This window comes from Pteronotus mesoamericanus, unplaced genomic scaffold (genome assembly GCF_021234165.1).
Source record: "Pteronotus mesoamericanus isolate MK-2021 breed Mesoamerican mustached bat unplaced genomic scaffold, CSHL_Meso_final scaffold_476, whole genome shotgun sequence".
Taxonomy (NCBI): Eukaryota; Metazoa; Chordata; class Mammalia; order Chiroptera; family Mormoopidae; genus Pteronotus; species Pteronotus mesoamericanus.
The window spans coordinates 1666341-1736821 of NW_026555318.1; the positions used below are offsets into that span (position 1 = coordinate 1666341).

At 40.7% G+C, this 70481-nt stretch overlaps 6 protein-coding genes across 6 annotated transcripts in view; all 6 read left to right on the top strand.

The window, feature by feature from the left end:
• Positions 1 to 2481: 2481 nt before the first annotated feature.
• On the top strand, positions 2482 to 6814 carry KRT10 (keratin 10). The gene is made up of 8 exons (XM_054593766.1): positions 2482 to 3117; positions 3952 to 4034; positions 4399 to 4555; positions 4650 to 4811; positions 4900 to 5025; positions 5310 to 5527; positions 5855 to 6159; positions 6453 to 6814. The coding sequence occupies exons 1-8, from the start codon at positions 2497 to 2499 to the stop codon at positions 6557 to 6559; spliced, it is 1779 nt and encodes a 592-aa protein (XP_054449741.1). The 5' UTR covers positions 2482 to 2496; the 3' UTR covers positions 6560 to 6814.
• Positions 6815 to 14999: 8185 nt separating this feature from the next.
• Positions 15000 to 23404, top strand: KRT28 (keratin 28). Its single transcript, XM_054593779.1, has 8 exons — positions 15000 to 15464; positions 16037 to 16119; positions 16881 to 17037; positions 18931 to 19092; positions 19173 to 19298; positions 22042 to 22259; positions 22938 to 22993; positions 23262 to 23404. Exons 1-8 carry the CDS (start codon positions 15015 to 15017, stop codon positions 23402 to 23404), a joined length of 1395 nt encoding a protein of 464 aa, XP_054449754.1. The 5' UTR covers positions 15000 to 15014.
• Positions 23405 to 28904: 5500 nt separating this feature from the next.
• On the top strand, positions 28905 to 33423 carry LOC129087013 (keratin, type I cytoskeletal 27). The gene is made up of 8 exons (XM_054593785.1): positions 28905 to 29348; positions 29849 to 29931; positions 30513 to 30669; positions 30935 to 31096; positions 31174 to 31299; positions 32683 to 32900; positions 33117 to 33166; positions 33281 to 33423. Exons 1-8 carry the CDS (start codon positions 28905 to 28907, stop codon positions 33421 to 33423), a joined length of 1383 nt encoding a protein of 460 aa, XP_054449760.1.
• A 3840-nt stretch (positions 33424 to 37263) lies between these two features.
• Positions 37264 to 42267, top strand: LOC129087065 (keratin, type I cytoskeletal 26-like). Its single transcript, XM_054593872.1, has 8 exons — positions 37264 to 37711; positions 38155 to 38237; positions 38628 to 38784; positions 38910 to 39071; positions 39165 to 39290; positions 39654 to 39871; positions 41138 to 41205; positions 42116 to 42267. The coding sequence occupies exons 1-8, from the start codon at positions 37271 to 37273 to the stop codon at positions 42265 to 42267; spliced, it is 1407 nt and encodes a 468-aa protein (XP_054449847.1). The 5' UTR covers positions 37264 to 37270.
• A 2529-nt stretch (positions 42268 to 44796) lies between these two features.
• KRT25 (keratin 25) lies at positions 44797 to 50580 on the top strand. The gene is made up of 8 exons (XM_054593787.1): positions 44797 to 45225; positions 45525 to 45607; positions 46010 to 46166; positions 48319 to 48480; positions 48565 to 48690; positions 49049 to 49266; positions 49620 to 49687; positions 50471 to 50580. Exons 1-8 carry the CDS (start codon positions 44797 to 44799, stop codon positions 50578 to 50580), a joined length of 1353 nt encoding a protein of 450 aa, XP_054449762.1.
• Positions 50581 to 68870: 18290 nt separating this feature from the next.
• The window catches only part of KRT24 (keratin 24), a 3847-nt gene continuing 2236 nt past the window's right edge, over positions 68871 to 70481 (top strand). The window contains exons 1-2 of the mRNA XM_054593780.1: positions 68871 to 69485; positions 70277 to 70359. Coding sequence (XP_054449755.1) covers positions 68871 to 69485; positions 70277 to 70359 — 698 coding nt within the window. The remainder of the gene's footprint in view (positions 69486 to 70276; positions 70360 to 70481) is intronic.

Here is a 70481-nt window from a genome sequence, read left to right on the forward strand (position 1 = left end):
AGCTGAATCTCATTCATCTTTCTATCTGCCAAGCACCTATCAACGCGTCTTACATAAAGGCACAGTAAAATTGAGAACAAAAACTACAGCTATGATGGATTATGGCATTCAAGTGTAAATTGTGCCAAGATTAGAGCAGACAATCATAAATACTCATCCAATCTAGCGGAATTACTACATGGTACCTCTAATTTCACTCATGCCAAAGGCTGATTTCAACAAGGAACAGTACAAATAGAGACAAATTAATTTGTAGAGCGTACAAATTAATAAGTAATCTTTGATAATAACATTAAAGATGGCTTAAATTAAATGTTACAGTTGGTTATTAGAAAAATTTATGCATGTTTTTGTTCCCATGCACTTTTATGCAATGGCTTCCTTTCACATAGTCTTTGATTTAATATAATTGTAACAGATCCCTGCATATTACCTGTTAACTGAAATTAGATTGAGATTTTTATATTCTCCCACCAGGGGAAAAAATTAAAGGCTAATACTAAAGAAAAAATGGCAAGTTGAAGGTTCAAAACTTGTGCTAATTACAGGTAAAATCTTTCAAAAACTAATTAAAATGTTTTCTTTCGAAATTGTTTTCATTAATACCAAGCCTTGGACACCCTCTCTGAACTTACTGGAATATTCCTTTTCTCCATCCTGATTTACGGCGGCTTTCCTTTAAGACGTATTATCTTCATCAAGGATCAATTCCCATGGCTGGGTTTCGTTTTTCAACTACTGCCCCACTTGCATGTGCTAACAGGTTGGAGGAGCTGCAATCTGTTGGGCAGTAACCTCCGCTCTAACAATCAGCCCTTCACTGCACTGCCAATCACATTCCCTTTCCCTGCAGAAACTGCTTCTGTAGTTTTCATACACCGGAATGCACAAGTATAAATTTAATTTGAAAAAGCAATTTGGAATAGGAGCTTCCGTGCCAAATACCATCCTTTCAAGATGTTCACGCCTCCAAGCTCGTTTTGTTTTGTTTTGCTTTCCCATGTGGAGAAGTTTATAGCAAGAAATAGAGGCATGCAGTTCTATCAGACCAATCCACTAGAGCACAGAATACACACACACTCTCTCTCTCTCTCTCTCTCTCTCTCTCTCTCTCTCTGCCCCCCCACCACCCCTGCCTCCAGGATAATAGGAAAGAGCCAAAAGACAGGCATCAGAAGACCAACTTTGTAATCTCAGTTCAACCACCTATTATATATCTGTAGGCAAAGCCACAACCTCTCTCAACTTCATCTTCCCCTTCTATGAACTAGAGATAATAACCATTATCCCTATCTCAGCAGCTTATTTCAGAGATTGTAAAAACACAGCATCACAAATAGCACTGCATAGTTGTAAAATGTGTGTGAATGAATATATACACATAGCCATGTCACTAAGGATAAATATAAAATAATGTTATAGCATTTATTAAAGCTCCACTTAAATACTTCACTAGACAAATTGTTATACCAAATTCTAGATGCAATATACCAATAGAAATTTTTTTGAGAAAGAGAATCTAGCTTGGAAACATACGTTCACCATCTAGTTCATAATTTTTGGAGCAAGTATCATTCTCTAATCTAGATTAATGTTCTTGCAAGCAAATTTTTATTCACAATCATAGCATATCTAAATTTTCCCTTTCAATCACTCAAACTTAGTGTAAAAAAGTACTGGAGGATAGTTCTTCATATCTTGTGCTAAGAATGTCTACATTATGATCTTAAAAGTCAAAGAAAGGATAATTTAACAACTTTAGTTTATTAATGTTAAAAAGAGCAACACCATTAAATTAGAAGATTCCTAGGTCATTACTTCCAATTTCCTAGGTAAAAACATCAATATCCTTTCATTCTCCAAATAAAAGATTCGCTACATAAACACACATACATTTCCTAAACTGTGCTTTTGGTTTTAACTTTTTATATATGGCAACTTTTAAACACTAATTAAATTGTTTAGTATATGTGTTTTATTTTCTTTTTAGTTGCTTACAGTTTTCTATGAGCTCTTAAATTATAGCAGGATTCTGGCAGGCTTTACATTATTTGTTGTTCCAATTAATTAAAACTGTTTAAAACATGGATTTTAAAAATCTTATGTTACCATATGTTTGCAGCTAAAATTCTTTTTCCAAACTTTGCAAACATTCTGTGCAACCTAAATTAGTGCTGAGATCAACCTGGATTTTAACAGTTGCTCAATGTTCTTCAAAAGGTAAAAAGCATATGTTTATCTGAACTACACCCATTTTAAATTTCAACACAGCACACCTCTCGTGTGTTCTCAAGACAAATTTTAAACCATACATATTGGGATTGGTTATTACTGAAGGTAATTTATGCAATCAGGAGCCAAAGATGCTAAATTGGCAAAAAGAAAACTATGCAAGTAAGCAAACTCTACCACATGTGGGACACACCTTCTCAGTATATAAAGGCTTGTCACTGTCCTTGGTAGCAGCAGGCACTCCCTGGGCTGAACAGCATCACCATGTCTGTTCGCTACAGCTCAAGCAAACAATACTCTTCCTCTCGCAGTGGAGGAGGAGGAGGAGGGGGAGGTGGAGGAGGATCCATCAAAACGAGCAGCAGAAGCTCCCATGGTGGAGGATACAGCTCAGGGGGGGGTTTCAGTGGTGGCTCTTTTAGCCGCGGGAGCTCTGGTGGAGGCTTTGCGTGTTCATCCGGTGGCTATGGAGGAGGACTAGGAGGTGGTTTTGGTGGAGGTAGTTTTGGTGGAGGCAGTTTTGGTGGAGGCTATGGAAGCAGCAGCTTTGGTGGGGGCTACGGAGGAGGTGGTTTTGGAGGGGGCGGCTTTGGAGGTGGGGGCTTTGGAGGTGGGGGCTTCGGTGGAGGCAGCTTTGGAGGAGGCCTTGGTGGTGGAGGATTTGGAGGAGATGGTGGCCTTCTCTCTGGAAACGAAAAAGTAACCATGCAAAATCTAAATGACCGCCTGGCTTCCTACTTGGACAAAGTCCGGGCTCTTGAAGAATCAAACTATGAGCTAGAAGGCAAAATCAAGGACTGGTATGAAAAGAATGGCAACTCGAGCCAGAAACAGCCTCGCAACTACGACAAATACTACCAAACCATTGACGATCTTAAAAACCAGGTAAGGGGCATTTTAAAATCCAACTAACTTAAAGCCTATTTTTCAAGCATGTAATTCAGATAGATCAATTTTAAATTAACCATGATGTAGCTGTTCACTATGTCTGCTTGTTTTACTTTCTTTATTCCAAAAACAATCCAGTCTCATCAAAGGTAAATATTCGCGAGGGCATGGTCATTTCAATCTTCATCTTCCGTGGGTGTTGTGTGTCTTATAGGATGATGGATTACTGAAAGTTTTTTTGTTTTTAATTAGTGTCTAAGGAGTCCATAGTTATAATATACTAGATCATCTACAAATATAAAATCTGAACGAATTGTTAAATGACTCAGGACAAAATATTATTCAGATTGATAACAAAAAAAGTACTCATTACCACCAATACAAGAAACATTAACTCTCCAGTAGGGAGATGAGATATTGCTTGCCTCTAGGGATTTGTGAATTGTACCTACTGTGTACCAGCTTGGAGTGTATTCGTTTAGAATATGTATTTATAACAAATTAAACCAAATAAAGGATGAGTCAGTCAAAACTCGGCTGACCTATGTGGAAATCACACAGTAACAAGAGCGGGGCATGCATGCAGGAACACAGCTATGTAATTCCAGTTAGTTTTTGGAAACAAGTGACATAGAAAAAGAAGAGTATAGACCCTTCAAGAGAACAAATGACCCAATTTTAGTGGAAGGGTAAGCCTGCACTAATATAAATCTTTCATATTTAAAATAAAAAATTTCCCCCAAATTGTGTAAGAGAACATTAAAAAATGCAGTTCATCTATGCCGGTACAAAAGACGTCCTTGTATCTGATTTCTTCACCTCTTCCTGCAGATCCTCAGTCTGACAACTGACAACGCCAATGTCCTGCTTCAGATCGACAATGCCAGGCTGGCAGCTGATGACTTCAGACTGAAGTGAGCTAAGTGGATGGGTACCCTACTGTCACAACAAACACATGAGTTGTTTTTAACAATGACTTCGGATCTCCACAATAGCAGTTACAGTTTCCTGAATTCATTTAAACAGCATTGTAGCTGTCAGAAAAATTTTCCGTTTCCGTATTACCTTTTTGGGCAATATTAAAAGAAGAAAATGCATTTTAAAGTAACTGCTAAGCTTCGTTGCATTAAACCACTAATATCCCTTTGTGAATTACTATATGATAAATGTTGCCATGATATGAAGTCCACTTCTACTTGCTTTTTAAATAGTCTATGCCCTTATGTGGTGCACCTCCCTTACATGTTACAGGCAGTAACTGTACCGTGCTTGTTTCAGGTATGAGAATGAGGTGGCCCTGCGTCAGAGCGTAGATGCCGACATCAACGGCCTGCGCAGGGTGCTGGACGAGCTGACGCTGACCAAGGCCGACCTGGAGATGCAGATCGAGAGCCTGACTGAAGAACTGGCCTACCTGAAGAAGAACCATGATGAGGTGATGCAAAAAGTTAACACAGTCTTTCCCCAGCCAAAAGATTGCTCATTTTGGTCATAGAGAAGTCATTAATTTTTTTCTGCTCTTCAAACAGGAAATGAAAGACCTTCAAAACGTGTCCACTGGTGATGTGAATGTGGAAATGAATGCTGCCCCAGGTGTTGATCTGACACAACTTCTGAATAACATGAGAAACCAGTATGAAGAACTTGCTGAACAAAACCGTAAAGACGCTGAAGCCTGGTACAATGAAAAGGTAATCCACTTTCCTTCATGGCGAAGCCAACGAAGGTATAGTGATCATTTCAGATTTTTCTCATCTTTCCCTTTTCCTTATACTCTAGAGCAAGGAACTGAATATAGAAATCGATAATAACATTGAACAAATATCCAGCCAGAAAAATGAGATTACTGAACTGAGACGCACCGTTCAAGGTCTGGAGATCGAACTACAGTCCCAACTAGCCCTGGTATGTGAATCACTCTCACACCAAGTTTCACGCTCAGTAAGAATATGCAACAGCAGAAAACCTAGAGTAGAAATGAACATTGGAGCTCTTTGTTCGTGGGAGAAAAGCACTACTGGCATTGATCGGAAAGTGCTGAAATGGAAGTGTGTCATTCAATGTAAAACACAAATTCTATTCATTTTCTTTATGGTTCTATATGCTGTCTTAAATTGTTAAATAAGATTCGCTTTACTCAGTTGAACTAGGGGCTCGTTTCGCCACAACTTCTTCTCTCCTCTTTTCAGAAACAATCCCTGGAAGCCTCCTTGGCAGAAACAGAAGGTCGCTACTGCATGCAGCTCTCCCAGATTCAAGGCCAGATCTCCTCTCTGGAGGAACAGCTGCAACAGATTCGAGCCGAAACCGAGTGCCAGAATGCAGAGTACCAGCAGCTCCTGGACATTAAGATTCGACTGGAGAATGAAATTCAAACCTATCGCAGCCTGCTAGAAGGAGAGGGAGGGTAAATTACGCAATTTTATGCTAATTACTTTTATTCACTATTCCAAATCGCAAGGCTCTCCCAAAACCCATAGAAGTGCCAGAGACTGGGAGAAATGGGAGCGACGGGAGGAGGCCGAGTACAGAAAAAGGCGGACGTGGCTCACGAAACCGGTCGTTATGGTGGTGTGCACATAAAATTGTTTGGAAAGAATATGTTTTAAAATACATACTTGGCAGGGGGGCGGTTTCCCAGCAAAACGTTTTATTTTCTAAAGAAACAGGGGGGAGCGACCCGCTGCCTCCCCGTGCTGTACAGGTAACTGAACGTGACGTTTACTCCCTGTAGCTCCGGCGGCGGCGGCGGCGGCGGCTCTTACCGCGGCGGCGGCGGCGGGCGCGGCGGCGGCGGCGGCGGTTCCGGCGGCGGCTACGGCGGCGGTTCCGGCGGCGGCTACGGCGGTGGCGGTTCCGGCGGCGGCTACGGCGGCGGCGGTTCCGGCGGTGGCAGTTCCGGCGGCGGTGGCAGCTACGGTGGCAGTTCCGGCGGCGGCGGCGGCGGCTACGGCGGCGGCAGCTCTGGCGGAGGCCAAAAGTCTTCCGGGTCCGCCGGCGAGTCAACTAAGGGACCAAGGTCAGCAGAAACTACCTGGGGTAATTAGAATTAGTTTTAACTTTCTAAAGAATTAAAATGTCAGGGTTCCCACGGGCATTTTTTTTTTTTTTAAAGTTATACTCGACACCAGTGGTGAAGGGGAAATGGCATGGTCTAAAATGCTGTATCTTAAACATTGCTGGGACTTTTTTTTTAAGCAACTTTAAAAAGTTAAAAATTTCTTTTTAAATTTAGTGTATTTTTCTTTTAGAAATTTTGCTTGTTCATTAGTGGGGATCCCCATAAATTGCTGAGTCTAAAGTCTTTTTTTTATTCCACGATTCCTATGCAGATACTAATAAAACCAGAGTGATCAAGACAATTATTGAAGAAGTGGCACCTGATGGTAGAGTCCTTTCGTCTATGGTTGAATCAGAAACCAAGAAACACTACTATTAAGCCACATCAAGAGGAAGGTGTCTCCCTTCACGCAGGCCATTTTGTACAGATGCACGAAAAACAAAATCTGCAAGAAAGCACTTCAATCTTAATGGTCTATGGAAATAGGTTCCCTCTTTGAAAATAAGGTGTCTAAAAGGTGTTTTGTGGTTTCTGTATTTCTTCTTTTTCACTTTACCAGAAAGTGTTCTTTAATGGGAAAAAAAAAATTTCTATTCTCATTTACTAATGAATTCAATAAACTTTCTTACTGATGCAAACTATCTTTTTGGTCAGAATTGTCTTTATTTAAATTAGATATTTTTAACCTTAAACATTAATAAACTGTAGCATTTGAAGATTGATTTATAAGAAATTCTGAAGAGAGAATTATTGTCATTGTGATCTCTCTGAGTAAATTTTTTAATCTCGTGGGTATGTTGGACCAATATCAGTAATCTCACAGAGTAAAAAGACCATGAGTTGCCAATCTTATTCTTTCTTAAAGATGCACAATATGTAGAAAGGTCTGTCTTCAAATTATTTCAAGCTTGGAAATTTTGAACTGTCTCAGCTAAGACCCCAAAAATAAAGTTAATTGGAAATTTCGCATTTTCTGATTACTTCTCACATTTACCTGCCCATATTTTTTTCCCATTACTATATTCTGCCCAATTGCTATACAGCTTAAGAGAGATTTTCCAATGTTTTCTAGCACAATGAAGTCATGTTAAACAAAATCATGTGTCTATCAGATGAACAGGAGAAGCACTGTCAAGCCATGATGACATCAATTTGACCAAAGGGACACCTCTAGGTTTTAGCTTCTGCCGACCATGCCCAGTGCTCAGTACCAAAAACCTGGTACTTGTAGGTTCAACCCTATCACCACGTCCTTCAGCCAGTAAGAACCCAAATGTTATTACTTCATCTTCTGCTAGTATATGGGGTAGGTAAGGGCTGGAGTTATCCTTGCACCTAAGACTACCTTATGTTCCCTGATGTGCCCCGTGTCTACCAAGCAGCATTCCTCAAGATCCTTCCTGATAATGAGCTCCGGTCTTCCAAGGACCTGAACCCTGGTCCCTAAGCCGTTTGCTTAGGACTCCTGGTAGGTAAACCCTCCTCTCTGTACCCCAGATTGATGGCTGAAGCCCTGTTTCAATGTGAATAACTTTCCCTATAGTCAAGTTTCCATGACCTGCCTGGCACCAAATACTATCATAGTTCAGAGATTCTCCACCTCGTTCAGATGTCCTACCATATACATACCAGCCACTTTGGGGGAGGGAGGGTGAGTCTTCTAAGGTTCACTATTTAAGTCTCAACGTGCCACAGTGTAAAGCCCTGAAACATATTGCTGAGCTTTGAACACCTGTGTATATGCTGGCTGCTGTTCAAAAACATTGTCTTTTAAAATATTTATTATCTAACAGAATTACCCAAGTCCCTGAGACCATTCACCTTATTCTGAAGGAGTAAGTATTAGGTAGCTTTGTCTCTTCTTCTACCCATTCATAAACCAGAATCTCAGCTGGTCAGAGTTCTTTATCTGATTGGCTGGTGAGCCAAACCTTCAATCCTGGAAGGTCTGAATCATGGTGGTCCTGTTGTCTGACCTTTTCAACGTTCCAATATCTCTTTAAACAATTATATTAAGTTCTCTCTAATAAAGAACTACTTTCTTGATGGATGTTAACTTATTGTGGTAATTGTATTGCAATATATGTATGTCACCTATGCTGTACACTTTAAATTTACATAGAGCTGTATGTCGATTACATCAATAAAACTGATAAAAACTACTTCTTAAAACTATTTTTTTTTTTAAACTGGACTCTGAAACTACCATTTAATAAAGACAGTCTAAACAAACAATTTGATTTCACAAGAACATTGGTATAGTAAAAAAATATTGTTAACTTTACAGGTCACTATTTCTATTACATAAATTTATCACACAGTTATTAATCAAAAAAATCCTGTAGCCCTGGCTGGTGTGGCTCCATGGATCGAGTGCTGGCCTGCAAACTGAAAGGTCGCTGGTTCAGTTTCCAGTCAGGGCACATGCCTGGGTTGCAGGCTGGGTCCACAGTTGGGTCGTGCGAGAGGGAACTGAGCGATGTATCTCTCACACATCCATGTTCCTCTCCCTGTCTTTCTCTCTTCCTCCCCCTCTTTCTAAAAACAAACAAAATCTTTTTTAAAAAATCCTGTACATACCCTTACAGATTATAAACTTGTTATAGAGTCCTGCTATTTAAGCAGGACAGCATCCAATGGGAGTAGCAGAGCCTATTTTTGGCACTCACGTGGAATCCTACTAAACAGCAAAAGCTTGTTTCTCCAAAGATTTTGCCTGATGCTGTTAATAGGTCTTAAAGCTTTGCCCCCTGACTTGGATATTCATGATCACTTGATATTTTGGGCGTGGAAAAGGAGCTTTGTCATAATTGGCTTAATAGGAGAAATAGCTTACGTGAGTTTAACTAAATAAGGTCCATCCAGTATTTACCATCTCAATTGCAACTTGAGAGTGAGAATTAAAGAAAGAGCTCATCTTGTGATTATAAGCATGCATTTTGACGTCATGATTCCTAGACTTCATATTGCGGCACTGGCATTTACAAATTATAGAACTTTTAGACAAGTTACTTAAACTCTTTTGAGTCTCACTTTTCTATACAAGAGGGATAATAACTACCTCAAATGAGATTATTGTGGAGCTAAAATGAGTTAATACCTATGAAGTCCTTAGAAAAATCCCCACCATCAAGTAGGTACTGAAGAAATAGTGTTATGTTCATCTTCAAAGAAATGTGCTTATTGGTGGAATAACCTAGTTTTCCCAAAGACGAACATGAGCACCACAATGTGTTGTTTGAGTAGGTGATCATTAATGTGGTCTGCGAACCAGACCAGAGAACCAGGTCATGTTGCTCTCCTAGGACTGCAAAATTAAATTCCAGAGAGTAAGAAAAATGACAAGGGCGTGTCACAAAGGATTATGACTAATCTAGTCCTGTGACCTTGAGGGCCAATAATAGAGAGCAAGAGATCTGTGAAAATAAGTGAGAAGGACCAGACGATTGCCCCAACGTTTTGGGATAATTGGCCACCCCTAAAATCCAGCACCTGTAGCCAACCTGATCATGGCGCGACCTACCTAAGCTGTGTCACTTTGTGAGAAAGAGAAACGAGTTACCCCAAAAGAAAGAAATTCGGTCTCAAAAACTGGTAAAAGATTATTTCTTTTTTATTGTTTTTATTGAATTTATTGAGGTGATATTGATCAATAAAATTATATAGGTTTCAGGTATACAATTCTACAACTCATCATCTCTATATTGAATTGGGTGTTTACACCCCAAGTCAAGCCTCCTTCCATCACCGTTCGTGCCCCCACCCCACCCTGTTACCCTGGTCTACCTCCCTCCACCCGCCGTCTTCCCTCTGGCAATCACCTCACTGCGATCCAGGAGTCTTTCTTTTATTCCTTTGCTGAATCCCCTCACCCTTCTCACCCAATCCCTGACCCCCGCCCCTCCGACGACTGTCACTGTCTTCTCTGGGATTTTTTTTTTTAAGATAGATTTATTTATTTATTTTTAGAGAAGGGAAGGGAGAGAGAAAAAGAGAGAAACATCAATTTGCAGTTGCAACTCACGTGCCCCCTACTGGGGACCTGGCCTGCAACCCAGGCATGTGCCCTTCACTGGGAACCAAACTGGTGACTCTGGTTCGCAGGCTGGTGCGAATCCACTGAGCCACACCAGCCAGGGCTGTTCTCTGGGATTTTTACTTTTTTTTTAAGGATACCCTTTGAACCAGACGGTTCCACTGAAAACCATGTCAAAGGAGGAAGAACTCCAAGTTGTCACATTGATCCTCAGTGTCTCTAGATAAAAACACAGCACCATCACATCTCAATACTAAGAGATCTTTCCAGCCTCATACCAGTAAGAAAAGGAAGGAATTATTGTTAATTGGTATAAATATTGAATGTGACCTCAGGGGAGGAAGGATTTGGGGAGTGCTCTGAAAACAGCTTTGTCCTTCAGACTTTTAGCAAGGGAAAAAAGCACATACTTAAGCTTTTAATTAACTTTTCCTATTCCAAGTAAGTTACACCAGGAGAAATGCCCGAAAGGCATGGGTTCCATGGCTAGCTGAACTAGGCCCAAGATAATGACCCCTTTGGAAGAAGAACTCTCATTAAAAATTCTGATCTATAGAACCTCTGTAAGGTTTTGTCAAGTGAGAAATTTGAAGAGGGGACTAGAAAACAAAATGGCACTAAAAGGCATCCCCATAGCTTGAATGAAAGTTGTAAAAATAAAAGCCAGTAGGGGATGGCCAATATGCCCCATGTAAAGATGCTCCACATCACTAATTGTTAAGGAAATGAAAGTTAAAACTACAGTGAGATACCACCTCACACCCATTAGTATAACTACTATCAAAAAATAGGAAATAGCAGGTGTTGGCAAGGATGTGGAGAAATTAGAGCTCTTGTGCCCTGTTGGTGGGGATATGAAATGGTGCAACTGCTATAGAAAACAGTATGAGGTTTCCTCAAAAATATTAAAAATAGAAGTACCATATGAGTCAACAATAGCACTTCTGGGTCCAAGAGAATTTGCAATCGGGGCCATGTTTGCAGCCACATTATTCACAAAAAGAGCTTTGGAAGCAACTATTTTATTCCCTGCTACTAGTACAGTGCCTGGTACATAGTAGGTGCTCATTAAAGTTTCCTTTATATTGTTATGAGTTTTATTTTTAAAAAACAAGTTTTTATGAGAAACCTAAGTTTCCTCATTTTAAATCAGAGAAAAGAAACCTCTCTTCCAAATTCCCAGATTCATTTTAAGGTTCAAATAAGATAATACATAAGAAATCACTTAGGGCGCTGTAAAGCACCATATAAACGTAAGGAAGTTTTGTCTTTTACTCGTTGTGCTCTGGCACTTTGAAAAGATCAATACTGAGGTTACTTCTTGACCAAGGATTTAATAATTCCAGTTCCAGCCAAAGCGTGGGTTCAGAACCTAAACCACATCCATTTGAGAGTGAGCACTGCCCCCTGGTGGAAATAGAAGGGCAGGGGCAAGTGTAGTCAATGCGGCGTTGCCGGCTGTGATGCCGACTCCCTGAGGAGAAAGAAACCACTTACCTAAACTTAGGCTTCTTTCCTTTTTTTGTCACAAATGTTCTTTTGGAAATATTTTCTTCACATGTGCAGGGTGTAGACACATTACACCCATAACGTGTCTAATTATTATTTACAGTTAATAATCAAGCACTGAAGGGATTTCTAATTTCTTTGATAATATTCCAATTCTTTAATACTTTGATTCAATAATTCACTAACAATTAAAAGAACGATTTTACAATTTGTGTATCATGTTAATACTATTGATGACAACATATAAAGTAGGTATTTGTGTTGGCATGGCTCATTCAGAGTATATCTAAGATACGCCCCATGGTGCCAGAATCTCAAGGCCATTTTGAACATCATCCCAAGTCTTCACCTGGCATGTGCCTGGTGACTCTGAGCAACTTGTTTAATGTTTCTAGTCTCGGTTGCCTCACCTACCAAATAAAGGGGTGAAATTAGGCAATATCTAAGGCTCTTTGCAGCAAAGAAAGATCTTACAACTTTGCCCAGAGAAGCGGCATTCAAAGGCGATGCTGATGCTTGTGACAATCGCCACCTGACCAGGCTTCAGACTGCTTGTGCCAGCACAGTTCCAGGACTCTCAAACTGTTCTGGTGACAAAAACAACTTTATGCCCTGGCTTGTGTGGCTCAGTGGAATGAGTGCCGGCCTGCAAGCCAAAGTGTTGCCTGTTCTATTCCCAGTCAGGGCACATGCCTGGGTTTTGACCAGGTCCCCAGTAGGGGGCGCACAAGAGGCAATCACACATTGATGTTTCCTTCTCTTTCTCCCTCCCTCCCCCTCTCTAAAAAATAAATACATAAAAATCTAAATAAATAAGTAAGATATATAGTTTTTAAAAAACAACTTTATACCTGACTTCACCGCGGAACCTGAAACCAGTCAAGTCCGACTAAGTCCCTCCTACCCCTTCACCTGCTTCCTACCCCCTCCTACCCCCACCTCTGTTCAAGAGATTTCCCAGGGTACTTCCTTCTCACCTCACTTTCTCAGCTTGACCTTCTCAGACCCCACTAGAAGTACACACCCAGTTTGTAACACAGTAGCAAAGGTAATAGCAATGTCTGCCCTTCATCAACAGTTTTTCATTTGCTTGTGATCTCGTTTAGTGCCTCAGCAAACTTATCTGATGGAGACTTTTTTTATCCATATTTTCACCACTATCTGAACCCTTTCTGCAAGCATCTCTGGGTTCAATGTAGAAGATATTTTTTAATATCATTAACTAGTTAATGTACTTTTCTCCTGAACTGACCTAGCAACTTTTCTACGGGAAACAACATTCATCCCCTACCTCCAGTCTCGTCTTTCTCCCCACCCCTTTATCTCCTCCTGCATCCTTTCCCTCTCCTGCCTCCTCTCCCTTAGCTTTCTTCGTCCTTTATTGGCCCCTCCTCCATCTCCCCTGACCCCCTCCCCTGCCCCTCATCTCGACTCCCACTCCACATCTACAGACCTAATATATGGCCTTGGAGGCAGAATCCGTGCTGTCTAGATCCCCAGTGCTACATCCAGCTTTATGTCATTTAACTCCTAAGCTACACTTCTCCTTTTGAGGGCCATGCCCTTCATTGCCCCTCACCACACCCTCTCATTATCCAAGAATATCCACTTATCTCCCACTTCCTGCCATCCTTTAACACCCATAATCTAACAGTTCCTAACCGCCTACTCCAATGACTTCAGGTCAGTCCATGTCTGGCCTCTTATTCCAGTGACTGTTGGATCCAGTCCCCAAGGCCATTGACTGAACTTTGTCAAGATTTGGAGTTGTACCTACTTTAAAACTCTAAACTTGCTTCCATTGTCCAACTTTAACCCATCTTCCTTCACCCGCACCAATCTCCTGCTAACACTCTGCTTGCTCCATCACCACATAAAGATGCCCCATGACTCAGACATGTCTTCTTCCTTGGTGTATCTGTCCCTCTGGTCTGGCTCCCTTCTTTGTATAAGACCATATAGCTCATCACTTCAACCATTTTCTCAAGGACACCAGAAACTTCTTTGGTACTTCTCTCTTCTTCTGAACGTGCCTTCAAACCCTAAAACACACATCAGCCTGATCATCATCTTCTCTATTCCTTCTTAATGTCATTACAGATGAAAGCTGGGCCCTCAATTATCCCTGTTGATCGCTTCACTCATTGCTAGTCAGGTATTTGTTTTCAGTTCCATATACTTACTCTAAACATTCACAATCCTAATTAGTCATCTTCATCCCAGACATTCCACCAACCTCTCAAACTCAGCTGGTCAAAAACTAAACTCTGTATCCTCCTCCTCCTCCTCTATTCCTTAGCTCAGTTAGTATTTGGGATCCCAGCATCTGAAGTCAGTTACCTATGAGTCATCCCCAACTCTTCCTTATTCTCCATATTCAAGTAATTACCATATCCTCCCAACTTCATCTTCTTTCCATATCATTGCCTTTACCTTTCCCAGTTGGACCATTGTTTTAATATTGTAATTGACCTCTTTTTCTATTTCAACCTCATATGTTGTCCTCTTAGGATTCACTCAAACCCTTTAGACTAGCACATAAGGCTAAACATGATCCAGCCCTTGTCTGGTACTAACCATACATTCCTCAAAAATTGTAACCATATCTTTTTCATCTCTGTACTTATTTAACATCATGTCTTTATTTTTGCATTTAGCATTGAATACCATAGTGCCTATACATGTTGAATAAAAGAATCAGTCAATATTTACATTATTGTTCAAGGTAATTAATAGATGTTATAATCCTGGTAAGACCAAAGAGGTTACAGGATCATATTTTTTAAATAACATTTTTTTGCTCTAATGGGATAAAATATGTGTTTCTGTTATTAATGGTTCTTTATATACCTTTCTAGTAATTAAGACTCCGTAGCTGATAGTACCTATTACAGTCTTACTTAACTTTGGAAACTTTATAATATCCTGAGACAGATAATGATGGGATAGTCCTAGGGTCAAGATGAAAGTAAAGGATTACTCACTCAAAATTAGAAGTTAAAATTAAAGTAATGAACTTAATATAGAATAAACCCTATTATATGTAAGATAACAAATACCCCAAAGCAATAGACAGGGAGGTTAGACATTAATTTTTTTAAATCGTCCAATTACACACAATTTCATGCTAATCTGAATGATGCCATTTTTCTCTTGGCATGCATAACTCAAATAGAAACATCCCAATCACTGTGTATAAAAGCCCAAAGAAACCATCAGTGTACAATATTCTGTTCTCCTTTGAAGCTGCAGCTGTCCACAGACGAGGTGAACATTTCTCATACTACCATGTCTCTCCGATTCTCTAGTGGGTCCAGGCTGATTTGCTTGCGGTCTGGAAGCGGATCTGTCAGACCATCCAGTGGAGGTGCAGGCTTTGCAGGCAGCAGTGTCTGTGGCAGCTCTGTCGTTGGAGGTGGATTTTCCTGTGCCTTGGGAGGGGGCTTGGCCAGTGTTCCTGGTGGAAACCATGCTGGTGGTGCCTTTGGAAATGCCTCCTGTGCTGGCTTTGCTGGAAGTGAAGGGGGACTCCTCTCTGGGAATGAGAAGGTGACCATGCAGAATCTTAATGACCGCTTGGCATCCTACCTGGAGAATGTGCGAGCTCTGGAGGAGGCCAATGCTGAGCTAGAGAGAAAAATCAAGGGCTGGTATGAAAAATATGGTCCTGGATCTTGCCGTGGACTTGATCATGACTATAGCAGATATCACCTAACAATCGAAGATCTTAAGAATCAGGTGAGAAACCACAAATGTGGAACTATTCAAAGTATTTAAAACTAAGATTTACCTCAAAAAAGACATAGAAGTACAAGAAATGTTTCATAACTGCTATGTGTAATTCTTATTGCATTCATTTATTATTTATGTTGCTAATAATTCTTCCTGTTAGTCAAAAATAGGCACTTTGATTTATGTATTTCAGTGCAGCAAAATGTCAATAACTCCATTATTGTTTATTTTGAAGTATATTCATTGCCTGGGTTTTATGTTCTAAACTATTATGTTCTAAAGTTATATGAGTCTATGAGAAAAAAATAAACAATACCTGTAACTTTTTTTGATGGCTGGCCTTTTTTTTATTATATAATCTGTATTATATTTTTTCCACTACCGGTTAGTCCCCTTATCCCTCCCTCCCTCCCCCATACCTGTAATTTTTTTAAGTAAATTTTAAACATATTGGTTGTTACTTATGAAAGTAACAGGTTTTTATGCAAAAGCTTAATTGTGTAACATTTCTTATCTCCTAAAACAATAAATGATAAAAACTACTTATTTGTCATTTTCTTCCATTTGTTTTCTTCTAGATTATCTCTTCCACGGCTGCTAATGCTAATGTCATTCTGCAGATCGATAATGCCAGACTGGCTGCTGATGATTTCCGGCTAAAGTAAGTGACAGAAAATAATCACAGTCTAGAAAAAATTCCCCGTCTATTTATTTTGTTAAATAAAAATTTCGATTTGTACAGCCTGAGAGATTAGTCCTGGCCAGGTATCTCAGTTGTTTAGAGCACCTTCCCAATACACTGCGGCTGCAGGGTTGAGCCTCAGTCAGGGCACATACAAGAGTCAAAGAATCAACCGATGAATGGACAAATAAATGGGACAACAAATTTCCCTCTCTCTCTCTCTCCCCCTGCCCTCGCTTCTCTTTCTAAATATCAATAAATTTCAAAAAAATAAAGTACAACCTAAGAGATTAAAGGAAATGATGCATGTTATAAAACTATAATATGACACGAAGCTTGTTATAATATTTCAATCAGCTATACTCATAATTTGTACATATTTATTACATTGTTGGGACAAAAATATCATTGCATTTCTATGCCTGTCTACAACAGTGCCAAGAACAGATACGTTTATAAACATGCGTTGACTAAGTAAAAATATTAACTAAGATGAAATGCTCAAATGGCATGTTTTATTTCATGGGGATATGCAATTGGAATTTGTGTGATTAAATATCTGCAGATTATCCTTCACAGAATTGGGTGAGAGGAGTGGAAAATGGCTTTCTCTGTATACTTTTACAATATCTAGAGTCTTAATTCAATTTCTAACTTTCGATTAAAAACAATTGAGGTTTTATTGCCCTATCTCTTGAGGCAGCCTCACTTGTGCTGATGTTTGCTTAATGCCTCTCAAGGTATGAAAATGAGCTCGCCCTCCACCAAAACGCAGAGGCCGACATCAATGGGCTGAGGCGAGTTCTGGATGAACTGACGCTCTGCAGGACTGACCAGGAGCTGCAGTACGAATCCCTGAGTGAAGAGATGACGTATCTCAAGAAGAACCATGAAGAGGTAGGAGAAGCTTGGCTTCTAGTCACATTACAATCCTATACATTTTAAATACTTGGGGGGGGGGGGCGGCAATTAAGTTAAACTAGTAATTCATGCTGATTAGAATAAGTCAAACAGTGCCAAGAGAATTTCATTTCTCCCACTCTGCCTTCCTAATTTCATTCCCCAAGGTAATAAATGTTAATAATTTGATCTCTCAACATTTTCTCTCCTTAATGAACCTGAGTTTAGTTTGTTATTGAACCTATGCAATAAGAGCTCCATTATTTGACATATAACACCAGGCAACTTCAAAACCACCCCCCCCCCGCAAAAATTATTATCCCAAAAGTAATTACAAAAGTCTCCAAATCCATAGATGAGAAATTTTCAGAAAATAACCTATGACAGGACGTGGCCCATCGTTGGTTAGAAACGGCTAAAACATCAACTCTATTTGCCTCACAGAAGAAGGTTATGGGAGGGGGGAAAGGAGCATAAATTCAAAAGGGAAATTTCCAATAAAAGAGAAACAGGAAGAGCAGAGCATGTCCCAGAGCTGGGAAGCGGAAGAGGCAGGCCATCGCAACATCAGCTGGAGAGTGACAAACAAACGCGTGCACTGAGAGAGTGAGAACAGGGGCAGAAAGGGCAACCACAGCAGCCCAGCCAGTTGCGGGTCGGGATCAAACCAGGACTCATTGTCCCCCTTAAAGACAAACACACCGAAAGGAGGGACCTCTGAATGCACTGAGGGTGGAAACAAAGAGCCGTTCATATCTCAACATCCCACGAGCATGTCACATTTACCACACTCACCAGTGACCAGTGTCCCTAAGAATACTTCAAGCAATTCAACTTTCAAAACTTTGACAGCAATAAAAATTTTTCTTCACATGAATCTTACACAAAATTCCCAAATTATGAAGAGATAACTGAAAGTTATCAGTGCTCTCCTTGGGCAAAGTAAATCTTTTGTTCCTGTTGGACACCGGAAAGCCACCAGTCTAAGGTCATAAAAAGATGGTTTAAGAAAACAGAGATGGCAAACTGCCAACGGCGATTACTAATGAAAAAGGTCAGCTACCTAAAGAACTAAGTTCAGGTCATTAATAGGCTGACTTGTCCACAAATCTATTCTTTGACAGGTCAGACTATTTAATGAATCAAACCAGGACATATCCTAGCACAGAGAAGCCACAGAGTGTAGTTACTAAGAGCAGACACTCTGGAGCCAGGGCATAGACCGTGTTCAGACCCCGGTGTGTTCAAATCCCAGCCCTTTCGAGTACCAAGAATTTTGGGTGATTACTTTATATGCCTGTGCCTCAGTTTCCTAATCTGTCAAATAAGTCTAATAATAGCACCTACCACATAAAGAGGTTGAAATATTGGAAAGGGCTAAGGCATGCAAACTGCTTAAAACAGTACCTGGCATTCACAAGCACTAATAAATGATAGCTCCTGATTCTCATATGAGAGTTCCACGAGGACAGGGATTTTTTTGTTTTTTCAGTTTTTTCCCACTGCTTTATTCACATCCATGAAAAAACAAAAACAAAAACAAAAACAAAAAAACCCTGACATTTAGTCAATAGTTATGTGCTTAATAACTCCTCTGGTCTTTGTGTCCCCTTCTCCTTTAAAAGAATAAAACACTTCTCTGGAGATGCTGACTTTTTATTGTGGTGCTGGTTGGGATTGTTTAAATTAACAGATTATGAACTCAGTGGATGATTGGCATGACCATGGATCGAGTAAGTCCATTTTAAAGATCTCATGCCTTTAGTTATACGCTGGTATTGAAACCACAACCTTTGAGACACAAAGCAACGCGTCGGGAAACCGTTCTCAAACCGCGGGCTGCAGGCGGCCGTGAACGGCCCCTAAAGCCAGGCTCGCCTTTCCCTGCAGGAGATGAAGGCCCTGCAGTGCGCCGCGGGCGGCAACGTCAACGTGGAGATGAACGCGGCGCCCGGGGTGGACCTCACGGTGCTGCTGAACAACATGCGGGCTGAGTACGAAGCCCTGGCCGAGCAGAACCGCCGGGACGCGGAGGCCTGGTACAACGAGAAGGTGAGGGGCCCCCAACCCGCCCCGCGCACACCGCCCGGAGGGCGCAGGCTCGCTTAACCCCTTTGCGCCCGACCTCGCAGAGCGCTACGCTGCAGCAGCAGATCTCCGACGACGCGGGCGCTGCCACCTCGGCCAGGACGGAGCTGACCGAGATGAAACGCAGTCTGCAGACGGTGGAGATAGAGCTGCAGTCCCTCCTGGCAATGGTAGGTGGTGACAGCGCAAGTGAGCCTAGATTTCGTGATTCGAACAAGTCTCACTGAAACCCTTCCGTTTTCCCTGTTAAGGCTTTACCTACAAATATGTCACAGAAGGAGCAGGAAAGACCCTGAGACACTCAGAGACACAGGCAGCTTTCTTCCAGCCTATGGTCACTGAGGGTTTCTTCCCTGGAGGGTGCTCAGTGCCATTTTTACGAAAGAGTCCCTGCCTCGGGCAGCTCCTCTCAGCCGTGGGCAGCCAGCAGTGGGCTATTCGGCTCCACCTGGGAGCTGCACGGCCGGCTTCCACCAGGCCAGCGGCAGGGCCGGGCTGGCCTCATCAGCCGCTCCTCGTATTGAGGAAAGCCTCTTAAAAGCCACATTGCGTTTTCCAACAGGCAGGGGAAAGAGGGTACCTCTCTGGTTCGGCATGACTACTGTTAGCCTTTGCACCACCGTAGGATCCAGGACAGGAGTCCCTGTCCCGCACACCCCACAGAGCCGGCCAATGACTTCAGAGGTTACCCCGCAGACAACCCAGCACTGAACCAGCCTCCTTTCTGGAGCGTCAGCTGGCAGCACCCAAAAGCCTTGATTCTGAGAATTGTGACACGCATGGGGCCCAGGTTTCTCTGGCACCATCAGAGGCTGTAACGCAAAGAAAGAGCCACTATGATACGCATGAGTGCAGTAAGCCAAGAAAGAAAGAGGACTCAAAACAATGAGATTATTTTGATTTAGCCACCCTGAAAAGGGGCAGTGCTTATAGCATTTAGATTGGAGACTTATTTTACCACTGAATAACCACCCCCGCACCCCCCGCAAATAGCATGCCCCGCTTTTCACCCTCGTCACCGCCGATGGCTGGTACCCGAGACCCTCCCAGCCACTTTGAGCTCCTGAAGCGCTCCTCCCCCCCCCACCCATCCCTCCTTTCCTGCAGCTGGAGCCCTGAGGGCCCCTTCCTGCTGCTGTGCCCTGGGTATGAATCCCCCCGCCTCTCGTTTTGGAGCTATGTTTAAGAAAATAAATTTCTAAGTTCCCAGGTCAGAATTTAAGCATTTTCACATAGAAACAATGATGTTAGAAAGTAGTCAGAGTCTCCGCAGCCAGGACAGTCCTGCAGTTTGGGCTCATGAGAGAATCCGGAATAAAACACCTTTTTTTTTTTAACATACAACATAAATGAATTCTAGAATAATGGTGACATGGAACCTAACTTCCATACCTGAGATTCTTTTGTCATAGATGAACTCTAAGCAGGATCTCCTGTCGTTCTGCACACAAATCATGTGTAAGTTGAGAGTCTTCTAAATGGATAAAGGCTTCATGTGCTCTCTGTAGTATACCGACTTCCAAGTTCACCCTGTCCTCCTTCCTCATCTACGCGCCAACCTTTACAGCAGAAGGCTGTGGGATAGAGATGCTGTCCTCTCTTATTTAAGAGAGTATTAACATCCTCAGAAAGGAATTCCATATGCGGACAGCACCAAGGAAATTAAAGTTTTGAACATCCGAGCACACACCACACTGACACCTTGCCACTGCTCACCTCGCCCCCCCACCCCCATTACCATCCGGGGCACCGTCCACATCTTCGCCCCTGGAGAGCCCAGTACCACCCACCTCATGCACCCATCAGCCTGTTAGACCCAATGTCTGGCAGTCATGACAAACACTTCATAACTCCCTCGGTACAGTCCTAGGACGAAGTCAGTAGAGAATATATTTAGCTATACACACAAAAAGTATTTAAACTAGTACAATGCTGTAACTGCAGTAAAAAGGAGAAATAAATGTATTTTAAAATAAAATGCATTTAATATGTAAATGCTTGGGCCCCACTACCCTAGAATATGTAATGAAAGAAACAGAGGCTCAGACATTCCTTTGATAAATAATTTTTATTTTAAACAGTCATAAATTCCTCCGTACAAGATGAAAAGGGAAATAAAAGTGTGGAATAGGGGGTGGACACTTGGATAATAACTAATATCAGAAGAAATAATAAGCATCCAGATGTATTTATATATGATAAGGGAAAGAGGAAAATTACTTTAATTGAAGTAGGGATCACGTGACAAGGCAAATTACAGACTGTGGAAGTAAAAACAAGGAGGTATAATATTCACAAGAGTGGTGTTGAAATAACGACCTGCACTGTGTTATTAAATATACCTCTTGTCTTGAAATCCCTCCCCTGTAAAGGCATTTATCTCAGTCTCAGAGTAAGAAAAGGCCTTTGATTGACCATAGAAAAATCAAGGACTGACTAGAAAAAGAAACACGATACAGAGGCCTTGGAAGAGTGGTGAGTAGATCTCGGAGGACAGTAGCAGAATAAGATTGAAAAACAACAGGCAACCCAAAAATAAATATGTAATTTCAAAATGTAAGATTTCCAATATTGATTCCTTATTGCACTACCCCAAAAAGTGTTCTAACATACAGGTTGGTCGTAATAGGAAATATTCCCTAAATATCGTGAGTGTTCATTGAAACAGTCAAAAGTCTTAGGGCAAAAAAGGTCATTTATCTCATGCCAGGTCATCGAGCTGCCTGCCTCTCCTCTACCTCCAGTAAACACCAATCACTTCCCCTTCCTCTCCACCTCCCATTTTATTGTGACGAGCCCCACAAGTTTCCAAAACTCACTTAAGAAGCAGTACTGCTTTTTGCTGGGAAACACTGATCTGCATAGGCTTCAGAGTGGCTTCAATCCCTGCTCTGACATCTTTCACGTCCTCAGAAACACTCCCTGGAGTGCTCGTTGTCGGAGACGGAAGGCAACTACTGTGCGCAGCTGGCCCAGAACCAGGCTCAGATCGGGGCCCTGGAGGAGCAGCTGCACCAGGTCAGAACCGAGACCGAGGGCCAGAAGCTGGAGTACGAGCAGCTCCTGGACATCAAGGTCCACCTGGAGAAGGAAATCGAGACCTACTGCCGCCTGCTAGAGGGAGATGGAAAGTAAGTAACACCGTTTGAAAATCCCACCTTATCTTATCAGAAACCACAGGCACACATTGTCCGCCACCTTCCAAGCCTGCAGGCCTTTACTTCTTTATTCCCACAGCAGAAAAGCATGTTCCTCTCTTGCCTCTGCAGCCATCTCTTCCCTACTTTGTACACCACAGGCTCTTCCTCATCGGCCTTCAAAGACCCCAGTTGCCCCTGGAGATGCCCCTGTTTATCATCCATGTTAATCACTGTGTGTTTCCAGATTCTACCAACCTCCCTCCAGGTTTTATCCATCTTTCAGTTGATTCCTATTAGCACTGCTGCCCTGAAATAAATGTTCTCCGCACAAACTCCCAGGAGATAGACAGATAGATAGACACATACATACATACATACATACATATATACATACATACATACATACATATGAGATACAGATCCACTTTGTTTTAAATTCTTGAGTTTAAAAAATCAAATGGAAACAAGGTATATCCTCTCTTTAGAATAACATTTAATTACTTCCAGCTCCTGCCTCCCCCCGTCAAAAAATTCTGTTTTCCTTTATAAAAAACTAGCATCTGTTTTTGGCATACAGAGTTCACTTGAGTTCATGTTCACCTGTCAATTCAATTGCTCAGATGATAAGCAAAAATATTATTAAAAATAAACGGTTTGTTTGTTTTATAGCTCCTGCTCCAAATCAAAAGGCTTTGGATCAGGAAGCTCAGGGAGTTCATCTAAAGGTAATAAAGTCTAGTTCTATTTTTATTGCAGCAAATGGCAGTCATACACTATGGCAACAGGCTATATTTAAACAACTTTAACTAAAGTGCTTAGCTTCAAACATAAAATATTATTTTGAATGCTTAAGATTGTCCCAAACTATTACTATAAATCTGTACTCACTCCCTCTCCAAAAATATACATAATATAGTATATTGCAACCAGAAACTGAATTGTTATGTAATCTTTTAGGTTGAATATGTGTATTCACTTATGTCCTATTTCTAGATTTATCCAAAACTACACTGGTAAAGACGGTGGTTGAAGAGATAGATCAACGTGGTAAAGTCCTTTCATCAAGGATTCAATCCATTGAAGAAAAGACATCTAAAATGATCAATGGCAAGACAGAACAAAGGTTTTCTTTCTAGCTGTCATTTTTGAGAAACAAATAATTTGAAGAAGGACCCTGCACAACTGCATTATTCTAAATATCAAGGAGATAATAAAAATATTTTCTACTCTTAAAGATAAGTTCCTTAGCAAAAAAGAGCAAACACAAACCTATTTTCTTGTTACCTTTTACAGGAAGAAGTGTGTTTTTTTTCATATAAATAAAAACGTTGGTGTACACTTATTTCCATTCATCCATGACTAATAAATAATTGTGATATTTTATCTATTATTCACAGGGATTTATGGAATATATCTTAATTTTGAATGATAGTCAGTGTCACATGACATTTAAATATTAAACATTCAGTAGACATTTTGCTCAGGCAAATCTGGAAAATTTCAGAAATTCTCCTGTGCTTGTAAAGCCTACCTCTAGATGGCGCATTTCTGGTATATTTTTACCAATGATCCTATCTCAAACACTTCTGGAAATTATTTACTGCCCAGGATACAACTGCCACTGTAATCAGGATTAGCTCTGGAAAGATCCACAGCAATGAGCCTCATGTTAATGAATTTTTTTCTAGAGCAAATATTGGCATACCATTTTGTTGTTGTTGTTTGTCAAGGCCCGGATAGTAAATATTTCAAGCTATGGAGGCCATAAGGTCTCTATTGCAGCCACTCAACCATTATAGCAGAAAGCAGCCATGGACCATAGATAAACAAGTGAGCATGCCTGGGTTCCAATAAAACTTTATTTATGGACACAAATTTGAATTGAAAGGAATTTTGACATATTATAAAATATTTTTTTTTATTTTTTTCAACCACTTGAAAACATAAAACCATCTAGCTTATGGGTTGTACAAAAACAGATGGCAAACCAGACTCAACCCACCAACACCTGTTCTAGAACTTAAAATCTCATGACGTTGATGAACATTATGGTTATTGTGTCTTTCTGTTTCAGGATCAAAATATATGGTAGGGATATTCAACAAATATGAAATTCCCTAACTAAAAGGAGAGCAGCTCTTCTTAATTCTCTAATACATGGCCTGGATCTAAAGAGAAGGTCCAGTGAGGGCAGGAATTCTACCCAAAAACCCAACAGTCACATGGGAGTTCAAAGAAGTGGCAACAGATGGGATACTTACAAAATCTTGAGCCAAAAGTCATTAAATGAAGCAACTACTAGAGATTATGGGGAAATAACTTCCCAAATGTACAACACACAAAGCCAGCTACATAATTTGCAGGGCTTAATGCAAAAATGAAAATGTGGAGTCTCTTGCTCAAAAGTCAAGAAAAATGTCCATTAAAGGCACTTAAATATAGTTTTTTTTTTTTCCTTCTGCAGCCATACTCTTAACTTGTCATGGTTTCTTTGGGGTAGGGGAGTTGCCATTTAGTGTCATTCTAAATAAGTAAAAATTAAAGTTATTGACATACTTTTAACCTGATTCATTTTTATATTGTGCAGTGCCAGTTTTAAATCCAAAGATAAGACCATTACATTTCTATACGGAAATTACACTATTCATAATCCGTGGCTCGTACACACATATGTATTTTGTTCTTACCAAAACAGTGGGAACATTGCACCAAACTTTTTTATCTCACTTCCTTATATGCTCACATTCTACCAATACTCTCTACCACTGGCGTACTAATGAGTATGAAAAGAAATGAAATGGAACTGTGGATCGCCTTATCTTCCTATATAGTTATTTTCAGAAGTTATCGGCAAATACAGAAATGTACCACAAGTAAATATACAATAGGGTTTCTTGGTCATTCATGCTTCTTAGAACACCACTGCCTTCTTTCTACATTCGCACCAAGTTTCACTTGAATGGAAAGCCTGGCCACTTGGGAGCCCATTTCTTGGATTCTAAGCCTTCTCTTTTCTTGTTCTTTTTTCCCTCTAGTGCTTTCCTGTCAAAGGGTGCAAGGGAGGTAAATTTTTTGAGAGCTTTCTTGTCTGAAGATATTTTTATTTTACCCTCACCCATGATGAATTGTCAAAGTAGAGAATTTTAGGTTGGACCGTATTTTCAGTGAGAATTTTGAAGGCGTTCTTCATGGGAATCACGGCTTCCAGAGCTGTTGAAAAGTCTGGAACCTTTCTAATTTCCTCATCAAAGGATATGTAATGTCTTTTCTTCTGATACTTCAAGTGTTCTCTTTTTCTCCATGGTTCTCTGAAATATCCTGTGCAGGTGACTTTCTGTGGTTTCTTTTCATTTATTACTCCTGGTCCTTGGTGCTCTCTTTCAATTTAGAAGTTCAATCCTTTGTTCTAAGGAGATCTATAGAATGTGTCTATAAAATATTTTTTTCATCCTTTCTCTCCTTCTGGAAAATCTTCTTAAGGTTGTTCTTTTTTTGGACCAAGCCTCTGACTTTCTTTTATCCATCTTTTGTCTTTTTTGTTCTACTGTTGGAGAGACCTTAAAGTTTATTTTCAACCCATTTATTGAAAGTTAATTTTGGAAGCTGGCTTTTAATTCTCAGACCCCTTTCTTGTGTTTTGCTGTTCAGTTTTAATGATAGTCTGTTCGGGTTTCAAATATGCAGTATTTTTGTTAATTCTAAGACTATTAATTATAGGTAGCTACTTCTTAAAAGTTTTCTTGAGCTTCCTTTACTGTCTCCATTTCTCCTGAATGCTCTTTTTTGCTTCTTTCTTTCAGTCTTTGTCTTTCATATCGGATTATTTTTCAGCATATGGAGATCTTTGAAATTCTGTCCCAGAGTCAGGCTCTAAATATTCAGAAGCTCTGTGTGTGCATGCATGTATTTTGCTCCCAGGTGCTGGTGTGGTGAGCTTCTTTGGGTAGGAAACACTCTCAAATATATGCATCTGGAGTTTTTTTCCTAGGGTTCTTCAGCTTCCCTAGAGAAGACCCAACAACCAGAGCTGGCGACATAATTTGTGGGACCTCGTACAAAATGAAAATGTTGGGCCCCTTATTCATGCCTAGAAAATGTTCAGTTAGATGTACTAAAATAAATATTTTTCCTGAAAATATTTTATCACTTAGAATACACAATACACATAATAGCTATACATATATATAATGACATTAACTTACAAATTGAAAAAAAATAACATTTTATGTGGTAATTTTATGTAATACAATAAATAATGATGCTTTTTAAATGTGATTTCTTTACTAAACAATAGATTTTTCTGGCTTTTCTGCAAATTCACTTACGAGGTCATGAAAATTTATATTTTTAACAACTTCATTTTCAGTCTATATAATTGAAAGTGATGTCAGTCATTCTTGGGAAGGATTTCAAATAATCTCAAATGGAGACATGAACAAAGACAAAATGGAGGGGAGGAAAGTAGTAAAATAAAAGAATGGACAAGTAAGTTAAGTAGACTCTACATCAAGAAGAGTCTTAAAGTTCAGGCAAAGGAGCTTCATCTAACCTATCGTCGATAGATTTTAAACTGGAGAAGAGTGGAGAAAGGGGAGAAATACTTAGTGACTACATAGTCACTGACAAGCATAGTTGCTTTACATATTTAAACTACTATTTAATAGCCTCACAACATACAAGTACTAATATTGCCATCTTAAAAATAAAAAAAAGAAACCACGCTGGTGGTATGGCTCATTTGGTTGGAGTACCATGCCATAACCCAAAAGGTAGCAGGTTTGATTCCTAGTCAGGGCATGTGCCTGAGTTGCAGGTTCAATCCCCAGTCAAGGCACGTGCAGGAGGCAACCATCTGTTTCTCTCCACATCGATATCTCTCTCCCTCCCATTCTCCCTCCTTTCCCTTCTCTCTAAAATCAATTTGAGGATTAAAAAGAAAAAAGAAATGAAAAACCAAGACTCAGAATGAATGAACTTTGCATTGGTCCCACAGCTAGAAAATGGCAGAACTGGAATATGAATGCTGATATAACGAATTCAAGAGGTCAAGTTCTTTCATGAATGGTGTTGTATGTCAGGAATAATACCTTGACACCTACCTGCTTAATGACCATGATGGAAAGAAAAAAGACTTAAATCCAAAAATCCAATTAAGAGTCTACTAAGTGAGCTAAAAGAAAATGATAGTGACAAGGAAAATAGAAGAGCAAAATGCTTCTAGAGACACTGCAGAAGTAGATTCAGTAGGACCTGCTGAGTTACTGGATGGAATCTAACAGCAATTAGAGATTTCTTAGTAATCTTGAGCAGGACTCAAGGTAAGTCCACCAGCAACTAATGAAGAAGGACGCAAAAGATCAAATTTTGATGCCGTGGAAATTCTGTGTTCAGTTGGAAGTCATGACAGAACATCCAGTAGAAATGTCTGCAGAGTGTAGTAAAGTATGAGTCTAGAAAGGGGAAGAGGCCGGTGCTGAAGATGTTTGTTTAGAATATTCACATGGAGCCAAGAAGGGATGTGATCACCGAGGGAGACTGTGTACAAAACAGGGACACCAAGTGCAAAACTGTAAGGAATGGTAAATTTTAGGGCAAGAAAATAAGAATGGAAGAAAGAAGAGGAGCGAACAGAGATATGGAAGTATTCTTAGAAAGCAATTGTTCAAAACTCAGTAAAACTGGGGTGGTCGGTATCAAATGTGTCCAAGAGGGTGTAGGAGAATAAATATGAGAAGTGATAACTGGATAGAGATGTAGGTCATTATCAATCTTTGAGACATTCATTTCATAAAGTGGTGGGACCAAAATTCAGGAGTGAGTAAGAGGTGAAAAGTGGGGGAAGTGAATACAGAACTTTTTCTAGAAATAATGAAAGGAAGAAATGTAAAAATACAAGAGATCTGGAAACAGAGGAGAACATACAGGCCACAGTCTAGTTCATTTCACAGGTGAAGAAACTGAGGCACAGTCAGATTAACCAACACCTTTACTTAACCTGGTTGGCAACAGAGCTTAGAAAGAAAACCAGTGAAGATGAAATGGTAACTCAGGAGAGATGAGGATCAAAGGAGAGTCCTTTTAATTCTTTAATTTTCATGTAAGACCTGGCCTCCTTCCTCTGGTACCGTGAGACTGTGGCCTTAAAATTATTTTCAACCTACCTGAAAAAAAGATCGTATTATCCATAGAAAACCGTAACTATGACACTCAACTTGCTGGTAGAAAATGTAGTGTTGTTGGTTGGATGAAAAGAAAGAGAAGTTTGTCTATCACACTTTCATATTCTTACAAGAATTTTATTCTCCTGAAGCCTGGAAGACAGGAAGACTTACTCATACTAAATGTGAAATGCACCACTATAATAATCTTGGGATAATACTCCTCCCTGTCCTGTTTCGGAGATAACAGATGACCCCCGGGTAACTATCCACCTACAGAAAAGGACACAGCAGGGTAAAGACATTCATTAAAAATATATCACCCAATTATGAATAACTCACGATGAGCTGGCGATGGGTAGCAGGGTTCATAGAGAAACACCCTGATAATGCGTCTATAAAGACAAACTGAGCTGTCTGCGCAGGACATTCGCCAGCAGAGCTTCATTCCAGGCACGAGCGCTCCAGTCAGAACACCATGTCTGTGCGCTTTTCTTCTGCATCCAGACGCCTGGGCTCCTGCGGGGGCGTGGGCTCTGTGCGGCTGGCTAGTGGGGCAGCCGGCTTCGGGGCTGGAAACCCGTGCGGTGTGCCAGGCACTGGAAGCGGCTTTTCTTGTGCCTTTGGGGGCAACCCATCTGCAGGAGGCTACGGTGCAGGGCTTGGCGGGGGGAGTGCTTTCTGTGCCACCTTCACAGGGAATGAACATGGACTCCTCTCTGGCAATGAGAAGGTGACTATGCAGAACCTCAACGACCGCCTGGCCTCCTACCTGGAGAACGTGCGAGCACTGGAGGAGGCCAATGCGGACTTGGAGCAGAAGATCAAAGGGTGGTATGAGAAATTTGGGCCTGGCTCTTGCCGCGGTCTTGATCATGATTACAGCAGATACTTCCCAATAATTGACGACCTTAAGAACCAGGTAAGAAACAGAATGTCATGAGGGTTAAGAGTGATACGAGTACTTAGCGTCACGCACACACACACAAATGCATAAGCTGTCACACACTGCAAGCAGGGCTTTGCTCTCAGCTCCTAACTTCCGGGACTTCATTATTCATATTTAAAATAATTTATATTAAAATTGTAATCTTTGAACATGTCTCACTTAGCACCTGGTATGAAGTATGCATGTTTATGCTTTTAATATTAAAATATCAAAGTCTGACCAATGTCTCCAGCTATACATGTGTAAGTTTTTCCATAGAAAAAGTTTTTTGTTTTTGGGGTTTTTTTCCTCCACGGGTGGGGTGGAGAGTAAAAGAGGCCATACTTAAATTTCCCATTTTCAAAAGAATCATCTTATTATTGGAGACAGAACACCAGAAATATCACTATTGTTCCCCATAGGTTACTTTTTTCAAGGAAATTTGAAATTTTAAAAACTATTTCCTCACTGTTCACAAACTCTCCATTTGTCAGATAATTTCTGCAACTACAAGTAATGCCAGTGTTGTCCTGCAAAATGACAATGCAAGACTAACAGCTGATGACTTCAGACTCAAGTAAGTAGAGCTGAAGAGAAGCTAAAAAAAAAAAAAGTTGCATCTAAGTATTTCACTCTTTTATTTAGGCTATTTGAGATTGGCTCAATTCTTTGTTTCTGTTTGTTTTAAACTAAATGTACATTAGAATAACTAGCTGAATTATGAATTATACATGGGACATTTGGGGGCTGACACAAATGAATGTCAAGATCACATGAAAAAGAATTTTGACGATTTCCATGCTGTTGCTCAGAAAATTTAAGTTACTGCATTATGGGCAATCTAACTGAAGTTTTGAGTGTATTTCCAAGGGTGTCCAACCTGCAGTCGACGGACCACATGCAGCCTGGGATGCCTGGGAATGTGGCCCAACACAAAATAGTAAATTTACTTAAAACATTATGAGATTTTTTTTTTAACATTACAGGTCTCATTGTATTTAATAATGTGTGGCCCCAGACAACTCTCCCAGCGAGGCACAGAGATGCCAAAAGGATGGACACCCCTGAAACAGTTTGACCTCAAAGTTTGGTTTGAGTTTTATGATGACCTAAAAAGCGATGTAATCAATGTGATAAAACTTCCAAATATTTTCCAAGGTTTGAAAATGAACAGGCCCTTCATCAGAGCGTGGACGCAGACATCAACAGTTTGCGCAGAGTCTTGGATGAGCTGACGCTGTGCAGAACTGACCTAGAGATCCAGCTGGAAACTCTGAGCGAAGAGCTGGCTTACCTCAAGAAGAATCACGAGGAGGTAGATGCTCTGTTTCCCCCGATTTCACAATCTGCCTTCCTCCCAATTTCTAAAAATGAATTTCAGATGATGAATGTGATGTCTTAAATCAATTTCAAGAAGGAACTTGTCAATTTCTCCATCTTAGGTTTTTTTTTAAATGTTTCTGTTCATCACCCTCAACAGAAACAAACCCTAAAAAAAAGTTTCTAACTATGTGGATCACATCTGTCTGGCTCCTTTAATAATATTCAGATCCTAACAAGGTTAAACAAAATTTTTCCAGGAAATGAAGGCCCTGCAGTGCGCCGCGGGCGGCAACGTGAACGTGGAGATGAACGCGGCGCCCGGGGTGGACCTCACGGTGCTGCTGAACAACATGCGGGCTGAGTACGAAGACCTCGCCGAGCAGAACCGCCGGGACGCGGAGGCCTGGTTCAACGAGAAGGTGAGACCACGCTAGGGCGTTTCCTTGACCCTGCGAGCTGACCGAGCATCGCCCTAACACGACTCCTAACGTTTCAGAGCGCCTCGCTGCAGCAGCAGATCTCAGACGACGCTGGCGCCAACACCTCAGCTCGAAATGAGCTGACAGAGATGAAACGTACCCTTCAAACCCTGGAGATTGAACTTCAGTCGCTCTTAGCAATGGTAAGGAAAAAAATTTTTTTAATTTTTTAAAAAAGATTTGAGATGTTGAGAAAAAATTCAAAGAGAAATTTTCTTCCCCGTGATAGTACTCGCTTTCATTTTTATCCATTCATTACTATGTTTGAAATAAGGCACATTTGCATTTTGCACAATGGAATCCTCTTCACCTGAATATTATACTTAGATGCTAATTATGATGAAATATTAGAAATTAACAAATAGTTATTTTGAGATGCTCAAAAAAGAAAGTTTTTACCCTGAATCTTCTCTCTCAAGACAAAAGATCAGAAACCACAGTCCAAGGAGTACAAAATTACATTTGCACCCTTCCTGGCTTCTTCATCTGGCACAGTCCTTTTGACCACTTAATTAAGTGCACTTACAAGGTCCTTTTTAAGTGGCATAAACAGGAAGCAAAGTAGAGGCTTGAAGGTTGCCGGCAAAGCTGAACATGCATGATGGTAATAATGACCTTATTTATTAAGGGTTCGCCCAGCACTTTCACCCACATGAGTCCACAGTAGCCCTGGGGCTTGGGCAGGGCAGACTTTATAATTCATGTCCTTAATTCCAAAAGAAGAATCTGAGATCCAAAGAAGTTAGGCAGTTTTCCCAGAGTCCCACGATTGGATACGAAGGAACCATAACTCCTCTCCAAATTGTCTCACTCCCAAGTCTATACTTTTTTTCACAATGCTAGTAAACCTCCAAATTTATCCAGAAAAAAAGGCTATGAGTGTATATAAAATTAGGACTTTATATAAAAATCATTGTGGATGAAAGGGTAAGACGCTCTCATCTTTATTCAATGTAAAATTACAATAAGCATTCCTCTGTGGGATAGGCCCTATATTCCGTGTAGATTCACAATCCAACAAATCAAATGACTTAAAGCCAAAAAAGGTCATTCTTATCTGTGGGTCATTCTACTTCTGGAAAATATATGCAGTTCACTACAGAATTATTTTTTTAAGAGCTACATTCCTCATGAGACAAGGCTGTCACGTGATTAGAAATGAGGTAGCAAAGTTTAGGGGGACCTTTATTCACGGGGGAAACAGCAAATGGTGTCAGACTCAACAAGCACAGGCTATATTGGGAGCAGGAGGTATCCTTCCACTCTGCCCTATAAGGAAACCACTTCACCTTTGCTGACACTCCTGGGCACAAGAGCGACATTCACCACCAACTGTGTTATTCTCAAAGATAAAAATAGTATGACATATAATAAAGGCAAAAATGAATACCGAACAAATAGAATCTTTTTGGTAAATACTGTTATTTGTATTATGTAAAAATAACTCTCTTAAATACCTATGTGCTTTGCCTTACTCTAAAACAACGCTGTGACGTTTTCTACTCAACTGTCTTACTGATCCTCAGAAACACTCCCTGGAGTGCTCATTGACGGAGACGGAAGGCAACTACTGTGCGCAGCTGGCCCAGATCCAGGCTCAGATCGGGGCCCTGGAGGAGCAGCTGCACCAGGTCAGAACTGAGACCGAGGGCCAGAAGCTGGAATATGAGCAGCTCCTGGACATCAAGGTCCACCTGGAGAAGGAAATCGAGACCTACTGCCGCCTGATAGATGGAGAAGATGGGTAAGTACTGCCTCCATTGAGAAAACTATTTATTTTAAGGTTATTGAAGATTTTTTGAAATCAAGTACAAAGTATGTATGACCTACATCATGTGTCCCTGAACCCCTACTAGTGTTAGTTAAGAATCCAGTGCGCTCCCACCTTGAATCAATATTTTCCAGTTTCCTCAGCAAAACACACAGTGAAATAATTAACAAAAGCTCTCTATTTTTATAGCTCTTGTGTTAAATCAAAAGGATACAAAGGACCAGGAAATGAGATAAAAGGTAAACAAAAACAGTATTGAGCATTCAGTGCATATTTGTATGTTTCAAATGATAAGATAATTATCTCCCTTTATGAATTTGGCAAATTCTAACAATTCATATGTGTCCCTTTAGATTCATCTAAAGGCACTGTGGTTAAAACAGTTGTTGAAGAAATAGATCCTCGTGGCAAAGTTCTCTCATCCAGAGTTCACACCGTGGAAGAGAAATCCACCAAAGTCAACAACGTGAAGAGTGAACAGAGGGTGCCTTCCTGAAGCCCGAAAGAATGGCTCTACGTTAAAATACCAAACTGAAGCTAGATTCCTAAATAAGGGCTTTCTTATTTTTCTGTTTTTCTCCCAGTGAATTAGGACAAACTGTTTTTAGAATAGTAACATCTTTTTGGCTTTCTCTATGGTGGTGTTTCAATAAAAGTTCTTCCTGTTGCAAGTCATCTTCACTGGTTCTGGTCCATCTTTACATTGTAAACATAACCCGAATTGTACCTAAATTTTGTTTTTAATTTATTCTGTTTAATTCAATGGCCTTCACTAGTTATGAGTAAATTCAGCAGGCAAACTAGCTGGAGTCTTTTTCCTATTTCTGTAAAATTTTACATTTCCTTCTATAAATACTTATTAAGCACATACTAAGTACTGGTAATGAGAATAAAACAGTTAATAAAATCTAATCCCTAATAAAATCTAATCCCTAAGTGCAACATGCTCGTAGAAGTGAAAATAAGGAACTACAGAGTCAGAAACATCCTAACAATAAAGAAAAATCTATAAATGGTGATATTTGAAGGTAGAAGAGAAAAAGGAGATGTGGAGACTAGATAAGGCAAGTGGTCAATATGACAATGTTAGGCCACAAACCAAGTCTTAACAAATTTAAGAAGATTGATATTATAACAAGTATCTTTTTTGACTACAATAGTATAAAACTAGAAATCAATAATAGGACAAACATTGGAAGATTCAAAAAAAAAATGTAGAAATTTAACAACACACACCTGAACAACTAATAGGTCAAAGAAATTAAAATGGAAACAGAAAAATATATTGAGACAAATGAAGATGAAAATTCGATATACCAAAACCCACAGGATGCAGCAAAGGCAGCATTAAAAGGGAAATTTAAGAAAGAAAGATTGGGATATCCAAGATGGTGGCAGAGAAGCTACACTCACCTCCTCACAGGACAAAACTGGAATGACAATTAAAATATGGAAAATCAACCTGAAAAACCAACCAAACACTAGCTGAACAGAAGTCTTATAACCAAGGATTTATAGAAGAAGCCACATCCAGACTAGTAGGCAGGGCAGATATGAGAAAAAGGCTGGCCCCCTCCTACAGGCATCAGCCGAGATCCCAGAGGGATATCTCAGCTACACATGTTTCCCCTAAGGAGCATGGAGTCTCAACCCCAGGCCAGGCTCCCCAGCCCAGAGCAACAGAGCTGGGAAGAGATGCCCACATAACATCTGGCAATGAAAATCAGTAGGGGTTCTGTCCCACGAGGAGACGTGGGAGTCTGCTAGAGACACCAGCACCTTCTTAAACAACGAACGCTCAAAATCTCATTCACAGCCACTCATCCTGGGCTCCAGTGTGGGGCGAGAGCCATGCACTAGAGTCAAGTTAGGAGGAGGTTTGTGGCTCTGAAGAGGGAGCTGAAGGGACAGCCACTGGTATCCCTGTGCTGAGTCCCTCTCCCACACCTAAGATGCCATCTTTCTTGGGTGCAGCACTTCTCTATGGCATCATCCCGGGGGGATGCAATCGCCCCACACCCTGGACCCCCTGTCATGCCACCCTAGGGAGCTCACACCCCACTGAAGAGTCAGCTGCCTGAGCAGGGATGCAGAGGTCCTGGAAGACTTAGGGGGTGTCAGTGACTGAGCTGTGTGGCCCTGGGGCTGGGGCCACTCCTCCCTCCTTCCATCAACCTTCACTGAAGCTTCTTCTCACACCTGATCTCCTGGCTCCGCCCTCCTAACTCCTGGCGCCCCGCCCTTCTGAGCTTGGACTCAGCAGAAGCTGGGACAGGCTGAGTTGTGTGGCTCTAGGGCAACGGTCATTTTTCTCTCTCACATCTGACCAGGGCAGAGCCCTCTCTTCACACGATCAAATCTTGGTCTGTTTGGAGCTGGTAAACTCTGCTGGCCTCGCCCTGACAATTGCCAGAATACATATATCATGAATAAAATAACCACTTTCAGGGACAAAATATATGGCTAAAAAAATGACCTAGAAAATTTGTTGTCTATCTCCCCCTCCCAGAAAGGACTAAAGCTAAACTTTGGTAGTAACTATTAGTTTAGAAGAAATTCATGATTTAAAAAACTCAAAGAGACTTGCCCTTATGAAAAATAGATGACAATATTTTGAGGAATTAAGCATCAGACATTCCAGCCCTGCTTTGACATAAATACGCTTTATGATGTGCGTTGTCACTTAGCTTCAGAGTCTACTCATCTCCCAAATGGTTCTAATAATATATGCTTAACTTATTTCACAAAAGATTACAAGTTAATTATTATTTATAAAATATCTAAAGATCAGTAGTTTAGCTTAATAGTACTTTGCAGTCTTCTAATACCTCTTATCCAAGAAACTCAAGAGTTGTAACTATTACTCTGACAACATACTCTGTTTTTATTATTTTATTCATGAGAAACATAGGCAAAAGATTAAAATTTTGACCAGGTCACAAAAAATCAGTAACAAGTCTCTGAATATGAGCTACATCTCTTAACCCAGCACGCATTGTTTTAAACTTGTGCAAGTGGCCTGAATTACAGTTTTATATTAATTATCTTAAAACATTTTGGTAAAAAAAAAAATCCATGCATTCCAGGCCACCCAATATCCCATATCTTTTAGGGACAATAATGCTGGAGGCTTTGCAAACTAGTCTACATCCACCACCTTGAAAATCTCATTCAGAAAAAAAATGACTGTTTCAAACCACCCAAACCTATAATCAGTCAACCAATCAATTTGTACTATTATAAGTTAAAGTGACCTGACCTTTCTGACATGGCCACTTCATTATAATAATTAAGTAATTAACATTTACAAAATGTTTATACCCTTTAGACTGTTTTATAGTCACTAATTATGGGAACAGTTCAATATTAATTTAAGACTGTTCAATGTTATTATTTTCATTTACCCAATAGGGAGATGAAGCCCAACCAGCCAGGTTAACTTCCCACGGGCATCAAGGCGAGACAATAAAAAGTTTGCTTATCCATGACAATTAATCTACTTAGAGAACCAAAGTTCCAGGTAACAATGAAAACACCCATCTATTAATATTTAACTCATCAACATGAAAATTGATAATCACTTCTCAGAATAATTCATAATGCCTTATTTACATAAATTTAAACTAAAAGGCAGTAGACAATATTTTTGAGGTAGAGAAATGAACAATTTGGAGACTCGGAAGTTAGTTGAATGCACACTCTGCTCCTGAACTCAACCAAGAATTCTCAATACAAATAACTTTCTGTCAAGGCCAGATATTCATTAATTTTAGTTAAATTGATAGGCAAAGTACTACAGGACGTTTTTTATTTCAGTTTTCAATATTTTTTAATCAATTTTTAAAAACTCCTACCATCGAAAGATCACTATATATTGAGAGTATCTGATTTGAATAAGAAAGAAAACACTCGATAAAACATGAATAACAGAGATACTCCATAAGCATCTGCAGGACAAAAGCAGTAGACACGTCTCATTTGACTTACTAATGTTTTGTTATACAAAGGAAAAAAACTGGAATCTATCCCAGAGGCCAAAAAGCTGTCCATTTTTACTCATATTTAAGTTTAGCCTTTGAAACTATGATTCGGTATCACTCCACCTGGCACGTGTGCAAAGATATCCTTGGGCACTTTCCCACCTACAGACCGGACAGTATTGAAAATCACCCAGTTGTGAAAAACAACAATTAGAGTGTGACTAACATTTTATTATAAATCGGCATAGTTAAGACTGAAATGACTCGCTGAATCCTATAAAAGGCCAATGGAACTAACCACTACGGGTGCTGTACCTTGGCTTGGCTCCTTCTGAGAAAGGGTCGCTCAGCTGCGCTGTCACTATGTCCTTCCGACTTCCTAGCGGATCCAGGCGGGTCTGTTCTCCAGCGGGCGCTGGTCGGTGGCCTGGCGGGGGAACAGGCTCCGGGGCTGGGAACGCGTGCAGTGGGCCGGGAGCCGGGAGCAGCTTTTCGTGTCCGCTTGGGAGCGTTTCCTCTGGAGGAGGCTTCTGCAGCGGAGGTGGAGGGCTGGGCAGCGGTGTCTATACTGGTTTTCTTGGAAATGAGCATGGCCTCCTCTCTGGGAACGAAAAAGTGACCATGCAGAACCTCAACGACCGCCTGGCGTCCTACCTGGATCATGTGCGAGCTCTAGAGGAAGCAAACACCGACCTCGAGCAGAAAATCAAGGGCTGGTATGAGAGATACGGGCCTGGCTCCTGCCGGGGTCTCGATCACGATTACAGTAGATACTCCTCGGTCATTGAAGATCTTAAAAGGCAGGTAAGAAATTTGTATTGGCATACTTTTAACTACGGACTTCGGGTGTCTATGACCTAAAAAAAAAAACAAAATGTTAAATGTATTTTGCAAATGTATATGATTATATGCTTAGTGCTTGGGACTGTGCCTGATAATAAAAATCTGTGGAATTAATTAATGAAACTGAAATAGTTTTAAAATAAATATAATCACTTTGTTGATTTTATATTTAACTCATACTTTTTAATCGAGTATTAAAAGTATCCATGGTTATAAAATTTACACTTTCGCTCTTACGTTCTAGACATACATTATTATGAGAAGAAAATCTAGATTCCTTTAATGTAGAAAAAGATTATACTAAAATCGATGCTTGATAGGTGAAGAAGATAAAAATCACACTTAAATACGGAGTCTTCCTTAACTTTTGGAATTTAACGCTTTGCACAATCTACCCTATTTAGATTCTGTCTGTGACCACCTGCAATGCCAGCATTGTTCTACAAAATGACAATGCCAGACTGACCGCTGACGACTTCAGGCTGAAGTAGGTAAAAATAAAGTCATTGATCATAACAAAGGTAGATATACCACACTCGTAGTAAAAAACATATCTTTTGCTTTAAAAACCATCATGTTTTTATAAAGACAGGCTAGATCAGTGAAGAAATTAAACCTGACCTTGTAAAAAGAGCTATCATAAATTTTAAGCAATATTTTTATTCATTGCATGACAAAAATCAACTCTGAAAAATAACTCCTCCAAAATAATATTCACAGATCAGTAGGTGTTCCAAAGGGATCCATCCCTTTGCCATTGCAATCAGCTTCAGAAGTGTGTACAGACATCATACTTTCAGTACATGACATGTCTGAAAAAGGTTTCCTTTGCACCTGCCTACGACTACAATTCTCAAGCTCTTTAATTACCTTTCAGATATGAAAATGAGCTTGCTCTGCACCAGAGCGTTGAGGCGGACATCAATAGTCTGCACAGAGTGATGGATGAGCTGAGCCTTTGTACAACTGACCTGGAGATACAGCGTGAAACACTCAGTGAGGAACTGACATACCTCCAAAAAAATCACCAGGAGGTAAGGACACTGCAGGGTAGCTTTGTAGAGTATCGGATTTCCTTCCTCGAGGCCACTGTTCATTTCTCAGCAGAGTGTGATTCTCAAAAGTCCATCCTGAATATCAACACGGATCCCTTTTCCAGGAAATGGGAGTCCTGCAGTGTTCAGCCGGGGGGAACGTGAACGTGGAAATGAACGCAGCCCCTGGAGTGGACCTGACTGTTCTGTTGAACAACATGAGGGCTGAGTATGAGGACTTGGCTCAGCAGAACCGCAAAGAGGCAGAGGCCTGGTTTAACGAGAAGGTACGTTTGTGGCTGATCACACACCAAGGGCTTGTTTGTTCGGTGGACCCTCCAGGCTGGTGGTCACTAACTCTTCTGACAATTATGCTTCAGAGCGCTTCGCTGCAACAGCAAATTTCTGATGATGAGGGAGCAGCCACAGTGGCCAAAACTGAGCTGATGGAACTGAAGCGCAATCTGCAAACCTTGGAGATAGAACTTCAATCCCTCACAGCCACGGTCTGTAGGAATCACCACTGACTTGAATGTCTGTGTGTGCATGTACAAGTAAACACATATATATATAACAAACTAGATAACAAAGTATATATAACTTGAAATATAAAAGATATTAAATATATAAATATATTAAATATATAAATATGTTAAATATCAAGAATTTTGTCCATAAATATTATTTGACTCATCAACCTCAACATTTTTAAAAAGAAACATGTTTCAATGAAAAGAAGAAAAACAATTTTTAACTTTGCTAATGCTGATTTTGATTGTGTACAATATCTTCCCACCTTGAGAATGTATAAAATAAGAACGTGCTATTTCGGGGTTCTGCAGGTAAGCCTTGCCTTGTTCTCCTTTCAGAAACATTCCTACGAATGCTCCTTGGCAGAGGCCAAAGGTTATTACTGCCTTCAGCTCCAGCAAATCCAGGATCGAATTGGGGCGATGGAGAAACAGCTCCAAGAGATCCGCACAGAGACAGCAGGCCAGAAGCTGGAGTATGAACAGCTTCTAGATATCAAAGTATTTTTAGAAAAAGAAATTGAGACTTATTGCACATTAATAGATGGAGAAGGAAGGTAAATATTAACTTGTGAAAAATTAATCTAGTAATTAAAAAATTAATCTCACATCAACTAGGTTTTCTCAGTATATATGTATACTAATAGTGTAGCTTAGAATGTCCTACTCTAAAGATCATACCATATGTCCTCAGAAATGCATTACTGCACCCAAGTGAAATGAAAACAGGCAGCAAACTAAAATTTCTAAGGATTCAAAATATTTCTCTCTATAGTAATATACAGAACATTTAGAGACAGAACATTGATCAATTCCTCTACTCCAATTGAGGGGTGAAGTTGCTTTCTGTGATTTAGCGTTGAAGCACATTTCTCATAATAACACACTATTTTTTTATTACTTTATTAGTTACCACACATGCACCCTGTACTGAGTGGGCTATTACATTTTCACTTGAAAGGTGAGCAATGAAGATACAGAAGATTTCATTGGAAAAGGCACCAGTAGCTTGATAGCCAGTGGCAACAACCCTAAAATTGCAAACCTGGGTCCAAATGGCACCATTGAGTGAATCTAAACACATTGCTTAAGCTCTTTAAAGTCCATATTTTTATTGGTAAAACTATGGTAACACCAAAATCATACTCTGAAATTCTTTTAAACAATAGTGCCTCACTCTGCAGGAAAAGTGCCCATGACAATGGCTTGCACACAAAAGGTGTTCGGCAATCAGCAGCTATTACTAAATGCTTGTCCATGGTCACACCATGATTGGTAGCATCTTTTGCATCTCCTAAGACTAGTGCCATCGCTACAGCATACTCTCGTAAGAACCCAACAGTGATGGCTTCCCCCCTTCAAAGTGCTCATCACACGATTTATTTTTTACTTCTCTTACAACACCTTTCCCATTGCATTATAGGGAACTTTTTACACTCATATGCTTCATTTTGTTTTCAACAGTGTAAACCACTTGTATCTTGGCTCTGTATTTTCTACAGCGCATCGTCTAGTGCCTTCTGCACAGTTGGCATGTTAAACATGTTCATTGGCCAGATGGTTGACTGGAAAGTCAGAAAGAGGTCCTAGAGTCCCAGTATTGCTTAGATGAGAGATAGTATCTGGTCACAAGGGAATTTCTGATTATAAACATCCATTTGATCTCTTCAGTCACTATATCGAAGTCACGAAAAGCTTACTGTCTGTTAAACATAAGCATTTGAATCTTATTGAAACTAGAACTTCAGAACTTTTATTCCCAATTCAGAGTTTTATGAGCTCCCTGATGAAAAAAATGCAATAATTTACTCTTCTCTTCACAGAAAAAACAAGTCCATGTGTAACAAATCAAAAGGACGTGAGCCCATAAAGTCCGAAACTCAAGTCAAAGGTACAGAAGGGTTTTTTACTTGTAATTCTTTTTAACTCCAGCAATCGTATTAAATAAGTCACTTATTTGTAAGCTACCGATTCTGCCATGTATAATGCGCACCCATGTTTTCGGCCCCAACTTTCAGGGAAAAAATCTTCAGTTTTAATATTTTTAATTCAGTTTTGTCTTTATTTACATTTACATACTTGCTTTTTGGATTGTAAAGGAATTTTAGTATTTATTTTTGAACTATTGTGATACAAGAAATTTTATGCAACAAATAATTACAAAGCACAAGAACAAAGTATTTCAGGTACTACCCCTGTATAATGCGCATCCTTATCACCTAAAATTTTTTTGCCCAGAAAAATTTGGGTAAAAATTGTGCATTATACATGGCAATATACGGTAAATAAGATTGTTTCTAAGTTTAGCTCTAGTGAGTGAAGGGATAAGGGAAAGTCATTATGACAGTTCTTAATCGTTGTATTTCATATTCTTGCAGAACAGATGTGATCAGATTATGAAATTACTGAAATGGGGAACCAATCCCCCAATATTTTTTTTATTTAGAACCTATTATTTTTACAGTTCTAATGCTTCGATATTAGAGCTACTTTATTTTAAACCACAGAACTAGGGCAAGTTGGTGTTTCAAAGAAGACATTTGCTTCAGGCCTGTACTTGCCTAACACTTACGTTTTAACTCATGTTTCATTCATGCTTTCAAACACCCACTGCTCTAGAAACAGTGGCAACTACAAGAAAGACAGCCCAGGCCTTGTTAACCATAGACTTCAACCTCAGGATCAATATCTCCGTTTATGACAAACTTGCAAACACAATTTTTAAAAAGCTGACCCATCATAACTAAATACCTTTCAACCTGTTCATAATGGACACTAAGCTTTCATTTACTTTATTTTAGGCTCAAAAGAAGAAACTGTTCTTAAAACAGTGGTCGAGGAAGTAGATCAACTCAGCAAAGTCCTTTCATTGAGGGTCCACTCAATTGAAGAGAAATCCTCTAAAATAAGCAACATTGCAATGGAGCAACGAGTACCTTCTACAGCACCATAATGAGGCAAGGGGGGTTGTTATTTTTTTAAAGCCTGCCTTTGCAAAATTCTTTGGCTAAATAACCCACAGAAATGGTTCACTTCTGTTGTTAAAAATAAATAGGGTATAATTTGTTTTTCTTTTCTTCCTTTTCTCAAGTTCTTTGCAGGTAATCTTTCTCATGCGTGCATTCTATGTAACTCCATGTATCTGGTATTCTGGAATAGACGAAATTATAGACGCAGAAAACTGACCAGCACTTTCCTGGGGCTGGGGCTGTGAAAGAGATTGACTACAAAGGGATAGGAGAGAGTTGGGGGCAAGGGTAACGAACTGTTCTGTATCTTGATTATGGTGGGGGTTACACGACTATGTGTCTGTCAAAACTCCTAGAACTGTCTGTTTAAGATGAATTTTACTATACATATAGTAAGCCTCAATAAATCTAACAAAAAGGAGCTGACAAAAAATTGAAGGAATCTATCCTAAAGAAAAATGTGAATATGTTCAGCCTTATTAATAACAGCAAAATGTTGGAAGCAATCTTAAAGTTCCCTAGTAAGATAGTGGTTAAACAAACTACTTAACATTAGATTTGGCCCTGAGTAACAGTAAGAAAACAGCAGGACTTTACACAGATAGAATTTTGTTTCTTTCACACACACAAATTCAGAGGTAGGCTAGTCAGGGCTGGGATGGTAGCTTTCACCGGAGACTCCTCAGAGACCTAGGTTCCTTTTAGCCCCCTCTCTGCTACACCCAGGATTTGGCCCTGGCTCATGGTCCAAGATGAAGCTCCAGCAGTCATATCCAGCCATCATGCCCATTTCAGCAGGGCAGAGGAAGGGGAGAAGATGGGATGAAGACTCGTGTCAGCTTCGTCTTAGATAAAGTATCTAGAACACACCACATATGCGTCTGCTTACATCACATTGGCTAGCTCAGTCACACGACCACAGTGAGCTGCAAAGAATGCTGGAGAACGTAGTCTTTACGGTGGGTAGCTACTGCCCAGTTGAAAAATAGGGGACCAGCCAACAGTTTCGATCACATTAGGCACCTACCTATTCATGCTCTAAGGCATGTAAGGTGAACAAAGCAAGTTACAGAACACATATAACACAGATGACTCATCTATGGCATATGTGTGTTTACATGTTATGTATGTACGCAAATGCATAGAAAAACATCTGGAAGGGCACAAATGTCTGGAAGGGTAAGGTATGGTCACCTGAGATCGTAAGGAGGATAGAAGAGAGAGGAAGGTGAGAAAGAACTTCAACATTTTACTCTCTTCTCTGAGATACTGCTTGATTCATTTACATTGAGAATGTTTTCATGCAGAGAGCAAAATGGTGGTTGCCATGTTCACACCAGCATTACTCACAATAGCCAAAAGGTGGATGCAACCCAAGTGTCCACCTACTGCTGAATGGATAAACAAAATACAGTACATACGTACATGCAATGGAACATTATTCAGCCTCTAAAGAAAGGAAATTCTGACACATGGTACAACTTTGAAGACATTATGCTAAGGGAAATAAAGGCTGAACATTATTCAGCCTTTAAAGAAAGGAAATTCTGACACATGATTCAACTTTGAAGACACACTAAAGAAAAATAATGCATGGTGTTACTTACCTCAAATGCCTAGAACAGTGACTGGCACACACTAGGTGTTTTATCAGTACCTGTTAAATAAACGAATGAATGAATCCATATGACCACAACAGTATCACATAAATGTTCATGGAAACTTTGTCATTAATTTACTGACTTTCACCTAAGCTAAACCAGAGCAAAGTAAAAACAGATGAAATATTTCCTTCCGGGTTTGCTTCAGCTTTTGCTGGGTCAGGAAATACATTCCTTCCAAACTCCCACAACCCATCATAGCAATTAGGGTGTGTTGCTAATTACCAACACGGATAGGCAGCTCTCCCTAGACATAAGTGTCAACAAAATATGATGCGCGTCAGCCCAAACGGAAGTTACTTCCCGGGAGCAGCGCAAGAGGGTGCAGGGGCAGAACTGGCCATTCAAGGACCAGGTTGGGGAAACCGTGATTCCAGTTCTGATTTCTACTTAAGTGGAAAGAATTGTGGCAATAAAATGAGAAAAAGTCTCAGAAACATCAAAATCTGCCTCGGCATAAATAGCCCAAAACCATGACGCCAGCGTTTCATGGTGTGATGGGGTGATGAGTTTTATCTTCTAAGGAGGGAAGTGAAGAATGACTCACTCACAATTTTAAAATGTAATAGGGACCCTGAAATTGCTCCACCCAGACCCATTTCTCAGATAACCACCCACCTGAGGGCAACTGCCCTCCTACAGAAAGGAGCCCAGAGAAGTTAGTTACTAATTAGGAAAAATCATCCAATTATGCTAACCTGCTGAGGCTGGCAAGCCACGTTTTGCTCCGTGTAGGCAGAATATCATCCAGAACACACTTGAGAATTGTCTATAAAAAGGCAAACAAAACAGATGAGACGAGAAGGCGCTCCATTCTGACTTACAGCTCTTCAAGGCGCTTGCCCGGGTACCATGTCTCTTCGGCTTTCCAGCGGCTCCAGGAGGGCCTGCTCCCGTCCCACCACTGGATCCCTCAGGCTCTCGGGTGGGGGAGCCAGCTTCGGGGCTGGAAACGCTTGCAGCATGCCTGGGATTGGAAGTGGCTTCTCGTGTGGCTTCGGGGGCAGCACACTGGGAGGAAATGCGGGCGGGAGCAACTCCTGTGCTGGTTTCACCGTGAATGAGGGGGGCCTCCTCTCGGGAAACGAAAAGGTGACCATGCAGAACCTCAACGACCGCCTGGCCTCCTATCTGGACAACGTGCGTGCTCTGGAGGAAGCAAATGCAGACCTGGAGCAGAAGATCAAGGGCTGGTATGAGAAATTTGGGCCTGGTTCTTGCCGTGGTCTTGATCACGACTACAGTAGATACCTCCCTATAATTGATGATCTCAAAAGTCAGGTAAGAAATTACAGCTCAGAATCATTTCCATGAACTTACATTTCCAAATACTCTTTTCCTTTCCTCACTGAATACTAAAAACACTTATCATCTCTACCCATGATTTCTTAAAGGAATTTCAATTTAGCATTGGAAATAATCATTAAGTAGATTCAGTTGGTTAGCCTCATGATTTAAAATGCGACCATCTAGTAACTACATTAATTTTGATGACTTCCATTTCCTCATCTAAAAAAAACCACTTTTTTTTCATTGATTGTGATAAATTGCCTTTAAAAAATCGAACTCCGCATTTCTAGATCATCGCTTCCACCACCAGCAATGCTAATGCTGTTCTGCAGATCGATAACGCCAGGCTGACCGCTGATGATTTCAGACTCAAGTAAGTAGACGCTCGCAGGGTGAAAGAATCCACAGAGATTAATGTGAAGCATGAAACCGAATTTATTTTTTGATCCCTCCATTAAATATTAACCAACTCTTATTGCAGCACGGTAAAACACTGGGATTTAGAATAAACAGAATGCTATTACTTTTTTATGCCTTTGCCATGAAATATGAAGTATGAACTTCTATAAAAGTAGTGTTTAATACCCTAGTTCTTTTTCTGTCAACGAAATACCTCAAAGGAAAGAAAATAATAATTATCATGCAATAAACTTTGAAATGTCTCTTGTGGCCAAATCAGCCACTTCAAAATTCCAGACCTCTAGTGTTTCATCATTGATTGGTGACTGTTTTTCTAACCATGTGACAAATTGGAAAATCATGAACTCCCTTTAAGGTATGAAAATGAGCTGGCTCTTCACCAGAGCGTGGAGACTGATGTCAATGGACTGCGCAGAGTTCTGGATGAAATTACCCTGTGCAGGACAGACCTGGAGATTCAGTATGAAACCCTGAGCGAGGAGATGACTTACCTCAAAAAGAACCATAAAGAGGTAAGAGCCAAGCGTCTACATTTTGCCCCTTCTCCCACAGACACTATCTACCTGACAGGAGGTAACGCATTTGACTTCTTAAACAAGAAATCGGTCCTAATGATCCATCACCAGACAGACATGAGGCCTGGGCTGTATTTAGAAGTGGTGAAGTATTTGTACAGATTCATCTGTGTGTGCTCGTTGTTTCCCATGGGAAAAAAAAAAAAAAAAGAATCATGTTTTCCAGTCCAGCCGGGATGACAAGAGCAGTGTTTGGCTAGATAATTAGAGCTAAGTTACACTTAAAAGATGACATCTAATTAGATAAAAGATATATACTTTAAGAACAGCCTACAGAAAGTAGATCTAAATTTCTATGTAATAGTGGCAGATTTAAAACACTTAAACATCTTCTCCTTATGCACATGAAGTACATATACTTAATATTAATACATATCCTTAATAGGTATGGTATAAAAATAATGAGACTGAAGCTAAACTGTTAAATCAGAATTCACCCTTCTGAACACGTAGCGTATGGCCAAAGCGGCCACCACGGGAAAAGCCAGATTCTAAATCGGGTAATACAGCCATCGCCCCAGACACACCTTTGTGATTGTTTTCAGAACCACTGTTTTCAGAGAATATCTTTATTCTTTGAAAAGGAATTTGGTATTTTTAAACAGCCAAACACTTCTTTAGCTAAGCAAAATGTGTAAAGAAGAAGATCAAGCTAAAAATGCTGCTTAATTAGTCATGAGACTGTCTTGACAATCTAACTATTTGTGGAACAACAATGATACGTATATATACAGGTTCAGGTATGGCGATAACACCCTGGTAGTTAACAAATTTTTGATGTAGTGAATGCAACTGATTTTTTTAATGACTCACAGACAAACTGCCATACATCTTTTTCTTCTACTTTTTCTGCTTGAACTGGGGAAGTTTTCCCTAGATCCTCAGAAAGAAAAACCCCACCTGGAGATAGAGAAGGCATGGGAGCCCCCAGGGAGGAACAAATGCTAGGCGCACCTGAGGGACTTGGTGCCAGGAGGAAAGAAAGCCTCATTATTGCCATTAGGACCAGCTCGGGGCCTGGGGCGTCGGTGGAGGGGGCACCTGGGTTTCAGTCGTTCACAGTCTAAGCAGCGATGTCCACCTTCCACAACCTTAGAACTGACTCACTGCCTCCCAACAGCGCACACCTCGGATGGGATAATATGAAATAATACACAAAACTGACTCCAGCCTCTATAATGAAGATAATGATCATAATTACTAGCATTTATTTAGTGTTTACATGTCAGGCAGTGTTGTTGGTCTTACTACTCTTTCACATCTTCCAACAACCCAGAGAAGGATGTTTTTTTATCCTCAACTTTCAGATAAAAACATTGAGACTTGAAAGTAAGCAACATTCTGGAGTCCGCCTAGCTGCTGTAGGGCAGGACCAAAATTCGGAGAGGGTGGTGTGACACCGAAGTCCCTCAAGACAACTCTAATGTGTTGTGCAAGCTTAATAACTTAATAGAGAGCTAGGATTCTTTAGAAGATGATGTTCTTCCTTTACTAATGAACAAATAAGTTCAAAATTATAAATAAATATAAATACATAACCCAATATTTATTTATTCATAATGATTTCAACTATTCAGAGTCACTCAGACTCAGCCCTCCCACCATGTCCATGTTGTGTTCCGGACAGAGCCCAGGGGCGCGCACATCAAGGCTGCTGTCAAAGCGGAGTAATGGCCGGGCCACCGAGGTGGAGACATGTGAGCTATCGATGAGTAGAATAAGAGACAATGGGTCACTCATTCTAAGTATATTTTAAGGACTTACATTTGGAAAAGGAATTAAGACTTTTTCTGTGCTGCAGAACTAGAACCGATCGAAGAATTGGAGTTAAGGAGCTGCACTTGGGTTCACCCTAAGACGGGCCTCTGGAGCAATTAAAACTTCAAAAATGAAACGGGCTCTTTCAGTGAGCTCACTGCCATTGAAAGTTATGTCCGCGGGACAGAAAATATAAAATGTAGAGGGAGCTCACTACGCAGTCTGGGACATGGAGGCAGGTGAATGCTAGGGAACCTTACGAAGCTAGCTAAGCTCCGAGACTTTATGTGAGGTCCCAGTGGAGCTGAGCAGTACACTTTCCTGCCTCTAGGAAATGCAAGTCCTGCAGTGCGCCGCGGGCGGCAACGTGAACGTGGAGATGAACGCAGCGCCTGGGGTGGACCTCACGGTGCTGCTGAACAACATGCGGGCTGAGTACGAAGCCCTGGCCGAGCAGAACCGCCGGGACGCGGAGGCCTGGTTCAACGAGAAGGTGAGTCTTGTCCAGAAAACAAGTCCGCTGCATTTTGGTGATGGTCACACGGCTAAGACTTGCTCCCTCTCTTGCACCTTTCAGAGCGCCTCGCTGCAACAGCAGATCTCTGAGGATGTGGGAGCCACAACCTCTGCCCGGAATGAGCTGACTGAGATGAAGCGCAATCTGCAAACGCTGGAAATTGAACTTCAGTCTCTCTTAGCCACGGTAGGAAGGGACAATTTCTTACCATCTCCTAGGTTATCATATTAAACATGTGACAGTTGGTTGCAAAGCTCTTAACCATGTTGAGAATATATCCATATAGTATTTTATGCAATTAACTTAAAGCACAAGGGATAAGATTTTATATGGAACAACCAAAACAGCAACATCAACATCTTCAGGTTTATTCTGCCACCAAGAACGACTTGCTCATTTTAAGAGTGCCACAGTCTTCTTAACCATCTGTCAATGTGAAATCTAAAATAAGTATAAGCAAAGTTAACAAGAGGAGAAAGTCATGCACCAAAGCAAGTTTGTGTATCTGCATATCCGTCTCAGTTTCTGCATTGTTTCCTTACAGAAACACTCCCTGGAGTGCTCGTTGACGGAGACGGAAGGCAACTACTGTGCGCAGCTGGCCCAGATCCAGGCTCAGATCGGGGCCCTGGAGGAGCAGCTGCACCAGGTCAGAACCGAGACCGAGGGCCAGAAGCTGGAGTACGAGCAGCTCCTGGACATCAAGGTCCACCTGGAGAAGGAAATCGAGACCTACTGCCTCCTCATCGGTGGAGATGATGGGTAGGAAAAATAATTTTCAGAGACGTAAATAGACTGAAATCTGCAGGAAACTTAGGTCTCTGGAAAGTGAGCATCAACTGATATGACCACATTTATTATCATAGATGCTCAGTATTAAACATGATACTCTACTGCCAAGATACAAATTAGCAACATCCTACAAGCCCAAAATGCAACAAGCCCTGTGTTGAAGGTTTTAAAACTTTAAAAATCGCCTATTGATGCTAAAGCAGATGTAACCCACTAAAATGTTCACACCAGACATCTAAAGAAAACATGATAGTGCATCTAGAATTGAAGGGGTTCTCCCCAACTCACTCTTTTGTAATGCTTTCAACAATATGTGTTTACAGAGCTTGCAAGTCTGGAGGTTATAAGTCTAAAGATTATGGATCTGGAAATATGGGAAGTCAAGTCAAAGGTAATTCAAAGTAAAATCTATTTTTCATGCTCTACTATTTCCTTTTCGATGCACAGCTGGATTGCTTTTGTATTCCCAGAATATATACCTTATATATTATACATAAGAATAGTGGTATGTGCTAATTTTAAACAAAGTAACATGTCACCATGTTTCTAGCTAATCAAGAAATCAAAATTCACTAAAAATGAGTCTAAGTACTTGAGTGTATGGCACAGTTTATCCTATATAAAGCCTATTATTCCTTTAACTGATATAATTTCTTATCATTCTTTTAAAAAGTTTATTATGGTAAAATGTACACAACGTAAAATTTACCATCTTAACCATTTTTGTGTGTCCGGTTCGGTGGCTTTATGCACATTCACATTCTTGTGGAACCACCAGAATCATCCATCTCTACAACTCTTCATCTTCTAAAACTCTCTACAATTAAACAGTCACCCTCCATCCCCTCCTCCCCAGCCCCTGGCAACCACCCTTCCGCTTCCTGTGTGGATTTCACACTCCTGGCACCTCCCATGAGTGGAATCACACAGCGTCTGTCTTTTTGTGACCAGGTTATTTCACGGAGCGTGGTGTCCTCAAGAGGCGTCCACACGGCAGCATGTGTCAGAATTCCCTTCCTTTTTAGAACTGAACCATACGCCCTCGTGTGTTTATACCGTATTTTTTATCCATTCATCATTGATGGATACTTGTTGCTTCCACATTTTAGCTATTGTGATCTTATTCATCTTTTCTCAACTCTCTAAAAATCTCCTTTTAAATTTTAATTTTTAGATCCAGCCAAAGCCATAGTGGTTAAGAAAGTTCTGGAGGAGGTAGACCAACGCAGCAAAATACTGAGCACCAGGCTCCACTCCCTGGAAGAGAAATCACAAAGCAATTGACCTGAGGCATGAGAGCCAGCCTATGCCAAACACCTTCTGAGAAGAAAAGGCATGGCATTATATACCTATCCCCCAAAAAAAGAGCAAGTCTAAAAAAAACCTGCCTCTTCATCTTTCTGTTACTGAAATATAATCTCTCGCAATCAATAGTGGTATCTCCCCATTCATCTGGAAGAAGGTCATATACAAATATGATGACTTATTTGATTACCTTATAGAAAATAATGTCAATTCTCTGTGTTCAATAAAACTTCCTTCTTTAGCAAATTATTGCTGATGGTGTTGCCTCACATTTAAAATGTTCATGTCTGTGATACAGATATATGAACAGGTAACGGCTTTTAATTTATAGGAAAACTTTAAAGAATTTAACACATTTCCATCTAAATTTCCAAGAGGTTTTCCCAAAAACTGAAAATGAGACAAATACAGATGAATAAAAATACTTTCACTTAAATCTCTAATTTGCCACACTGACATAATATTAAGTCTATTCCCCTTCATAGTAGCTAAAATGTATACATTCCAGGTTCACGTGTAAAATGGGGATTATAATAGTACCTCCCTCAAATGGTTATTATAAAGATGAAGCAAATTACTATGAAGTGTACTTACTGAATAAGCACTCAATAAATGCTAACTTATTTATAATGATTAACTTTTAAATATCATTTCCCTTTTGAAAATATATTTAAACAATATTCCAAAAATAAGGAAGCTTAAATCAAAAATCCTGTTTTAGAATTCAAGTTCCATTAATGGAGTAATTTGTAGTACAAAGTACACCTGATGTTTATAACTCTCATCACTAATAAAGGGGGAAAGTTAAATGGACTAAAACATAATTTCCTCAGTAAAATATTACCCTTACAGCCTTAGTGGACCCTTAATCGTCTATAGATGGGTTGTCCATATTATAATCCATCCATGAAAATTTGATTTCAGGCTCCATCTGAAAATATTAAGCAGAAAAGATAATTGGGGTTCTTTAAGGGCACTGTGATTATCCTTGAATTACTTTTATTGTCTATTTTTCATTCAATCTTAGCCAGAGGCCACTAGAGTTAAAATGACTAATGATGCCCCCCATTAGATTATGTGAAACAAAAACATTACAATCTTAGATAAAATTCATGAGTTCTTAGAAATGCAGCTTTCGCAATAAATGTGAGTATAATAGACATTCCCTGCCAAAGAGAAAATACTTTTTGATTTTATGCCTCTTGGATTCTGTGCCACTGCTCCTATTCATTTAATAATCATCATCAAGAATTTTCTCAGTAATAAGACTAGTTAGTAATAATTCTATTTCATTTTGAAAGCATTTTTGAAGTTGATGATAGTTACACCATACATAGAGGACAACTTTCAGGGGACATTTTCAGAGCCCCAGTTCATCCGCTGCCACCAGCACACCAACACCGCTCCCCAGTGAAATGCTCCCCCCCCCGCCCCCTCTGCTGCTGTCCCCACCTCATTCTTGGTTCACTGGAGATGTCCTCACAGCAGCTGTGAGGATCTTCAGGTGTTGACGTGGGTGACTTACCAGCTAGGGTCCTACTTTAGGAGGAAACCAAGTCTTATAAAACGCAGCTGTCCTTTCTTAGGCTTCAGGTTATATTCACACAGAGCAAGGCAATAAAACTGCCCAAATGGTGGCTTTGTCTTCAGTTACGGAGATAATCCAAGAGGACGGAGGGAGACAGGGTTGAACCTGATCTGCAACAATCTTAACCTCATCTCTGCAAACCTCTCCGATTTGTTCTCTTAAAACACATATCAATACGCCACTTGGAGAGTGTTCACAAATATTAATAACTGAACATTTATAACAGTGCTTTCATATTTTTTGTGTGGAATAATTCCAACTCAGTCCCATTTCTTTTCTTACCTTTGTAGAGCAATGCAGATAGGTTCCTGTGGTCAAAGGCAATACTAGTGTCTATTGCTCATTGATTTGGTCAAAGAAAAAATATATCAGTTGAGTGTCCACTACAGTCCCAGGGACTGAGGATTTATGGGAAAGCAGACAGAGCCCGCTCCTGCCTTCACGGAGCTGACATGCTAAGGAGGGAGACAGAGCACAGGCAAGTGACAAACAGAAGGACGGCAGATGCTGCTAAGTGCCTTGAAGACAATGAATAGAGTGGTTGGTTGTGGGTGGCGTTCAAGTTATACCCAGAATTGATTTAGAAGCACAGCCTAGTGATGACAAGGGAAGGCCAATGCCATTGACAGAAGGGTTGGTTACCTACATTTCCTGAGAAGAAGAGGCATGTCACAACACACGGGACCACACGGGGGCACCAGTGTTGGTCTACAAGCAGGAAGGAGCCAGGGGAAAGCCGAGGTCTAAGCCTTGACTGGGGATTCTGCAGAAAAGGCAGAATGCACACTTTAGAATTGGCTACTTTGAATGATTTCCTTGGGCTTTGCGCTGCAGAGGCAGTCTCTAGCGCTCGGGTTCCTGGCCCTGAGACGAGGCAGGACGGGGGAAACATGGGCTTGATGTCTGAGAGTTAGAGGAGATGGTTGGGGCTACAGACACAGGATCGGGTGGTTGGCATACAAAAGACATGCCCCCAGCGCAGCGCTTTGATGTCTCTAAGAATGGGCTAGCCCTGAGCCAGCAAGCTATTTAAGATGTCAAAACATCATAAAATACAGAAAATAAGAAGCATGATTAATACAGGGGTCAGGTGGCTCCTTTAGATAGGCGGCCATTGGAGAGTTTTCAAAGGGGGTGAGATCTGAGCCGAGGCCCAAATGAATGAGAAGGAGTCAACTGTGAGAAGTTCCGTGGACAGCTGGTGCCAGGACCCTAGGGCTGGCAGGGCAAGGGCTGGCACGTCCCGGAAACAGAAGCACGGCCGCGGTGGCTGGGGCCGAGCAGGCAGGGAGGAGGGAGGTTCAAACGGGGCCACAGAGGACGGACTTTATTCAAAGTTCAGCTGGAAGCCATGGGAGATTCAGACCAGGAAGCTCCGTCAACCTAGAAAAAATACTCTGGTTTCTGTGTGGAGAATGGATTGTATGTAGGAAGGTAGGAGTGGGAGCAGTGAGCCTCCTGGAGTAACCTGCAGGAGACGTGGAGGAGGTACGGCCTCGCCTTGAAGACGCCTACTTTTATTTTTAAGATTTTTTTTTTTTTAGATTTTATGTATTTATATTTAGAGTAGGGGGAAGGGAAGGAGAAGGAGAGTGAGAAAAGCATCCATGTGTGGTTGCCTCTCCCTGTCCCCCAGCTGGGGACCCAGCCTGCAACCCCAGCGTGTGCCCTGACTGGGAATTAAACTGGTGACCCTTTGGTTCGCAGGCAGCACTCAGTCCCCTGAGCCCCACCAGCCAGGGCAAAGACTCCTACTTACTTCCTCTGTGAGAAGTCCTCCCAGAGCGCCCGCTCCGTGGCACCCACGTCCACAGCCCCACCCTGTACTGTCACTGTCTGCTATTCCCCGTCTACCTTGGGGTTCAGCCAGCCGCAAGCTCCTGAGCGCGGGGGCTATTCCTACCATCTCCGACCCTCAGCACCGAGCACAGGAAGGCTCACAACGGAACGAATGAATGACACGACTCAGGCTTGTGCCAAAACGATTCAAAGCTGCACCCAAGGCCTAAAAGGAATTTTAAAAATTAGTCGTTGAAACTTTTAAGTGCCAAAATAAACTTGGGTTGCTCCAACCTGTACCTTACTTAGCATACTAAATATCCAAAGGGCACCTATGAAACAAATGCAAGAAAATCAGATCATCGATTTTGGGGAACAATTATACAATAGTTTTTCTAAGATAATTGAGGCAAAAGTTTTGCCCATAACCAGGATTATGACAGGAAATCACTCTATAGTAACAAGACCATGCTGCAAAAAATGGCGCTCGTCTTGGTAACATCATGAAGCAGTGATTCTGGGCTTTCTTCAACGTGTGTTCCTTTTGGAATAACCATGAGCACATCATGCCAGCCCCACCAGAGATTCTGACACAGACTCCCCTCCCCACTCCCAGCTGACAATTTTTATTACAAAAAGTTGCCTGAAAGGCTTTGGGCAGGTCATATCCTGCACTAGGGTGCCCAGCCCACACTCTACTCCAAAAGCTGAGTACATGGGAGAGAACAGTTGTACAAAGTTACAGGAAAGACTACAGCAAGGCTGCTACCTGTCCTTAAAATACCACTGCCCAGAGCGCCTATGAATGCCCTCTACTCTGGGCCCAGACTTGTCCCCATGACCTTGTAACTAAAGTCATTAAACACGCAGGCCCAGCAGGGGTCTGCAGGACCCCGTGCCGGACTTGCCAGGTGTTGGTGTTCGTTCTGACTCATTGGTACCCACACCATACAGTGGTAAAATATTTTGAATGTCATACCTGATTTTATCTATTTTCCTTTTTTTTTTTCCACCTTATCTATATTCTGAGAAAAGTCTTAAGGAACCATGTGTAGGCTCAGGAATGGTCTGGTACCTAGAACTATGTTCCACGACTCTAGGTGGTCAGTTTCAAGGCTAGAAAGTGACCAGAGACAGTGGCCATAGCAGGAGCCCCGTGAGGATTCAGACTGGAGCTGAGTCGTACTGGCCTCGGCTGGCAGGTCAGAGCACCACGGCTTAGACATTCTCCTCTGGCTCACGGCACTGAAAATCGAACTAACAGCCCTGGCCAGTGTGGCTCCGTTGGTTGGAGCATCGTCCCCTACACTGAACGGTCGTGGGTTTGATTCCCAGGCAGGGCACATGCCTGGGTTGCAGGTTCGATCCCAGTCAGGAAACATGGCAGATGATCGATGTTTCTCCCTCGCATTGATGTTTCTCAATCTCTCCCGCCCTTCTCCTCTTTCTCAAATGAAAATAAAAAATAAACCTTTAAAGCAAATAAAAATCAAACTAACTAAGAAAATTAGATTCTCTAACTTAATTTGTTAGAGAAGGCGGCATAGAAGGGTGTGGTTCAGCAATCAGGCCCTGAACTGCCTGGATTCAAAATAATTTCTACCTCTTTCTAGCTGTATGTTCTTGGGCAAGTTATCTAACTGTTCTTCCCTGATTTCCTTACATGTAAAATGGAGATAATAATAATAATAATACCTACTCTGGAGAGTTACTGTGAGGATGAAATATCCAACCTATGTACCCTGCAAAGTGTCTGGGTCATATTAAGTCCTCCATAAATGTAGCTGGTATAATGAAGAAATAAAAATGTTAAACTTAGTGTTGTACAATTGAAACTTGTATAGTTTTGTTAACCAATGTCACCCCAATAAATTCCATAAAAATTGTAAAAATTAAGTTCATGACATCAGAGAACCTGAAAGGCGCCAGAGCGCTGAGAGATAATCAAGTCCAGGCCAAGCTTCTGCGTCAGGCGACGGAGGCCCCAAGGGATGACGAGACTGCTCTAGAGCCATCCCTGGCACTCAGAACGGCAGGTGTAATCTTATCAATACTTTGAAAGGTGAATGTTAATTTTCCCTACTTCACCATCAGGCTTAGGTAATGAATGGACTTCATCAGCCAACCAAAAAGCATTCAGGAGGAAAACATCCTAATTCCAATGAACGTGTTGCTGAAACAGCAAGTCTACAAAGAAAATGTAGAGAGCGCAGCTCCTGAGCCTACCCTCTGGCAGGCACAGCCCCGTAGGAGCCGGTGCCTGGCAGAGCCAGGGTGCTCCTGCTCAGTGCTTAACATGCTTGAACGAGTGCATAAAGCAGGGAGGAGCTGAATGACGTCCAGAAAAGGAAGAGGAAGAAGACTGCATTGGCCTTCTACCTGCTTGATGAAAAAAGGGGTATATTTCTATCCTGAGAGGACATGGCTATAGTTTTTAAATGATCTAGAGGATTTAGTAACTTTAAAATATAACCAAAAATATATAGGTATCAGGGTAGTCTTCACATTTATACACTAATTTAATTTTTATCATTCTTTAATCCCTACTTATAAAACTACATACAGAACCCTTGGCCAGTAGCCTTTTCCACTAAAATTTGATGCTCTTCAGTAAGCCAGTGATACTCTCAAGTCTCATGATGCTCCCATAATTTGGAAGTTGTCGCCTGCAGAGGTGGATTGGGGGACCCCGGGCCATCCTTAGATTCAGTGGTTTACTAGAAGGATTCACAGAACTCAGATAAGGCCGTTATACTCTTGGCTACGGTTTATTACGGTAAAAGTTTATAGATTAAAATCACCGAAGGCAAATTGCACGTTGGGCTCAGTACAGAGGCCACCAAGCATGGTTTTCCACAGTGGAATCGTACTAAATAGCACATATTTATCCCAGGAATTATGTGTGAAAACACATACGTAGTATTGCCAACCAGGGAGGCAAGCCTTGGTGTCCAGGGGTTTTACTGGGGGCCACTCATGCAGGCACGGAGCACCGACGCGGCTCACCTTCGTTTCCCAATCTCCAGACCCTTCAGGGGCCAAGCTGACACAGTGCAGCCATAAATCACATCATAAGCATGAAGTATCTGCATCTACAAAGAATTTTAAAAATTAAATTAGTGTATAAATGTTAAGGCTACCCTATGTATTGTTCGTTATACTCTTATCGGGCAGGACGTTCCAAGGCTCAGAGGTTATCTCCCGGAGCTGGGTAAGGGCCAGGCCCTTCCTTGGAACATGTAGGGCCTGTGCATCAACCCAATGAGTTAACCCTGGACTGGGCAAGGGATTGCACAGCAGAGCCCCAAGACAGGAGAGCGTTCTGCTTAGCCTATTTGTCTCTTAGGACACTCATCCCCGAGGGTGGATGAGCAACTCCGCGCTCAAGACCTCCACACACCTTGGATATCCAGGCTCCACGGACAAGCATAGCTCATGGCAAAGTCCATCTCCAAAGGAAGTTCTCACTTAGTGTCCTTTTTTAATAATTAGCATCTGTCAGTCTTCAAACCGCCAATCCAATGTTCTTCCCGCCCAACATGCTACCTTATGAGCCTGGAGAGGATTTCAAAACGCTCAATCCCTGAAAACTTATGCCACAAAAAGTAATTTTATATAAAATGTTTTTTTAAAACATGGACATGGAAACTAATAGATGCAAACTTCTCTTTAACGTAAATTTAAAATGTTTAATTTTATGCCACTGATCAATGCCAGATGAACAGAAAGTAAATGATACTCATTTTATTAAAAAAAAAAGTCACTAAAACAGAGACTGATTACCTCCAGGTTAATTAAATGAGTGTGGTTGCTAGAGAGTCATAGGAAAATTGGTAGATTTCATGGGAAGTTTGCTTATTCATAACTTTCACCAAACTTGTAGCATCTAAAAGCAAAGTCAGTGAACAGTAAACAGTAAGAAAATATTATCATTAAAACTTTAATTTTTTAAATCTATCACACAGTCTGTCACACAGCCTGTCATGCATGTGCATACGCACCCACACGCACACACACACAAGGCTTTTCTTTCCCAAAGAAATTAAATATTAAAAAATATAAAATATCCAATAATAATTTTTAAACCGCTACAAAGGAACAGAATTTAAGGGGGGGGGCACCGAATTTCATGTGTGAGAGATCCTAAAAACTAGAACTGATCCATGTTTTTTATTCGTAAACCTCATCTCTCCAGCTCTGATACCTTTTGGCCTGGGATCTGGGTCACCAGGGAGGCCCCTCAGAGGCCCTCAGTGAGGGTGACAACCGCGAGGAAGGAGGGTGTGTCAGGGAAATGAGGGTTGGGTGGAATCAGGAGACTCAGGTTCTAACCCTGGTTCTTGCACTAATGAAATGTATTATATAAAGAAAAGCATAACTTTTGAGCTTCAGTTTCCTTCTTTGTAAAATTTCCTGACTGCCCCTCACAAGTCTAACAATTATATGATTATGCGGATGTGTATGAGTGTAGTTAAAAACGACAAAAGTGATGTAGAAATGCAACAAGCATGAATAGCAGGAGATTAAACAAACAAAAAAGAAAGGATGATTTATTTAAAGGAATAAAAATTCTTGAATCTGATGAAGCATTAGAACAAACTTTTGAAAAATGAAATGATACAGATTAGAGAGAATGTAGATATAAGTGTAGGTTTCCATGGTGATAAACTCTCCTAAATGGTGCAAAACCTGGCATCTACAACAACAGGCTTTTCCCACGTGAAAGGCATGCCATCTGGAACCCCAGTTACCAGGATGCAGAATAAATGAGACACTGACTTGAAAATCAAAATCTATAGAGATCTGGTTTAGCCAGACATTATAGCAAATATTACCCAGTTGTTGAAGAATGGATGAGTCCAGCAAGAAACCTACACTCCTCAACCTCTTTCTTATAGGTCATAGTTTTATGGGATTTTAAAATAAAAATAATGCATCACAACACTTTGCTTTCTATTTTTTTTCAGGTAACTGCTTCTAGTGATTAAAATCCCAGAACTATTTTTAAACAGGCAAGGATATAATTATTATTGATTGCATCAATTTGTCATTAAAAGCAAAAGTAGTCTTCAGTTCAATAGGGGATAGAGTCAGAGAGAGTCAAGACACTACGTGCTGGCTCTGGAGAAGAAGGGGCCACCGCCAAGGGGCGCAGGCGGCCTCTAGAAGCTGGAAGAGGCAAGGAAACACCTAATTCAGACTTCTGACCTCCAGGACTGTAAGAATATTCTTGTGATCACTTGAACACTTCCAGATTTAATGATCTTTCCAAGAAAAGCCAACATATTAGTCAAACCCTGTCTGTGATGAGGCTTCTCACACTAACATACTGGTTCTCTGCTGAGGCCTCTTGTCTTCATGTAAGACCCAAGCATGGGAACCTGTAATTTATAACGTTATAATAATATTATTCTCTCCTATCTGGAGTAACTGCCTTGTTGATACACAATTTGGTGTGCTGATGTTGACATCAGTCTTGTGTATATTGTATGTTAAATATTTTGTCTTGGGAGAAGAAACGTCAGCAGCAAATAAAAATATGTTTTCAATTTAGAAAAGAGTGGGGGGCGGACGTATTCCAGGAGTTCTTCGTAAAATTTTTCTCTTGAACTAATATATTTCACACTTGCCATATGCCGAGTATTGCTCCTAGACCTTTACAAACAGTTTGTTTAATCCTATGATAACCCTGCAAAATAGAAGCTAGTGTCTTCATTTTACAAATGAGGAAACCAAGGTACAAAGATGTTAAATAGCTTTCCCAATGTCACACAGCTGGTAAGGAGCCAGATAATAACTGAGGGGCTACAATTGCAAAAATACGGCTCTAGGCATCTTTAGGCACCATGCCATGCTGACTTTTTGGACCTTGAATATATTTTCCTACAAAATGTTACAAATAATTATAAAACTCCACAGTAGTCTATTTTAACTACATGTAGCTCAGTTGAAATTCTGTATATCCACCAACACACTATCCCTGGTTCCCAGCACAGTATCTGTCACAGAGCAAGTGCTCAATACACATTTGTTGACTGTAATATAGAATGGACACCCCCCACGGGACATTAGCACTCCAGAATGACTTGGAGCATCCAACAGCAGGGACAGAGATGTCCTCTTCTCCAGCATCTCCCACATCGGTCCCAACAGCTTTGTGGTGGAAAGGAATTCGGGCATTTGGGCCTTTTGGAGGTGGGACAAGCCTTTGGAAGCAGATGGCAGATGGGGCGCAGATGACCATCGCAGGGCAGCAGCACAAAACTGGGGAGATAGTCTGAGCTTCTGTTGCTGGGCAGCAGGATCGGTTGCAAGGCTGTGACAGAAAGCGGTGTGAAGTACACAGAGGGACGGCAAAATGAGCCGCCAGGACCACGCTTACCAGGAAACTGGGTCTCTAACTAGGGCAGCGAAGCAAGAGAAGATGACAACTCAGCCACTGGCAACCAGGAGTCTACAACTAGGTCAACCATTGGGACTACAATTAACCTCTATTGTTTCTCAGTAGAAAAAAAAATACATTTCTTTCTGACACTATCTCAACATTGTGAAAATTACATAAAAGAAGACGTGCTGTGATCATACAAAATACAAAAAAAATTATACACAAGTTATTTAAGACCAGGGAATGTGACCTTTCAATTTTATTCCCAAGATCTAACAAAGTGTTTTCTTTGCAAGATTAATTAATAAATGATAAAAGTTGACTTATTAGAGGAGTATAAAATATAAACTAATAAGATAATAATAGATAATAAAATATATTATATAATAAGATGAGTAATAAATTATAGATTATAAATAGAAAATAGTAATAAAATACATAAGTAGAGTAATTGATACCTGAATATAATAATGAATTTAATAACAAATAATAAAATCATAAATGAATAATGGATATAGATAGGGTCTACATATTTTTGTAAACAATTATATATAAAAACTTCAAAAATAAAATTCCTTAAAAAAGGTACCAAGAACATCAGATATACATAGAAAAATGGTGAAGACTATAACGCACCTGAACCAGATGAAATTAAGCTGATCTTCCAATTTAGTGCCAGGTGGTCTTATGAAATGAACAATACAAATGACAAAAAAATCAAGCCATGTGTCTGAATACAGAATTACCACTCACAAAGTCCTCACTATGATTCTGTGCACTAGGTAGGGCAGGAATTACTACTCTTAATTTTACAGTAAGAAAACTATGGCTCTAAAACTCTCCCTATTTCTTTTTTAGATTCAAATAAAAGCAGAGGAACCAGGACAGTGACAGATAATGGCCCAGTGATTCCATCTCAAGTCGGCAACATTTCTGATGTGAAATTCAAATAAGGGCGAGAGGCAGGCACCTGTGCTCCGTCCCCAGGAGGTAAGCGGTGAGTCTGAGAGGCGGAATGATCTAACAAGCCTGAGGAGCAGGAGCTTCAACTCCTGCTGTAATTGTTTCTCGTGTTCTTTGATTTGATTTCGTCTTTAAAATGCAAAATGTGTTTTCCTTTTTAATCCTTCTACCTCAATACACTTTCCATCTGTTGCATATCAACTACGTCAGTCTTTGCTATTTTGTTACACACTATTTTTTTTTTTTTTAGAGAGAATGCCTAAAGAGCAAGCTTTATTTTGGCTATTTGTACTTTTTTTTACACATTATTTTTACAATGGCTTTATTAAGATATAATTCACATACTATGTAATTCACCCATTTAAAGTGTACAATTTGATGATTCTTACTTAATTCATTCCCAGAGTTGCACAACCAACACCACAGTCAACTTTAGGCTATTTTCATCCTCTCAGAAAGAAACTCTGAACCCACTGACAGTCGATTCCCCATTTCCCCCCACAAATAACCTCCTAAGCGCTAGACAACTGCTAACCTACTTCATGTCTTACAAATTAACTTATTCTAAACTTTTCACATAAATGGAATTGTATCATATATGGTCTTCTGTACCTGGCTTCTTTCACTCAGCACAATGTTTTCAATATTCATCCCTGTTGTAGCATATGTCAGTACTTCACTCCTTTGTTGCAGAATAACATTCTATTGTAGCAATATACTACAGTTTATTTATCCATTCATCAAATGAACATTCGGTTTATTTACACCTTCTTGCTGTTCTGAATAATGCTGCTGTGAGCATTCACATACAAGCTTTTGTGTGAAAATGTTTTCACTTGCTTCATTTCATGTATTTTCATTTCTCTTTGGTTCCTACCTAGGAGTGGAATTGCTGGTTCCCATATTAACTCTATGTTTAACCTTTTGAGGAACTGCCAGGCTGTTTCGACAGCAACTGTACCATTTTACATTCTCATCAGCAGTGTATGTGGGTTCCAATTTCTTTACATCCTTGCTAACATTTGTAATTATCCTTTTTTATTATTATTACAGCAATCCTTGTAGATATTAAGTAGTACCTCATAGTTCTACACTGACTTTTAAAAGCTATTGTTATATATTTGCTCAAAACCTTGCCAAAAATGATTGTGATATCATTATCAAACACCCGATAGGCCTGCAGTTTCCCAGCTCTTGCATGGTGTCAGAATTCATACATGTGAAGATGACACCTGCCTTTTAGGAACCTACTCCCTCCATGAAAAGACAACACTAATACAAATGAAAATAAGGAAACTAAATGTTTTTTTTAAAAGAGTTATGAGGAACACCTTGAGAGTCCACGGATCAACTATTGATACAGCAGACACTGCCCAAGGATGATGCATCCAGCTGCTGGCCGCTCTCTGCTATGCCCCTCCTTGGATATTGTCCTGGGCAGCAGGGAGCAGCCTTGCCTGGGACTGCACCTCTCCCAGCAGAATGCCCATGGGCCAGTAACTGGCAGAGGCTCAGCCCCTTTACCTCAAATTGGACAATTCCAGCTCCAGAGCCCCCACAAAGCATCAGCGGAAGCCTCCGTTAAAACAGCATTGCAGTCAGCCTCTCCGGCCGCCCTGTCCAGCCTTCCTCACTTCCCTACAGGGATGTCTCCCAAGGGAAACTCCTCGATAAGCCTCTGCACCCATTTCTCCATCTCACAGCCTCTTTCCAGGGAACAAAAATTAAGAAAATACTATTAAGGGCTGCCCAATTTCAACCTGTCCCAGCTTCAGGTTGGCGCCACCTGCTGGCCACTGTCTCCTCCATCTAAAATCAACAGAGGATTCTGGGAAGAGCCCACTTCCAAGAAAGCGGCAGTTGCAGGAATCTTCAGCTTCTTTCGTTGGCCTGACTTATCCTCAGCCTACCATTTTCCAAACTCCCCTTCCCTAACCACCCCTCCCCGCCCTGCCTGTCCACCTGCCTGCCTTTCTGCCCCCCTCACTCCAGAAGATCGGAACTTTAGGGCTGGGCACAGAAGCGGAGCGAACAGCGCACATACAATCTGGGTTATGTATGTCTGTAGGTTCTCCGAATAGGATGTTATTGTCTGTTTGGTATGAAGAAAGGTCCAAATGACCTTTCAAGCAAAAATAATCAATAAACTCTGTGCTACTTCAATCTGTATTGACTCTGGACCCTGGAGGACGGAAGCACCTCAACTCCTACAAAGTCACGTGCCCATTCTCTTAACTCTCTATCAACTGACTAAACGATCTTCAGGGAAAGTAAAAAATTGAGCTCTTTAAAGAGATACTCGAGCTTTCAAACTCAACAAATATGAAGCTAAGTCATTTTCTCCCCGAACAAAATTTGGCAAAATTGTGTGTCTGCACAGATGCTGGAAGAGAAGAGGAAACTTTCAAACCTTAATTGAAACATAAAGAGAAAGAACAGAAAGGAGTGATAGGGAAAGAAGATAGAAAAGGAGAGGAGAGAGCCAAGGAGGACAAACAGTCACAGAACTGGCGCGTTTCAGCTCTATTTTTGTAGGTAGTTTGTGACTCCTTTGGTGTCTGGCAGTGACACAGCACTGAAATCAACTTAGGGATGCTGCCAGATTCATGGGAGGGCGGCTTGTCAGGACACTTATTTCTGCAGAATCAGTTTTCTCTTTCAGGTAGTTGAGGCTTGCGAGGCTCGCAGTGGCCGCCATCAGGACCCTGTCCTAAACCAGGATTCTCTGCAGGAAGTGCCCAGATGGTTCTGGCACGACCTTCCCTGCCCCCTCCCAAAACAACAAACACCTCCTTTCACCAACAACCCCTCCAACACACACACACACACACACACAGAACCACAACCCCAAAAGGTGGAAGATAAAGGTTTAGAAGACAGAACACATAATGAAGGACAGAAGCAATCAGTGACCCAAGCTGTTCACAACGTAAGATAAGTCATGTGTTTTTTTTTTGTTAATTCAAGGACTATTTATTATCTAACAATATGTTAGATATTATAAAATGGCTGTGCACACATCAAATTGGAACTTTCCCTTTTTCCATACCATCTGCCACGAAAACTTCTGCCAATACTCAACAAACACTCTATGCCCAGTTTTTTCCCTTAGCTATTCTGATCTTATGCTTTTATTTGAAAAACATGACAGAATATCCTCTAGAATGAACAGAAGATAGAATTCCCATGTTCATTCTATTCTCAATGCTAAAAATTAATCAGGGACAAAATGTCATATTTTTCAGTATTTGATTTTACTGCTAATCTAAAAACATGCAATATATTAATCTGAAATTTTAAAAATACTAATAATTAATCTCACAAAAATGTTGATAGTTACTATTTGCAAATCATTCTGTTAGGCAGGATAGATAGTAAGCCAAGGAAGGGAAGGGGAGGGAGACCTGTCTCACCCACAGACTCAGCAGTTCTGAGCCTGGTCTGATGAGGCTGCTAGGTGTTCCGCACATCACAAGGAAAACCATGACAGCACAGGAGGAAGGGAGCCTTTGAAATTCTGTATGTATCGTTTCCACTATCTGGGAAAGAAAGGCTTTGCAAATGTGTATTAATCCCAAGGTCTGGGAGGGGAGCGGTGAGGAGGGTGAGCCTACTGTAGAAGCTGGCTACAGTCATAAAGCCCCTCAAATACCAAGAGTCGGGGCACCTGACTGCCTGCTTGCAGCTTCGTGCTAAAGTGTATTTCATAAATAAACTTATTCTCTTATTTCCACTCTACATGTTGTCTCTCGTCTGAATTCTTCTCTTGCAAGCAAGGCAAGAACCAAGAGAAGCGCCCTATCTCAGCTCTCCCCGGTAACAATTCTGTACTTATTACAGAAGTCGCATTCTATAGTGAAGTATAGTTTGTGTAATTCTTTGTAAGTAAAAATAAACTGCGAATGACAAACTATTCGAAACAACATATAACTGAGGGAGCCCTGAAGTGGGAGTCTGGACTTGAGGTTCAGTCAGTTTCTTTTAAATTTTCACATATAGAAATACCGGATGCCAGGCACCAAAGCTGGCGTTTCTGAAGATTGTTTTTTCCACTGGAACCTCACCAGATTCTTGAAGCTTTCATTTTACAGATGAAAGAAATGCCAAAAACTAACTTGTGAACTTTGGCAAATCATTATTTCAAATAAAAGAGAGTGAGTATTAAATTTAGGTATGTCTCAAAACAATCCGGGCCAATGATTACTAAAGAATTCTAACACAATAAAGAAAAGGAGACAGAAAAGAATTCTAACACTTCAGGCAAGAACAGAATCGTACTTACATATGTAATTAAAATACTTTAATCCACTAAACATCAACATGCTAGACCAGTGATTTTCAACCTTTTTCATCTCATGGCACATAAACTAATTACTAAAATTCTGCAGCACATCAAAAAAATATATTTCTTGCAAATCTGACAAAAAATAAGTATAATTTTGATTCATTCACCCCAGACAGCTATTGTTGTGTTGGCTGTTGTCATTTTTTTAATTTGACAGTCTGAGGGAAAATTCAAGTATTACATGTGTTAAAAATTCTTGTGGCACATGGGTTGAAACTTGCTGTTCTAGATGGTTTGCAAGTAACAGAATTGAGATTAGTATGTTTGATCGATTCACCACTAAAAGAAAAGGCACACAGATACACTGAAAGAAAGCCTGAAACTCCATTTAAGGAAGTACTAACAAACAATCAAATCCTGTGCGTTCCCCTCCGCATTTACTTACACACTGACTCATTAGGCAAAGAATCTGAGGTGGTAATGGCTGTTTTATTTATTAAATAAATGCCTTCCCAGAGGTGATCTCTGAAGTATAGGGTATCCGAGAGGTATCCAAAGGACTGGATTCTGAAGCCGAATTTAAAAAAAAACAAAAAACAAAAACAAAACAGACATACGTCAGCATTAAAATTATATCCATTTTTATTATATGTGAAAAATTATATCAACAAGAACATTAAAAAATAAGACACAAGATAGAGTACCTCAGTCATCACAAGCTTCCTCAATAGAGACTCCAATGTCCAGATATCCCAAATCATAAGGTAAATAAAGCTGCCAAAATGAAAAGGCTACCCCTAAGAGGGCCACTGAAGGAAAAGCTCCACAAAGCCCAGGCGAAATTCTGAGGCCACTAATGCTGCTAAATGTCTTTTCTCAATCTTTTTACATAAAGTTCCTTCTCCCTTGGCTCAGAAATCTCTAAGCTGTATTAGAGTTCTTTCACTTAGCTGCTCTTTTCTTTCTTTAACCTTCTTTTAACCAAATGACGGCCTTTATGAAAGCAGAAAGATTCCATTTCATAATTTTACGCAGAAGGAAAAGCCCAGTGCGATTCCTCCCATCTCCGGCTTCCACGTTCCAGTAAACCATTAGCATTTAGACTTCCTGGGTGTCATGGCTTTAGGGAGGGGTGAGGCAAGGTGATCGACAGGTGAGGGTCGGTGCATTTTTTACCTACCTCAGAAGGGTGTGATGAGAATCACGCCCAGCTTAACGATTTAAAGTTTAGGAAACACCCGCACCCCTTGGAGAGATGGCACCCTACGTACGAGACTGGAGACACACGGCTCCTGCGGAAACAGTGCGGGTAGAACCTAAAAGCGAGTAACCTAAAGCGCTACACAGCAACGGGAGTCACCACCGACTTAATAATGTGTCCCAATCAAAGGCAGTCTAAGGAAAAATTAAAAGAAGGCAGAACATTGCATTAAAAAATGACCAAATATAAGGATGCAGGGGTGTCCAACCTTTCGCATCTCTGGGCCACACTGGAAGAAGAGTCGTCTTGGGCCACACATTAAATACACAAACACTAACGAAAACTGATCAACAAAGAAAAGGTTTTAAGTAAATTTACACTTTTGTGTTGGGGCACATTCATAGCCATCCTGGGCTGTGAGTGGCCCACAGGGCACGGGTTGGACACCCCTGGATGCACATGGTTTAACAGACATTGCCAAGTCTGGAGAAAGTTTTAGACAAACAAAAGTCAGCAAGCTACATGGGCATAAAGCTAAGAAGGTCAAGAAATATTTTTGGAAGCAAAGTATCTATACTTTTACATAAAGATACTTTTTAAAATTGTGGTAAAATACATATAAAATGTATCATCAGCCATTTTTAAGTGTATAGTTCAGAAGTGTTAAATATATTCACACTGTCATGCAACCACTTTCCCGAATTATTTTTATCTTGTAAAACTAAAACTCTATACCTATTAAACAACTCCCATTGCCCCTTCCCCCAGCCCCTGGCAACCCCCATTCTATTTTCTGTCTCTGAATTTGACTACTCCCAGTACCTCATATAAGTGGAATCATACAGTATGTCTTAAAAACACAGACACACTTTTAGACTACCAGCGGAGGCGAATGGAAAATTCTAAAGAACAAAGGGACAGAAAAACAGGAAACAAAATGTGAACTGGGGAGCATGCTTGATGTCAGTATCTCTATAATGACCCAATCATAACATTACTTACCAGAAGTGGATACAGATTTTTTTTCTAAATATCTTTTAAACTGTTACAGAAAAGAAAAAAGAGGAGCAGAGGATAGACAGGGGAAACCCCAGATTTCAGCATCTGCAAATGACTCCAGTCACATCAGTTGACAGAGGTGGACGTCCCCCTCTTCAGATATCTCTAAAACAAAGATGAAATCAACATCATCTTGGTTTCACAAGATGTGAGTCTAAAGTGGGAAGTTGGTCTCCTTGTATCAGATTCAAATTCAATCAGAAAGACTCTAGTCTGTGCAGCGAGACCCAAGTCAAAATTCACTCTGATCTGGTGGTAAAGCAATCTGCCTAAAAACTTCCCAGGCTTTCTTAGACATTTGTCTGCTCAAATAAACATGTTGCTGTGATCTAATAATACATACATTGAAGACTATTCTTTATTTAATATTTTCTTATTAACAGTAAAAATATCTAATTTGATCTCAAAACACAAAGAAGACAATAATCTAAAAATTATGGATTTCAACAACCTCAGAAATATGCTGATTGGAATAATCACAGAGGACAAGAAAATCTAAAACTAATGCTGATACTGAGGCTAGTCTCAGCTTCAAGAGAACAATACAAACAAAAAGTTACAAGTCTGATGGGAAATTTCCCTTATCATATAAGTGTTTTAATGACACTTGTTAATCCGGGGACGTGCCCTGCAATTGGGAAATCATGAAGCAAATTTAATAGAATTACTCCTTCAAAAAAGAATTATCAGTCATCAAAACAACTGAAAGATTAAAACTGTAATTCTGGAAAAAAAATTATTTTGCTTTGCTCCACCTTTTTTTTTTTCTTGATATAGTACTTGCCCCAAGGCTCTGACCCAGCTTCAAAAATAGAGCCTGTAGAGTGGGTCCAGGAAAAAGAAATTATCCAATTGCGGTTTAGCAAAACTGTAATAGGGATTAAGAAGTGACACAGAAAAGGAACACCCTAAAAGCTTGTATATAAGGGCCAAAAAGGCAACCTGCAAATACGCTCTTCACAGTCACCCTCCTATTCGCCTGGACAAGCTCAACGTTTGCAGGAGCATCATGTCTTGTTCATCTCGGATCTCTTCCTCCCGGGCTGGGGGCAGCAGCTCCGTCAGGGTGTCTGCTGGCGGCGGCAGCTTCAGCAGCAGGAGCAGATGTGGGCTGGGGAGCGGCTCCGGCCCAAGCTTCGGAGGAGGAGCCAGAAGCTGTGGCCTGAGTGGGGGACTGAGTGGAGGCTTGGGAGGTGGCTTTGGAGGGGGGTTTGGTAGCTGCTCTGCAAGGGGTAGTTTTGGAGGAGCTTTAGGCTCTGGATTTGGCCTTGGTGGCGGTTCTGGCTTCGGTGGCGGTTCTGGCTTTGGTGGTGGTTCTGGCTTCGGTGGCGGTTCTGGATTTGGTGGTGGTGCGAGTGGAGGCTTCTACAGCTTTGGTGGTGGTGTGGGCGGTGGTGTTAGCGATGGAGGGCTTTTCTCTGGAAGTGAAAAGCAAACCATGCAGAACCTCAATGACCGCCTGGCCAGTTACCTAGACAAAGTCAGAGCCCTGGAAGACGCCAACACTGATCTGGAGAACAAAATCAAGGAGTGGTATGAAAAATATGGGTGTGGCTCCGGCGATGGTGGATCAGGAAGAGATTATAGCAAATACTACCCAATAATTGAAGATCTCAGAAATCAGGTAAGAGGCTATCCACCGCTGAGTTTCTATGGTCTCTTTTGCTTTTACTCAGAACATGCACTGGAAGTAATAAAGATTTGAAGCCAAAGAATTATTTGAAAACATATTTGACGGATATGTAAAATGGGACTTGGTGCATGCTCACGATGCCAGTACTGCCTATGACATCCAACCACATTAATTTTCTGTTTGCATCTCAGATTTGAGTATTTCTACACAAGAGTGCAGTTTAGACAATGGCAGGCAGCTAATCCACCTGTGTATGTGAGCGACGGCAGGGAGGCAACACGAGCGTAGTCTACGTCATGATTCACTCTGGCAGGCTGGCATCTGTTAGTGTCTTGCTAGATTTAAACAGTCTCTACAACTATTTTTCTTTCTAGGAAATCTGGGGTAAATATTACAAAAGAATACGGTGGAGTCTGAAGTGTTCTGCCATGGTTATATGGGAAAAAATATTTTTAAAGACTTTTTAAGAAGTGAAGCTCATTTTTCACACGATGTTCCGAGTGAGCTCATAAAATAACTGATCACCAAAAGAGTGGAATCGCGTGGAGGGCTGTGTCTGGGAAGACTGTGCTCTGTGCCCCTTCTGGCACTGTGCACACTGTTACCTTTCTGCAGAAGGATCTGTCCAAATACACCAGGGCTATCAAGGGAGGGGCCATGACTAAGCCAGTTTTCAGAACAATTCACTTTTAAAAGCTAACTCCGGGGCGTGTACCCTGACAGGTGGGCCTGCAGACACAGGGTAGGAAGCACGGCTCATTTATTATTTTCGCCCTTTCTAGATCATTACTGCCACTATCGAAAACGCTGGGATCGTGTTGCAGATTGACAATGCCAGACTGGCTGCTGATGACTTCAGGCTGAAGTAAGAAACGTGAAGACTTACAAACAAATGTTGTAGGAAAAGTAAAATTCAATCTGTTTGCTTCATTTATTCTAAATTTAAAAAAAATTTTTTTTAGAGGGGTTTAAGACCTAAATTCACAA

Bases quoted from the DNA above. Each gene is read 5' to 3' on its own strand.
- KRT28 (XM_054593779.1), top strand. From the start codon at position 15,015: ATGTCTCTCCGATTCTCTAGTGGGTCCAGGCTGATTTGCTTGCGGTCT. The intron at 15,465-16,036 runs GTGAGAAACCAC...GTTTTCTTCTAG, and splicing joins TCGAAGATCTTAAGAATCAG to ATTATCTCTTCCACGGCTGC. The intron at 19,093-19,172 runs GTGAGGGGCCCC...CCGACCTCGCAG, and splicing joins AGGCCTGGTACAACGAGAAG to AGCGCTACGCTGCAGCAGCA.
- LOC129087013 (XM_054593785.1), top strand. From the start codon at position 28,905: ATGTCTGTGCGCTTTTCTTCTGCATCCAGACGCCTGGGCTCCTGCGGG. The intron at 31,300-32,682 runs GTAAGGAAAAAA...ACTGATCCTCAG, and splicing joins TTCAGTCGCTCTTAGCAATG to AAACACTCCCTGGAGTGCTC. The intron at 32,901-33,116 runs GTAAGTACTGCC...CTATTTTTATAG, and splicing joins CTGATAGATGGAGAAGATGG to CTCTTGTGTTAAATCAAAAG.
- LOC129087065 (XM_054593872.1), top strand. From the start codon at position 37,271: ATGTCCTTCCGACTTCCTAGCGGATCCAGGCGGGTCTGTTCTCCAGCG. The intron at 39,072-39,164 runs GTACGTTTGTGG...ATTATGCTTCAG, and splicing joins AGGCCTGGTTTAACGAGAAG to AGCGCTTCGCTGCAACAGCA. The intron at 39,872-41,137 runs GTAAATATTAAC...TTCTCTTCACAG, and splicing joins TTAATAGATGGAGAAGGAAG to AAAAAACAAGTCCATGTGTA.
- KRT10 (XM_054593766.1), top strand. From the start codon at position 2,497: ATGTCTGTTCGCTACAGCTCAAGCAAACAATACTCTTCCTCTCGCAGT. The intron at 5,026-5,309 runs GTATGTGAATCA...TCCTCTTTTCAG, and splicing joins TACAGTCCCAACTAGCCCTG to AAACAATCCCTGGAAGCCTC. The intron at 6,160-6,452 runs GTAATTAGAATT...ATTCCTATGCAG, and splicing joins GTCAGCAGAAACTACCTGGG to ATACTAATAAAACCAGAGTG.
- KRT25 (XM_054593787.1), top strand. From the start codon at position 44,797: ATGTCTCTTCGGCTTTCCAGCGGCTCCAGGAGGGCCTGCTCCCGTCCC. The intron at 46,167-48,318 runs GTAAGAGCCAAG...TCCTGCCTCTAG, and splicing joins TCAAAAAGAACCATAAAGAG to GAAATGCAAGTCCTGCAGTG. The intron at 48,481-48,564 runs GTGAGTCTTGTC...TGCACCTTTCAG, and splicing joins AGGCCTGGTTCAACGAGAAG to AGCGCCTCGCTGCAACAGCA.